The sequence below is a fragment of the Geotrypetes seraphini genome, chromosome 11 (genome assembly GCF_902459505.1).
Source record: "Geotrypetes seraphini chromosome 11, aGeoSer1.1, whole genome shotgun sequence".
Taxonomy (NCBI): Eukaryota; Metazoa; Chordata; class Amphibia; order Gymnophiona; family Dermophiidae; genus Geotrypetes; species Geotrypetes seraphini.
Window position 1 is genome coordinate 49,652,688 of NC_047094.1, and position 72,089 is coordinate 49,724,776.

The following is a 72,089-nucleotide window of genomic DNA, read 5'->3' on the forward strand; positions in this document are numbered from 1 at the left end:
AAGATCTCTGTTTTCATGTCTCAAAACAGGATTTTTGTCCATCGGAACGGAAAAATGATACATTTTCTGCAGATATGCAATGCTTCTCAACTCCTAGGTGCGAAAAATTCGTATCCGTGTTCTGCTATAAAGTTAAACGTGTGTCGAATGGTGTAATTGAAGAAAAAAAAAAAAAAAGTGGCATATACTGTCAAAATAGACTACAATATTTTTGTCGGAATTCATAGACCTCCCTTCTCCTCCCTCAAGTTATTGTTTCTTTCAGCCAAGAAAGTTTTACAGAAAAAAAAAATGCAATGCCTATAACCGAAAATTTGCAAAGGGCCTCTCTCAGATACTGTAACTGAGCTCCTAACATCTGTACAAGCAGCAGCTTTTTAAACTTTTTTTTTTAAACATTTTTGCTCTTTAATTATATTGTTCTCTTCTCAAGTTCTGGACGTACGGGTGGTGTCTCCCCCCGCTTCCGATTGGCCCGAAGTTTGCATGCCGCGGCCTGATTGGACGGTGGACGCTGTTTCCCTCCCACGCTCCCCATCGCCTCTTTGAAAAACTGACCAGCGGCCCCGAGAGAGACCATTAGTCGGTTGTGCTCGGGGAGCGTCCGTGTCTGCGTCTGCTCTGTTGGCAGCGAAAAAGGGATGAGGGGACGGGACAGAGCTGCGGTAGAGCCTTGGGGGTCCGCCTTCTCTTGAGCCGAGCCCACCATGCGGAGGTTCACGGTGCCTTTGGCCTTTAGGTTGGGGCTGCGGGCAGAAGCTCTTTAAGATGCCGGCGGCGTGGCTGCGATGGGCCGCCTGCTTCGGGATCCTGAGCGCGGTGCTCTGCAGTTACTCGGAAGATCAGTGCAGCTGGAGGGGCAGGTAAACGCGAGCAACCTCCTGTAGCTCCGAAGGGGCACAAAGACAGACACTGCGCGGTTCCGTTACTCGCAGTTGATCTAACGGACCCTTTTCTTTAGGTTGCTTTTTATTTCTGTGTTGCTGAGACAGAAAGATTTGCAAACCTGGTTTTGGTTATTGGGGGAGGGGGAGGTTCATTTGAGCTAAGGTTTCTGGCTTTTGTTTATCATGGCATTATTGGTGGAAATAAGCTTCCCAATCAGGAATTGCGATACGTAGGGGTCATGGCTGTGGGTGCTGAGCGCCCCCTTTATTGAGCAAAGCCTCTTCATTGTGGTCCTGGGAGGGGGCAATTTTATATTGTCTTTGGCGCACCTCAAATCCTTTTGAAAATGTTGGCGCCTAAGTGTGATGAAATTTTGCGGTTCCTAAGTTCTTAGAAAACAAAGAAACGGGCAAAAGTTGTTAAAAAAAAAAAAAAAGATGTTAAGACTATTTTGTTTGTAAAACCTCAGCAAAATCTTAGGGTTACTCTCTGAAATAGAAACAGACTTTTTATATTTTGTAGCAGCAGAAAGCTCTGGTAATATTTTAAAATATGGTGTTTTGTTGTTGTTTTTTTTTGTCCTCATTTCAATCCAAGTCCTTGAACAAGAAACATCTGTTACCAGAGCTTTCTCTGCTCTGCTCTCAGCATCTCAGCCGGCAGAAGGCTTAATAGGGGCCCAAGCTTCTCATTTTCTATCAATGGGGCTTTCATTTCTCTCAGTACAAGCTGCCTTGCAGTTAGGAGGTATAAATATGACCCTACAAGACGGCTCTGTGGGCACCACTGAGTGATCAAACTCATTCATTGTTTCCAGGGAGGGGTGTTTTATTTTGTGTTTGGCATACCTAATTATTTTGAAATGTTGGCACCTAATATTTTATTTATTAATTTGATTCCTTTTCTATCCCGTTCTCCTTAATGAGCTCAGAGCAAGTTACAGATTAACTGACATAATATAGTCAAATGGATTACAGTTTGCCATACTTCTAATACATGTCTACAAAATCCTGAGTGGTGTAGGACAGGTACAAGTGGACCAATTATTTATTTATTTTTACTGCATCAAGATTTACAAAGACTAGGGGACACTCATTCAAGTTACAGAGTAATATTTTTTGAAACCAATAGGAAGAAATATGTTTTCCCTTGGAGAATAGTTAAGATCTGGAATGCGTTGCCTCGGGATGTGTGGTAAGAGCGGTTAATGTAGCTGGTTTTAAAAAAGGGTTTGGATAAGTTCCTGGAGGAAAAGTCCATAGTCTGCTGTTGAGACAGACATGGGGGAAGCCACTGCTTACCCTGGATCGGTAGCATGGAATGCTGCTACCATTTGGGTTTTTGCCAGATAGTTGTGACTTGGATTGGCCTCTGTGAAGACTGGATACTGGTCTAGATGGACCATTAGTCTGACTCAGTAAGGCTATTCTTATGTCTTAACTTGAGATATACAGAGGAACTAGTTCTAGTATACATGTATAATCATACGGCAATAGGCAGGGGAATTAGGTGAAGCGGTAAGTTTTTATTGCCTTCCTAAAGTTCAGAAATATGATCTTGCAAAGGATAATAAACACACTTAATTTGTTTTGTTGGCCTCCTTTCTGTCAGCATTCTAGAATCTTGAATTTGATGTTTGTTCTTTAGCAATGTGACATCAGTAGATGCTCTTGGATCCAGAGCATTCATTTTGGAAGACAAGTGCCCACTTTCTATTTATTTAGATTTTTCTCACACACTTTTCTACCAGTGATTGGGGAAAGGGTCAAAATTTTGCCATGAGGTAAATTCTCAAAAGACCACTGAAATTTAGCCACCAGGATGATGTGCTCTAAGTACAAATTCTATAACAGCAGTTGCAACTGCCATTAGTTAAGTCTGAATTTACGTGCCTATCTTTAGGTGTGAGCATTATACTCCGCATGTAATTAAACTCTGGAATTTATTGCCAGAGAACGTGGCGAAAGCAGTTAGCTTAGCAGGGTTTAAAAAAGGTTTGGATATCTTCCTAAAAGAAGTCTATAAGCCATTATTAAGATGGACTTGGGGAAATCCACTGCTTATTTCTAGAATAAGCAGCATAAAATCTGTTTTACTCTTTGGGATACTGTGGGTTGGCCATTGCTGGAAACAGGAAACTAGGCTTGATGGACCTTCAGTCTGTCCCAGTATGGCAAGTCTTATGTACCAGCTCAATGGCTAGCATAAATGATCGCAGCTAACCAAAGGCAGTTTTCCTCATAAATGCTAGTATTCTATAACCTGCATACCTAACTGCCTGACACTTCCATGACCTGCCCATGCCTCTCCCAGCTCCATGCCCCATTTGAGGTTGTGCACTCTGGAATTTGAGCACACAAGTTATAGAATAGCGACTATTGGTAGTCATGCTTGTAACTGCTAATTGCTAGTACAGGCAGTCCCCGGGTTAAGAATGGGTTCAGTTTTTTAAAACTGTTCTTAAAGTTGAATTTGTATGTAACTTGGATCCTGTACAGTACACAATCTATAAAAACATTAAAGAAATAGTCCTCAAAATAAAGTATTATAGTTTAAATAGAAAGAAAAGATAGGTTTACATTTACTTTCATTCTTCATCTGTCCCACTGTTATCTCTCTACCACCACATCCAATATTTCTCTCTCTCATCTCTCTTTCTCTTGCATCAGTACCTCATGTCTCTCTCATCACCATGCCCAATATTTCTCTCTCCCAACATACACCCAACAATTCTCCTCTTTCTTCATGTCTCCATGTGCACCATCTCTTTCCCTCTCTGACTCCAATGCCCAACAATTCTTTTCTATTCCCTCTTCCCACCTCAGCATCTTTCCCTCACAGTCCTCAAAATAAAGTACTATAGTTTAAATAGAAAGAAAAGGTAGGAGGTTTACACTTGCTTTCATTCTTCATTGAAGTACGTTATGTGCATAACTGACTTTATTCTATAACTTGTGCGTGCAAATTTGCTTGCTAATTGGAAATTTGAGCGTGGAAGTTTATAGAATTAGGGGGTTACTTTGCAGAATGGCCCTAGATGTTGAATCAGTATGATGGGTATGTTTATCAGTGAATGCAGGGGTTTTTTTTTTCTCCTTGGTATGTTAATGTTAGATCTTTCCTGTCCAATAAATGGAGTTCTTCTTATTTAAGTTGAAGTACCTTTTTTTATTGTAAATTGCCCTGATCGGAGAAGGCTGGGCAGTATACTAAGGTATTTAAATAAACAAACATTTTCAACAGCTGTGGGAGGAGGGAAAAGCCAGGAGCTAGAGTAGATCTTTACTACACTTTCATAGCTTTTAATTCATGGACCTTATTATATATTTAATACCAGAATTATTTCATGAAAAAAAAGATACCATCCAGTTTCTGTAAAGTAAAACAGTAGATTTATTAGCCAATCAGGATGACATAACCAGTTGTATGTATCGGATGACTTTAACCCATTAACTATTATTAGCCAGGCAGATTTCAGAAAGATGCTTTTTATCCTACAGGTTACTCTCCCCATGATTTCTTAAAAGTGCAAAAGACAAACTTAGCTCTTTGTTTGGTTTATATCCTCTTGCCTTTTAGAGATCTACTACATATATTGCACTCCTTTTAAAATTCTAGCACTGCTTCTACCACCTCTTCCAGGAGAGCATTCTAGGCCTCCACTACCTTTCCGTTAAAAATATTTCATGATATTGTTTTGAATCCACCGCTCTGTAGCTTCAGATCATCTCCTCTAGTTCTAGAGCTTCTCATTTGGAAAAGTCCTGTTTATTTGGTAATTTCTTTCAGGTATGTATCATATCCCCTCTTTCCCTCCTGTACTCTAGATATACTGTATATAGCTGGGATCTCCCATCTCTTATATGTATTCTGATGGGGATCTCTTACTGTTTTGGTCACTTTTCTCTGTACCAACTCCATTATCCTCTGGAAGATACAGCCTCCAAAACTGAACACAGTATTCTCAAGAGAGTCCTCATTAATTCCCTGAATAGGGACATTGTGACCTCTTTCTCCTTAATATGTCCCTTACTATGTAGTCTTAACATCCTTCTGGCTTTAGCCACCATCGTATCACATTGCTTTGCCACTCTGAAATCCTGATACACTATCACTTAACTTTCTTTATAAATATAAGCTACAATCTACTTTACTGCATCTGACTCTTTCACATAGACCTTCCTTCTCCAGGTCTCACATATGGTATATACTCAGTGAGATTTCCACTAGCTTTCCACATGGTTCTCATGTACCTTTTTACTACATCCTCACTCACTCCCTCTACTCCCAGTGTCCCCAAAATGCAGTAGGTGAGCCTGCTGCTGTTGGCCTGCATCGACTTCCTGTTCCCGCATAGGCGGGACCTGCAGAGAGGCAGCTTCCAGGGTAGGCTGATGACAGCAGGCTCACCTCATTGCTGCTGCCAACTGCCTGAAGATTCAATTGTAGTGGCCGGGAAGGAGGTAGATTGAGGAGTCGAGAGAGCCAGTCCTGCCAAACTGGGTGGGCTTGTGGGCCAGCTAAACCTAGACAGACTCTATAAAAAAACCCCAAAACCCATCCAGATACCCAGACAGTCCTCTGAAAAGGACATGTCCAGGTTTTCCTGGTCATATGGGAACCCTACTCACACCCTTCTCCTTTGCTCCTGTCTACATTGTCTCTATGCTACTCTCTCATTTCTCCCCATATGACCCTCTTTCACCTATCCTTCCTCCTCCCCCTCCAGCTTCTATGTTTTCTTCCTTGATCCTCTACTGTCTTCATTTAGCAGGAAGAGAAGGGTGCTTATCCGTGTCTGCCTCTTCCTCTGATGGCTTCAGTTTGATGTTTTTCAGTAGGTAGTGTTGCTGGATGCTGAGGAGCCTGATGCAAAAGGGCTCACGATAAAGCTGCATGCAGATGTCTGAGTATGTGGCTTCTTCTGTGAGGGTAATACTGTGACATGCAGTAAGCTAACTGCATGCAAATTTCATAGATGGCAAATGCAGGTGGAGTATGTTGGACACATAGTTTCATGGTAAGCACGGCATTTCCAAATTAAAAACAAAAGTATCAGCACTTGATTTCTGTGCACAAGTTGTGTGCACTTGAAATTTTTGAGAACAGACACCGATGGGTACTTTCACTTTCAGTTTTGTTCAGTCACGCATACCCTTGTTACAATCTGCCTTTAAATTAAACCTAGAAACAAATCCTCTCAAAAAGTAGTAGTTGGTTGAATACAAAAGCCTCAGTCCCACCACTCCACCGCTGTTATAATTTAAAACCGCGGGAAGAAATTACGTGGTGACTTTCATCATTGGCTCATGTGCATTAACCAGTACTCCACTATTAGTGACTAGATTTTATACATTTAAATTAGCATTTTCTATTTTACTTCAATTATCTTGTTGTATATACTATGCACTTATCTCTGCATCGGCCAACTTCTGGGAGCCTGACCCGACATGTTTCGCGCCGTTGTGCTTTATCAAGGGTCTCCCTGCACATAAAAAAGGAAAAAAGCAGTAAACTACAGTTAATGTTACTGCTCCCTACCTAAGTATAATTTCCTGATTATTCTGCCACATAATATCTTGTTCTTACCGAGGTGGCTGCTGTCATCCGATTCCAAATGTAAGCTTTTAAAGGAGAAAAGATGGTGGCGGCTTGAAACCTCGGTGTTTAAATACCTCCACCCTTTACCATGGAAATGTTGCCTCCCCCACTCTCCTATTGGCCCAACCCTCAACCAATCATTGAAGCCCACTCCAGTTCACTGTTTAACCCCCTGGGTGCCACTGTGTCCAGCGTGAAAATATGTCTCTGTTCCCTCTCATTGAGTCTTCTATGATCTTTCCCACCGTCCCTCCCCACCACTCTTTCAGTAATCCTCCATCTCATCTCCTATCTTATGGCCTCGCTCTAGCCAATGCTCAACCAGAGGGGCCTGGATAATCCTGTTGACAATTCTCGATTTATGTTCAGTAAGTCGAACTTTTTATCATCCTGCTTGTTCTGCCTACATATACCAACCCGCATGGGCACATTATTATATAGACCACATCGGCCGAGTTGCAGTCGGTGTCCATATTTGGTTTCACAATAATATCCCTCTCCGGGACTTGCCAAAATTCACCCTCTATGGTGAAGGTGCACCATTGGCACCTTCCACACTTCTTATGTTGTCCTCCAATCATCTTATTGTAACGTGCATATTTTTGAAAATTACACCTCTGGCCTAACGTGGTACCTCTGGAGTATGCTATCCTGGGGAAGTCCTGTAAGGACTCTTGAACTTGAACTATATACCAATGGCGCTGTATAATCTTAACTATCATAGCTGCCACCCTTGAAAACGGGTGAACACATGTGAGGAGGTCTGTCTCCTCATCCTCGTGATCTTTTTCTTGTAATAGTAGTTCTCGTTGGGCGAATCTCGCCCGCTTATATGCTAACTTTAATGCCCTCTCCGGGTATCCTCTATCTTTAAGCCTCCTCCAGAGGAGTTTTGCCTGTGTTTTTAAATTCCTCTATAGTTGAGCAAGCTCGCTAGACCTGTAGAAATTGTGCTATTGGCAAATTGAACCTTAATTTGTAAGGGTGAAAACTCTCAAAATGAAGCACCGTATTACGTGCGACCGATTTTCTAAAGAGGGAAGTTTGAATGTAACCATCATGTACATTTAAGGCAATATCTAAAAATTCCACCTGGGTCTGGTGACATGTCATTGTGCGAGACTTCATCTTAGAACAGCTCAGTGGTGCCTGGCATTTCAAGCTTTAGATCCTATTTTACAGAAAATGACAGTCACATCATCACTTCGTCAATCTCTTCAGTGGTGGATGAATTCGTCAAATCTTTCCAAAGGGCTTCTGTTTCAAATGCCTCCACATCAGAAGGTCCCGACCACAGACTCGTCCTTGTATGCTTGGGGAGCTCACTTGGACAGTCTCCAGATGCAAGGCCATTGGTCTGCACAAGAACAGAAGCTCCACATAAACCTCTTGGAACTTGGAGCGGTTCATAATGTGTTAAAGACTTTTCAGCACTCAATATCTAATCACGTCCTCCTGTTCCGCATGGTCAATCAAGTTGCAATGTATTACATAAACAAGCAAGGAGAAATGGGTTCTCTGCCAAAAAGCCGATATGATTTGGACCTGGGCAATTGCTCGAAACATTCATCAAAGCTGTCCATGTTCAAGGAACACAAAATACACTTGCCGACAAACATCAGCAGATATCTTTGACCGCACGAGTGGATGCATTGAAATATTTGACATTGCATGTACAACAAATTTTTAATAAACTTGAAACTTGCTCCACTCTAAAGTCTTGCATCTAATATTTTTTCACTGGGGGACTCCTCAGATAGACCTGTTTCCATCCCCCAGCAATCATAAACTGCCTCGATTTCTTTTACAGGCAGTACTCTCCTCATCTGAAGGCAACTGCTTTCCTCTTGGATTGGAGGGACAAGTTCCTTTATGTGTTCCCTCCAATTCTGCTCAAGCTCAAACAAGAATCGGCCACTATGATCCTCATAGCTCCTCGGTGGCCCAGTCAACTTTGGTTCTCCCTTCTACTTCAGCTCAAGGTCAAAGATCCAATAACCCTCCAGATCTTCTCACTCAGTTGTTATACCTGACAGCTTGGTACCTCTCAGCCTGACCTCAATCAACAGATGCTGATTTTGATCCTGTAGGAGTCATTTTAGAAGCATCCAGAAAATCGTCTACACAGCAGTGCTACCAACAGAAATGGGCACAGTTTTCAGCGTAGTGTGATCATCATCAAGATTCTTCATCCTCCTCCATACCTTTGGTGTTGGAATATCTTCTACACTTATCCAATTCAGGACTTAAAATCACTTCAGTCAGAGTTCACCTTAGTGCTATCAGTGCTTTCCATGTTCAAGTCAACAATGAATCCCTTGCTGTTCATCCTTTTGTTTCCAGATTTATGAAGGGTCTTTTCAACATCAAACAACCTCCAGTGGTTTGGGATTTTAATGTTGTTCTCTTTGGACTGATGAAACCTCCATTTGAACTAATGTCTTTTGTTCATCTTATATATCTCACTTGGAAAGTGGTATTTTTAATTTCCATCACTTCTGCTCGTCGAGTGAGTGAGCTTCAAGCGTTGGTTTTGGACCCACTTTTTACAGTTTTCCACTATGATAAAGGTGGTTCTCCACGCCTATCCTAAATTCTTGCCAAAAGTGGTCACGGAATTTCATCTAAATCAGTAAATTGTGCTTCCAGTTTTTTCTTTCCAAAGCCTCATACTCAGCCTGGAGAAATAGCTATTCATGCCTTGGCTTATTACTTACAAAGGACTAAGCCACACAGAATGTCTCCTCAATTGTTCATCTCCTTTGATCTCAAAAGATTGTGTCGCCCAGTGACCAAGATAACTATTTCCACATGGCTTGTGCTATGCTCAGGCTGGGCTGCAGCTCAGGGGTCGTGTTACAGCACAAAGTCCGAGATATGGCAGCTTCAGTTGCATTCTTGCATTCCACTCCCATTGATGAAATCTGCAAAGCAACTACTTCACATGTTCACGTCTCATTACTATTTGGAATCGTATTCCAAATGAGATGGGCATTTTGGCCAAGCAGTCTTACAAAATGTATTTTCTTGGAGGCCAACTCTCCCTCCATCCCATTGCAGTAAGATAGGGAGTCCCATATGTGAGAATTTGCTGCCTTTAGTCCTAGGATAAAACAGTTACTTATGGTAACAGGTGTTATCCGGGGACAGCAGGCAGATATTCTCAAATCCCTCCCACCTCCCCGGTTGGCTTCTTAGCTTGCTTATGGAACTGAAGTACCGAGAGTCTCAGCGGGTGGGAAAGCATGCGCGGTGCAGTTGCGAAGTTTCTTAAATCTTAGTGACAGTTCACTTGTCATACTATCTGTACCGGGCTCCGTGGATGATATCACCCATATGTGAAAATATCTGCCTGCTGTCCCCTGATAATACCTATTACGGTGAGTAACCACTTATATTCATGGTGGAAAATGTGAGCCCACCAACTCCCCCTCAACCCCCTCCCTACTCTATTGCCATATAGGTGTCACCTGCAGCCATAAGGGCTATTCGGTTTTAGACAGATGGGTATAGTGGGTTTTGGGGGTATTTGGGGGGGGGGGGGACTCACCATAACCTATATGGGAGTTCAAGAGAGATATTTATCTGGCATCCTTTATGTAACGTTCACAGCAGTGCCCTCTAAGGTGCCATGTCTGGGATGCCAGTCCATTACAGTACTGGCCCCTTCTACGTCCAAATGATCTTGTTCTGGGCATTTGGGATTTGGATGAAATTTTGGTCAAAAATGAAGTATAAAGATAGGTGTCCTGGCGGTTTGGGCATCCCAATGACCTGGACGTTCAGATAAGAGGATTTAAAAAAAAATAATAATAATAATAATTTCTAGACATATGGTGGTTTTCCTTTCGAAAATAAGCATTTTCTTACTGCTGACTTTGAACATCTAGCCCCATACATCCAAATCGAACTTAACATATGTTTTGAAAATGCCCCTCCACGTCTACCATGCTACAATCTCTTATACCATGTTTGCCGCTCTAGGTTTTCTGTACCATGTCATCCATGCTATGCACACTTACTTGTCTTAATATTTTTGCCATATCATGTTTCACTTTGTCAGCCTTGCTGGTAATACTGTGCCATTGTACGCTCACCATGCTATGAATCATTATACCATGTTTTATCATTTTATGTATCACCATACTTTGTTAACTATGTTTGCCATCTCTATCAGACAACAGTGGTCTTGCTATTTTATATCACTCAGTGTCTGAGAGAGTGGTACAGAGATTATAACTACAGCCTCAGCACCTTGTGATTGTGGATTCAGGCCTACATTGTCCCTAGTGACCCTGAGCAGGCCACTTGGTACCCCATTGCACAGCTACATTAGATAAATTGTGAGCCCATTGAGGCAGATAGAGCAAAATGCTCGATTACCTGAATAATTCATGTAAACTGTTCTGAGCTCCCCTGGGAAGATGGTAGAAAACTGAATGAATGAATAAAGCAAGTAAGTAATTAAGTAACAAAAAACATGGAATGAGACTTTCCAGAACCCAATATACCTGCACCCTAGATCAGTGGTTCCCAACCCTGTCCTGGAGGAACACCAGGCCAATTGGGTTTTCAGGCTAGCCCTAATGAATATGCATGAAGCAAATTTGAATGCCTATCACTTCCATCATATGCAAATCTCTCTCATGCATATTCATTAGGGCTAGCCTGAAAACCCGATTGGCCTGGTGTTCCTCCAGGACAGGGTTGGGAATCACTGCCCTAGATTCACACAGTGGATGTTAACAGAGGCTGTAAATACTGCACCCAGAGCATCTTGGGCTAGGACAGACAGTCCAGAGAAAGGCAATCAAAGTGGTGCATGGTGTATACCAAAAGACATGTGATGAAACCTGAAGATCAAAATAAGTATACCTTGGAGAACATGAGGGACTGGGGTATATGATAGAAGGTATTAAAAATCCACATTCCAAAAAGAGGCAGACTCAAGAATACCAGGATTTTTCTTCTTCCCCATAAAATTCCATAGGGATACCTGGAAGAGGTGGTAAAGGCAACCAACCCCCGCCCCCCTCCCCGCCCCAACAACAGAATTCCAAAAAGGAATGGATAACAGAGGATCCCTAGTGGGAAGAGAATGGAAATAAAGCACTAAAAGTTTAACTTTTTTGCACTGTGCAGCAGCACCTTCAAAAATCTTGCTGGGCAAATTAGATAGGCCAAGTTAGTGTTTAACTATGCCACTAAACCTAGCTTGACTTCCAGAAAGGAACGCTGAACCCAGAAATCCAAACAGAAAGATTTTATAAATCAATGCCTGCTACAACACCAGAGGGAATTTCAGCATTCCAGAGTTAACGCTGGAATAAATATACTGATTTTGTGGTCAATTTGCCTCTAAGCAAGTTTATGCCATTCTTTGGAAGTTTTTGGAGCAAGGACTGCCCGACAGTGCATTGTGGTGGGCTCTGAAATACTCAAGGGATACCTCCTTTGTGTAAGAGATGGAGATTCCTTTAGAATTCTTCCTGGCAGGCATGTGCAACGTCCTTGCAGCCAGGCTCAGTTCAATGCATCACTGGGGAGCTAAATCATCAAAGACAAGTGTACAGAATGGCCAGTTAAGGGTCTTCAAACTAGCAAATTGGCTGTTTTGGTCTTATTCTTAAGTTTCTTTTGGTTTTCTTTTTTTGTTATTGTTGTTATCCATGTTTAAGTACAGAAGGGCATGTAGAAAGGCATACAGCAACGTATCCTATTCGTTGGATTTGTTGCTACCAATCAGCAGCTCATGTATCAGTATGAAGCCAATAGGGGGAGGAAGACCAGAATAGCAACAGCCCACTTAGGCATAACGGTGGCAATGGCTAAGTAGAAGCAGCCTTTATAAATCACTAATATATCCTCAAGAAAAGCACAGTTATGGGACTTGCTACTTCTCTCTAGCCTACCCACCCCTACTTAAGACACCTGTGTGCAGCTCTACTAGGCTTTCCTATACCAGGTGCTGATGTTCTGAAGACAAGTATGTACATTTGTATTCAGATCTTTGTGGGTGTGAGGGGGTGGGTCCGTGAGCACTGGGGAAGTGTGAGGGTGGCTTACCTTGATGCATACAGTGGTTATCTGGTCAGTAAGGGCACCTTTTGTGGCACTTAGACCCTTTTAAAACAGGCCTAGTTCCAAACATAAAAGTTCCGTCCAGGATGTCTTCAAAAATGTTTTATCACTGCAAGATGTCCATGTCTAACCCGCCCTTGAGACTGCCCAAAGCCCGCCCATAACACACCTCCACTACGCCCATCTCGTGCTCTGAGCATACAGAGACTGGAACACCTTGCTAGACATAAAGAAAGGCAGTTTTGATCAGCACTTGGGTGTCCTGATGATTTAGGACATCCAAGTGCTGATTTAGGATGTTTTTTTGGATGTCTTTTTTTTTTTTTTTTTTGGTTATGGGCTCCATAGTATGGCAACCACAGTATGGTAAATATGGTGTATACTCTAGTGTATTAGGACAAAGATAGTGAACGGTATGACAAGGTATGGAAGAACATTGAGAGAGAAAACATTGTATGGTGTGGCATGGGAAGAAGCATTAGAGACTCAAGGGTTGGGCACTTCGCCAGCAGATTAGGGAAATTTGGATAGGCATACTGTAATAGAGGGTCAGGGGAAGAGATGAGTTTTTTTTTTATTGCCTTCCTGAAGCTTATGCAGATAGGTAGTTTGTTCCAAAGGCACGGTTGGTAGTGCGAGTAAGATCTTTAGTTTTTTTAGCCATTCCTATTTTCTTTTGCTTTTTTTTTTTTAATCTCTTCTATCGCCCTTTTGCGTGTTCCCATCCCCTTCCTTCAATTTCTTCTCTCTAGGGATGTGTATCATGTTAACCTATGAATTAGCATGTGTTAAGTTGATTGCTTAGCATACAGGTTATAGAATACCTACAGTTATGAACATAAGTCAATTGGCAAATTAACTGCTAATTGGCACTAAATCTGAGATAACTGGAGTGATAAATGGCACCAGTTGGCACTAATTTGCAGTTATGTGGATAACTGCATTTAATCAGCATTCAGTAACTTAGCATGTAAATTCTATTGCGTGTAAATGGAAGGGGATGTGGATGTAAGAGCAATGGCATAGCATGGAAAGCATGTGCCCAGGGTAGAGGGAAAATGGCACCTGGCATCCCACCACCAACAATGGAGAGATCTCTTAAATACACTCCCCCCCCCGGTACCTTTTAAAGTGTTCTATTCTTCACCAGCAAGGAACAGGGTCTCCTACTTGCTGCTTTTGTGCTGGCTCAAGCCTGCCCTCTGATGTAGCTTCTTGGTTCTGCAAACAGGAAGTTGCCTCAGAGGGAGAGCTCAGGACTGGCATGAACAGTGTTCGCTGCTGGTTAAGAACAGTAGACTTTAAGAGGTACCAGGGGGAAAGAGAAATGCCAGGCTGTTGCTGGTTGGCACCCCTGCCAAGATGGTGCCCAGGGCACTCTACCCCCCTGCACCAAGAACTTGTGCTAAGGTTCTAGAATATTGCACACCTACATGTTGGCACATAACTGCCAATTTATGCTAGTAGTCATTAATAGCAATCGCATGCATAAGTGCCAGTATAAAATTTGCACTTAGTGTGTAGCAGCCCAACACCTAACGGTGTGAATTAAATATTTTTTTTATTAAAACGAATGTGTGAAAAGCCTGAAAATCATGGGACATACTCAAATGAATCAAAGGTTTAGTCCTAGAGGCTCCTCTCAGATGTAGTGGGCGTTGTTTGTGATAGATGTCAGATGTCCAGTTTTAGGAATTTCTACTGATGATTTTTATACTTGATAGGGAAAGGATTTTGGTTGTAGCCCAAGGTGTTACATTCAGTTACAGTTGGCATTTTCCTGTCCTTGGAGGGTTTATAATCTTAAGTTTGAACCTGAGACAGATGGGGTATGTATCTGATTGGTGTGTGAGGATATTAAGATAGGGGTATAGGTGTATATAACAGTAAGAATGTACTGTATATGATAGATCTTGCAGTATATACAGAGAACCATATTTTTGATATGACATCCAAAATCTGAATGTAGACATTTTTTTGGAACATGCACAAAAATCCAGTACCAAACAGGCCCATTTTCAAAACTGCAAAAAACCTGTCTTATTTTTGAAAAAATGGATGTGTTTGTGTTCAGTGCATCTATATATTTGAACCATTTTTTGAAAAAAAAAAAATCCAAAAGAAAAACACACAGAGCAAGCCATTGGGATATAGGAAGGGCAAGCATTTTTAGTAGACTGGCCACACAGACATCCCCAGCAGAGCAGTGGTTCATCCTAGGGGGGCACTGCAGTGAACTTCACATAAAAAGGCCCAGGTACACACCTTGCCATAACTCCCTTATAGTGTGTATGGTGAGCCTTCCAAAATCCACTCAAAACCTACTGGACCCAACTGTAAACCACATCAGTAGCCCTTATGCCTGCAGGTGTCGCCTATATGTAGCTACAGTGGGATTAGGGTGGGTTTTGGAAGGCTCACATACTACCATACAAATGTAGTAATTAGAGTGTGATATGGGCCTGAGTCCCCATCTCTGTGGTTGATTACATCACCCACTAGGCTACTCCAGGAACTTGCTTGCTGCTTTACCAGAACTAGTCATAATATCTGAAGTTATCATACAGACAGGTTTCATTCATATCTTTGGGGGTGAGGTGGAAGGAGGTCAGTGACCACTGGAGGTGTGTGCGGAAGGTCATGTTTATATCCCTTTATTAGTCATCTGGTCAATTTGGCCACTTTTTGGGCACTTATTTGTTATTAAACAGGTCTAGCCCCAGACGTCCATATTGTGCCTTGGATGTATTTTTAAATGTTTGATTATGGCAGAAAAACATCCAAGTCATAAGCCCCATTTAGTCCTACTGACATCAGGCCTCTCTCTGCCTCCTTGAAATTTAGACAGTCAACCAATCAACAGCTTATATATTCATCTATTGTCTGTTCCTTATTAGTACTTATTTGTACATCGCTCAGAAGTTTGATTGAGCGGTATAAATTTTTTAAAATAAACTTGAAACTAGAATATAGGTATTGAATAGAGAATTGGAAGGGTTTGGCAAGAAGAATGTCCTTCCGCCCCTTTATGCCACTTTTTTTTTTTTTTTTTTTGAAAATGAGCCCCATAGTAACATACTCCCATCAAAAATTGCAAAGACTGGAGGACAGTTAATGAAATTACAGGGAAATACTTTTAAAACCAATAGGGGAAAATTTTTTTTTTCACTCAATAGTTACGCTCTAGAACATGTTGCCAGATAATGTGATTAACATAGATGGGTTTTAAAAATGATCTGAACAAGTTCTTGGAGGAAAGTCCGTAGTCTGCTATTTAGACAATGCTTGCCCTGAGATCGGTAGAATAGAATGTTGCTACTATTTATTTATTTATTTAAGAGATTTCTTAACCGCCTGTAATTAGGCGGTTTTACAAAAGACAATCATGAAATAAAAAAAAAACATACAACACATATTATACAAATAACAGGTCCTTCATATCGGCCATATTTTACGGCACTCAACAGTGTATCAATACAGAAACATTCTTAATCCTGGAAAAAAGCATGTGTTGAAATGCTTCTACAACTATTTGAGTTTTTGTCAGGTACTTGTGACCTGAATCAGCTACTATGGAAACAGGATACTGGGCTATATGGACCATTGTTCTACCTCAGTATGGCTAGTCTTATTATAGCCAAACACCCAATTTTGGCTGGACCTGAACTCAAAGTAGATGTCCATATCGCCCATGGATAGATGTCCGTATTCTTCAGCTGGCTGGACTTGTGGGGATCCCTGCCAATGGCATCACAGGTGTACCTCTCTTGGGTGAGACAGTGACATAGCCCACCCATGGCTATGTCACTGAGTATATATAATAAGAAAGTGTATTTGAGAGGGGCGATAGTGAGCACATGATAGAGGAAGATGGGGCTCGAAAAAACGTGGATTCCTGATCTCTCGGCCACCTAAGCTTTGGGGCATGATGCCTATCCCTAGACCAGGGGGGAGAGCTAGTATAAGTTTTAGGTCTGGACTGGACTAGCAGAATAGCTGTACACGAAGGGTAGTAAAGGAAGAAAAGAGAATCTTAAGAGGAAAGGAAAAATGGAATAATGTAGAACAAGTACAACTCAAAAAAATAAATAAATAAAATGAGGAATATGTGGTGCAGTGGTTGGAGCCGCACCCTGAGTGGGTTCAAATCCCACACTGCTCCTTGTGACCCTGGGCAAGCCACTTAATCCCCTATTACCCCAGATACATTAGATAGAGTGGGAGCCAGGACAGATAGGAAAAAATGTTTGAGTACCTGAATGTAAACCACTTAGGGCTCATTTTACTAAGCTGCAATAGCGGTTTTAGCGTACGCTTAACATGCGCTGAATTGCCGCGCGCTAGACCTTAAGCCAGCATTGAGCTGGTATTAGTTCTAGCCACATAGCGCAGATTTAGCGCGCGCTAAAATCCTGCGTGCGCTAAAAAACACTATCGCAGCTTAGTAAAAGGAGCCCTTAGACTATAAGTGGTATATAAATGCTTAAATAAAATAAATATTCAGTGGGGTGGTCCTGCTTATAAATACCGGTATCTGGATAAAAATATAAATGTCTAAACATATTTGTAGCAATGTTATCCATTTAGGATTCCCAATCACACTACTGGGTGTTAAGTATTCAAACAAAGTGTCCAAAACAAATTTGATACCAAAGAAAACAAAAACCAGACACTAAAAATGTTTAAAACCTTGAACTGACAGAAGTGCTCAGAACCATCAAAGATGGTAAGAAAATCTCTATACGTCTTTGACATTATAATTCCTTTTCTGACAAAAAAAAAGATGGTGCAATGATAGACTTTGGAAAGCGCATTTAGGGGCTTGTCTCCGCTTGTGATTTTCTTACCACCTTTGATGGTTCTGAGGTTTTAAATGTTTTTAGTGTCTGTTTTTTTTGTTTTGTTTATTATCCATTTAGGACCATACATTCAATAATCCTAAACTTGAATGGTTAAGTCATCCTTAAGACAGCTTGTTTATATGGTTCTCTTTACATGGAGAACTTAAGTCCCACCCCTCATAACGTTTCAGTCCCTCTCTTCTCCATATAACAAATCCAAGCACAATTTAATTGATATACTGTCTATACTTCCTGGGTAAGTTAAGCAGTTTACAAAGTTAAAGAGGAAAAGGGGGCTCATAATACAGATTAGTACAGTACTGTATATAGTTTATAGCAGGGCTGTGGAGTCGGTAGATAAATGTTCCGACTCCGACTCCTCAGTTTTTTGTACTTCAGACTCCGACTCCAGGTACCCGAAATTTCCTCCGACTCCGGCTCCTCGACTCCGCCTCCGCCTCCACAGCATTGGTTAATTTTCAGATCGTTAAAATGGAATGTCAATTTGAGAGAAATGAGCATTTTCGACACCACCTTCTTTTTGCTTTTAATCAAGGTTCTAAGGCCGCAGAAGCTGCTCGCAACCTTTGTGCTGTGTATATAGTGGGTGCTATAGTTGAAAGAATCGCTCGTGATTGGTATGCCAAGTTCAAAAATGGAGTCGGTAGATAAATGTTCTGACTCAGACTCCTCAGTTTTTTGTACTTCTGACTCCGACTCCAGGTACCCGAAATTTCCTCCGACTCTGACTCCACAGCCCTGGTTTATAGTTTTTCAAATATCCCGCTTTATACAAAGTGGGGCACAGCAAATACATAATATAGCAACATCACTCGCACAAACAATGAAAACATTAATTAGCGTCCAGCACCCAATCCTAAAACAAAAGATTCAGTCCCCATACTTCATTTTGCTAAATAGAAATCTTTTCAATAATTTGTTGAAAATTTTGAAAATTTTCCTGCTGACAATCATCGTTTTCCACAAACAGGATCCTATACATGAAATCACACTTGTTTTGGTGACTTGCAGCCTTAACTGCCTCAATGTAGGAACATATAGATCACGATCAACAGAGCACAGCTTTGGAAGCAGAACATACGGCAGAATTCTGTCCACCAAATACTTCGGCGCCATCTGATCTACACAAAGATAAACCATCAACAATAACTTTTACAACATGAAGGACTGGAGAGTATACAATTTACAACTACAAGTGACTTTAAATCATTTCGAAAAGAAATCAAAACTGCTATTCAAAAAATCTTTCCAGTCTTCTTATCCCTCCCCTCCACCACCTCCTCCCCCCTCCATGCAAATTTCCAGCTGACCTCCTTCCCCTCTTTTAATTTTCCCTCAATGACTATCATGTAACCAGCCACTAAACTGCAACTTCCCTACATGTAATCCTCAAATCTCCACCCTTCCTTCAATTTCTCCTCAAAGCCTCTACTATGTATCCAACTCCTAAATTGTAACTTCCTGGAAATGTCCAGCTATCTTCTAATGTAATCCGCTTAGAACTGCAAGGTACAGGGAGAATAGAAGTCACTAATGTAATGTAATATTATTACATAAGGAAAATGGGGAAGGGAATGGACAAGAAGAAGGTTTAAAACAGCACCTAGCACTGTAGGAAACCAACCAGCATAATCGGTCACCCCTTCAAAGTTATCAACTGTAGTCTGAAAAACAAAAATAAAAAGTTTTAAGAAGAGCCTTGAATTTATGTTTGGGAATGTTCAAATCTAAGATAGAGAGGAAGATTATTCCAAAGTGTGGGAGTCCTGATGGTGTTCAGATGGACAGCGAAAATTTAGAATAACCAGAGTGAAGAGACCACTGAGGTGAATGTGGTATAAGAAGACTTGATAGAAAGGAAAGGAGACTAGAAGATTGGAATTGGTTAGTCAGCCAGACACTGAGATATCCAACCAAACGTTTCCTGTAGTTCCTAAAACCCTGCCCACTGCTGGTGGTGGTAGTTTATTCAGTGACATGAATGTACATTGGGTGACATGATGGGGGTAGGAAAGGATTGTTGATGGAGGCTTGTATAAAATAAAGGGGTGTATGTCACATACTGATTGCTTGTGAGATGGGCAGTAAATTGAATATCCAAAATCTGACAAAACGTGATTTTTTTTTTTTTTTTTTTAATAAACAGTGAAATATTGAGTAGGGGCATACCTTTGTATGTTTTGCTTATACAGGTTATTTGATGTGCTTTTTAAAAAAATCTAATAGCATCAGTACCACCTTTCCTTTCCCTTTGTGTTTCATTTCTGTGTCTTCCCTAAGTGGAATAACATGAATGAAGGTGTGGTGAGATAGGTGCATATCTGCTTGGAGTACACAACATGTGTATTCTTTCTCATGGCACGCAGACACTGATGGACATTATTTATGCAAGCTAAAATCTAGTTATTTTGTAACTTAAAATTGCAGCTGATTCTGCAAATGACAATAATAGGTGTGCATTCAATTATTTTTAATTTTTAAGGCATTGTGTTTTATGTAGATTATGCACACACTGGCACACTGCACATGCTCTAGGACAGTGGTCTCAAACTCAGGGCCACATTTTGGATTTGTAGGTACTTTGAAGGCCTCAGAAAAAATAGTTAATGTCTTAAAGAAATAACAATTTTGCATGAGGTAAAACTCTTTATAGTTTTTAAATCTTTCCTTTTGGCTAAGTCTTAATAATAATATTGTCATTTATAGCTAAAGAGAAGTATGATCAAGAAACTGTTTTATTTTGTGATTATGATAAACATACCGAGGGCCTCAAAATAGTACCTGGCGGGTCGCAAGTTTGAGACCACTTACCTTTGGTCTGTCCCACTAAGGCAGCTCTTATGTTCTTATGTGAGCCAAGTATAAAAATAATCAAGCCATTGTGACATCGTTGATGAGGTTGGCTGTTATGCATTGGTGGAATGAATCATTATGACATCACAATCTCAGCTCTGGAATGTTGCTCCTCTTTGGGTTTCTGCCAGGTACTTGGGACCTAGGTTGGCCACTGTTGGAAACAGGATACTGGGCTTGATGGACCTTTGGCAGTGATCTCCAACTCAAAACCCTTTGCAGGACCACATTTTGGATTTGGAGGTACTTGGAGGGCCGCAGAAAAAAATAGTTAATGGTCTTATTAAAGAAATGACAATTTTGCATGAGGTAAAACTCTTTATAGTTTATAAATCAAATCTTTCCTTTTGGCTAAGTCTTAATAATAATATTGTCATTTATAGCTAAAGAGAAGTATGATCAAGAAACTGCTTTATTTTACTTTTGTGATTATGATAAACATACCAAGGGCCTCAAAATAGTACCTGGCGGGTCGCAAGTTTGAGACCACTTACCTTTGGTCTGTCCCACTAAGGCAGCTCTTATGTTCTTATGTCAGCCAAATATAAAAATAATCAAGCCATTGTGACATCATTGATGAGGTTGGCTGTTATGCATTGGTGGAATGAGTCATTATGACATCACAATCTCAGCTCTGGAATGTTGCTCCTCTTTGGGTTTCTGCCAGGTACTTGGGACCTAGGTTGGCCACTGTTGGAAACAGGATACTGGGCTTGATGGACCTTTGGCAGTGATCTCCAACTCAAAACCCTTTGCAGGGCCACATTTTGGATTTGGAGGTACTTGGAGGGCCGCAGAAAAAAATAGTTAATGGTCTTATTAAAGAAATGACAATTTTGCATGAGGTAAAACTCTTTATAGTTTATAAATCAAATCTTTCCTTTTGGCTAAGTCTTAATAATAATATTGTCATTTATAGCTAAAGAGAAGTATGATTAAGAAACTGCTTTATTTTACTTTTGTGATTATGATAAACATACAGAGAGCCTCAAAATAGTACCTGGCAGGCCGCAAGTTTGAGACCATTGCTCTAGGATGAAGCATGACCAGCAACAAACTTCTTGTAGTCAAGTTTATTAAAATTTTGATAAAACGCAAATCAAGGCTTCCTAGTGTTTTACAATTTGTATTAAAAAAGGGGGAGACAATAAACAAATACCCACGGAACTATACTTGACTAACATAAAACAAGAAAATTGGGAGAACTACAAATTATGAGTAAAGAATACATAAAAGGTAAACCACAATAGGGAAAATAGTCCTGTCCAGTTTCTAAAGTACTAATGGTCAGTGGCGCCTGGGGTGGTGGCACCCCTCCCCTCTTCTCCACCCCCTGCTCCTTCCGCAGTGTGCATGCCCCTTTCATTCCTTGGTGCGGGACCCGGAAGTGATGTCGGAGAGCGACACTGATGGGGGCAGCAAGTTCAAGATGCTGCTTGCGCTGGGAAAATTAAAGAGGTACAAGGGAAGGGGCGCACATGTGCATTGGGGGTTGGGAAGAAGTGGGGGGTAGAGAGGATGGGTACTGATGGCGCCCAGAGTAGACCAGTCCCCCCCCTCCCGCACCCCCTTTGCAATGCCACTGCTTATGGTCCTGTAGTAGCTTAAGGTGAGTTACATACATGTACAAAATACTAGGTATTTCCCTTTTTAAATCTAATTTTGTATCTGAGGCAATAGAAGGTGAAGTGACTTCCACAAGATCACAATGAGTAGCAGTGGGATCTGAACCAGGGTCCCTGCTGCTCTAGCTACTAGGCCAATCCTCCACTTGTATGTGGTAAGATGGGAGTTGCCAAATTGGAACAGCTTCTGATCACAAAGAAGAGACTGAACCAATGCACAGTGTTGTCATGTGAGGGAGACCAGCCCCGCACTAAACTAGAGAAGTTATTAGTTAGGAATGATACGCATTGTATGAGTGTCTAAAATAATTTTTAGAGATGGGGTGGAATGTATAAATTGGATTGCCAGAGCATTCCAAGCCCTTTCTCAGCTCTTTCGCCTAATCTGCTTGCCATGATCTTATGATGTAATGTGATGGTTTAGCACAGTGTCTCGCAAACTTTGCAAGCTGTGGCACACTAAATGTAGTGACTGTGGCTCGAGGCATCCTGAAGTGCGTGGGCGTCGATGTGATGACCGGCCCTGAGCCGCCAGTTGGGGTTGCCGGAAGGGAAGATGAGCGGAGAAAAAGAAAGGCGCTGGCACTGGCTGATTGCCTACGTGATGTGCCTCTCGTTGCAAGAGGCACGTCTTGTAGACAGTCAGCCGGCACAAGTGCCTCGCCTCCTCCTCAACGTTTTGCACACCTGAAATCTCAGGAGGCACACAGTTTGCGATACACTGGTTTTGCATAATAGCCAGCACTCATGTACAATAAAGCCTCTTGTTCCATTACAGTGGCTTGTCTCAGGAACCGAGCAGTGTGGAGCAGATCTCATTGCGGTGTGCTGAAGGCTCGCTGGAGTGGCTGTACCCGTCGGGGGCTTTACGCCTCAGCTTGTCTCCTCGCCTTCCCTTGGGCACAGCAGCTACAGGGAATGGCTCGGGCCGCACCACTGCCTGCATCAAACCGGCCACCTATTTCCAGGGGGCCCAGATCTACCTGGAGAGAGATGGCCTTCTGGAGCTGCTGTTGTCTGAGACCGACTCCTCTCTGCGCCCCCGGGTGCACTGCTTCAGCTGGCAGGGCTGGGAGAAAGTGGCCCTCTTCCTGCAGTCCACCCTTCACCAGGACATCAGCCGGCGCATCGCTGCTTTCCGCTATGAACTCCGAGCAGACTGGTCCTCCCGACTTTCACTGCCCTTAAACAAACTAAGCGTGGAAGGTAAGAAAGTTGTTAAGAGAACCAATCAACTAGAGATAAAGCTTGTAATATATTATTATTATTAACACAGATTAGCAATTCAGGAAAATCCTTACCTTGGCAGGGTACAAATTAACAAAGCAAATGCAAAAGGGTTTTATAGGGCAGGAGAGGCTTCTTAGTTAAACCCACTGAGCTGAGGGGAGGGCAATCAGTCTTGGGAACTGTTAGTAGGAGGTTTATGGTGCGGTGGAGGACTAAGTCTTCATCTGGTACTTTTGTGCTTTGTTCATTGTATTGTTATACCGCTTTTGATATTCTGTATGTTGGGCATTTTCTTTTCTTTAATAAAAACATTTGAAACGTAAACCCACTGAGCTGGCTGCCTGCCAATATGTAGTAGGATAACGAAGCAAAGCAATAGTCACTGGAGTACCACAAAAATAATTTATTCAAACCAACATCAGGTGGCATGTACAAAGGGATCTGACACAGCTGTGTTTCGGCATGCAAATGCCTGCATCAAGCGTCGCAAAAACAACTGAAGGGCAATGGTCTGTACACATGTACAAATGAAATGCACCTGAGGCTCGACATCAGTTGTTGCTCCATTTGTATTTAATCAAGAGAAATTGTCTATTGAGCCTCAGATGCATTCCAGGATATACCAGCGCCTAAGTTAATTGTTTTAATTGGCTATGAATGGCACGGTAATTGACTGCACCATTAAAAACCAATTTAAAAAGTAGGTGTCGTGAGGCACCTAAAAACCACAGCACCAACGCAAATGCTTAACGGCGCCAAACATCAAAAGAGGCGTGGTTATGGGCGAGGTTGATGTTCAGTGCCACTAACCCCCTCTTCTACAAAACCGTGCTAGTGCAGAAAGGGCACAGAGAGCCGCGCTGAATGGCCCGTGCCGCTCCCAATGCTCATTGAGTTCCTGTGAGCATCGGGAGCTGCGCGGGCTTTCAGCGCGGCTCCTCGCGCTAGAAACTGCGAACGCAGTTTCGTAGATGAAGGGGTAAGTGTGATTCTATGTTGAAAGTAGGCACCGGAAATCTAGGCCTGTAAAACTCTGGCCTACATTTTCAACACCTACCTTCAATGCAGGTCGCGATTCTGAAAATGACACCATAATCCACAGGTGTCAAAGTTGGGTTTTCAGGATTTCCCCAATGAATATACATGAGATCTATTAGCATACAATGAAAGTAGTGCATGCAAATAGATCTCATTCATATTCATTGGGGGAAATCCTGAAAACCTGACTGGATTGTGGCCCTCGAAGACCGACTTTGACATCTCTGCTAATCTGTCTGACATGTGACCCCCCCCTGTGTTTTCAAGTTCCTGCCGATTATGGCCACAGAAAGTGCCCATTCCAGCAGTTTCACCAGAGAAAATCTTAAAATGTATATTTTGGATTTTTGAAATTTTGAGACATTTTAGTGAGCATAATAAACCTTTCCAAAGAACAGATCCCGCAACAGAACGTGTTCTTGATCTAATGCAGGCCAGCCTTTCCTCCTTGCAAGCATATAGGTAACAGCATCAATCTTTTGTCCTCAGAAAGCAGAACCTGCCTGGGCTCAGAAGGGATTCTGAAATGTAGATATTCTGGGGCTAGTCCCTGAATAATGTGAAGCATCAGAGCTTGTGGCTCTGACCAAGGGTAATAAAATATGTAGGGTAGGATTAACCCTTTGTTGGACCCTAGGCAAAGAAAGATTGTCTTTCACCTTAATAGAAATACATTTTAACACCCCCACAAATGGAATTCCAGAGGAGGAAGTAGCAGATTAGGAGTGCTGCTCACTAACTCCTCAATGCTCAAGGGATAGGAAGAATAGATAGACCTCTGCAGGCAGCAGTAACCCTATCCTCCCCCACCAAAAAAAACACAAAAAAAACAACACACTTTTCTTTCTGTCAGTAGATGACTTCCAGGGCAAAAGCCACTTAAATAGCATATCTAAGAGGGCCTCTCCTAAACATTGGGGGTCCGAGGCATGAGTCTGATAAGCCTGCACTTTAATCCTGCCCTAGCAACATCTTCCAGGGAGACTGAACATTTCAGCCCTATTTTTCCACTGTATCTGAAGGTTTGCATTCATAAGATCCCTTTTGCCATTCTTTTTCATTTCCCTTCCCCGGATTTCTAGTGATCTCGCTATTATGATCCAACAAACCCCACCTGTTAGAAAATGTCCAGACTGGAGGTAGGGTTTCAGATAACATTCCTAAACTATAATTTATGATCTTTGGTGTGGAAATGGGTACTCATCACTCTCGGGGATTTATTACACTTTCCTATGGTTTGTAGCAGGTGTCTCAGTCTGTGTCAGTACAGTGACTTATGAGGAGTTGAGAGCTCTGGGATTGTAAAACTGAGCTGTATTGATTTCCAGCTTGTAAAAGATGTTAAAGGCTGCAGCATAGTGGTTATATTCAACTGCATCATGTTCTCTACCTGCCCCCCCCCCTCCAAATTAAAATTCTGTAATATTATTGGGTATGATATAAAACATTCAGGCCCGGATTCTGAAAGTGGTACCATTAGGAAAGCGCCAATAGAAAAAAAAGTAGGTGCCATAAGGAGCCTACAAACAATACCAGAATTGCATCTAAACCGATGTGTGGAGCGGCATAATAAAAAAAAAAAAGTCTTGGGACATATTTTTCGAGAATGGACTTTTGACACTGCCAACTATTTATTTATTTATTTATTTATTTTAAGAATCGTCCACTTGTACGTCCAGCCGTTTGATCGTCCAGACCGCTAAGTTGTCTATCTTTATACCCCATTCTCATTCAAAAAAATCATCCAAGCCAAAGTGCCTAGGAAAAGGCCTTTTAGACATGGGAGGGACCAGCAAACTGATGGATTGTACATCCAGATATGGCAACAGAGTAGTGGGAGCACCCTTATAGGTCATGGTGAGCCCCCAAAACTTACTGTGCCCACCTATCTACCACCCCAATAGCCCTTATGGCTGCAGGTGCCACCTATATGGCAGAATAGTAGGGTTTGGGGGGGGGGGGTTGGTGGGTGCACATTTTCCACCATGAATGTATGGGCCTGGGTCCTCCTATCTATGGTTCACTAGCTCATCCCAAAGACTACTGAAGACACCTCTGTGCTGCTCTACTAGGCTTTCCGGTTAGCTTACGTCACCCCCAGTTGATGTCCCGGTTTAACTGTTCACCCTAATGTCAATCATTTTGGAGGAACGCGCATCACTCCACCTCCCTACTGGGGATGATGTCAGCTAACTGGAAATGATGTAATTGTGAGAGGATAGCAAGGTATTCACCAGCAGCGCCGTGAGTTTGTTTGTAAGATTGATTATCTTCACATTTTGAATGGTACTTTCCATGTTTTTCTGTTCAGGGAGAAGTTTTCCACTGTTTAACAGCCAGGGAGAGTGGGATGTCTGGTGTGTGTATTGGGGTGAGGATAGAATTAAGCATGTGAATATCTTGACAAATCTCAGGTGCCCTCATGGTTCCGAGTGAAAATTCCAATAGGCCTTGATAATATCACTTTAAAATTCCACTGGCTATCTAGGGGAACTGCTTAATTTTCTCACATTTGATCTTCCACATTTACATTTTCAGAACCCCAAGGTAAGTTACAGGGGAGCTAAAGGAGATATGTGATTATCAGTTATCACGGGGAAGAGAAATTTCCCCATGAATGCGCTAGAATCGGCTTCTCCCCTCACCCCAAGGCAAGGTTAAGTGATTACCAGGACAAATTTTAAAGCAATTTCACGTGGGTCAAAAATGCATTAATCAGGCCCTCCCTTCCTGTAGCTTGTTTTCTTCTGCAGTGTATATATTTTAGTCCTTTTCAGAGGAGATGTTCCTGGGATATGTGTAGGTTGGAGGAGGAAGGGCACACACATAGATGTACAGCACTCCCCCGAAATTAATGGGGTTCCATTCCAGGAATACCCCTGAATTTGATCAAAGGCAGGAGAGGGTGGTCGGAAAATACCGCAAATTACTGAGTCCGTGATTTGCGAACTGCAAATTCGCGGGGATTTACTGTAGTTTCAAATCTTCTTGCAAACTTTTTCCAGTAAAATTCTACCCTCTGAAAAGGCAGGTACAAATGATCATAAGTGCGTTGCCCTCGTGCCCACACTATTTCAGACCGTTGCCCTCGTTGCCCACACTATTTCAGAGCAGAAGAACACATGTTTTTTTGCTTTGAGAACTAGTGTAAATAGAGCTCCCAAGTTTACCCAGTTCCAAGGGAGAAATTTATGGCAATCTTAATTTTGAACTTACAACCCAGTTCAGCATACCGTCTCTAGTCCTGATTCTGCCCATTGAAATTAGTACAGCAGATCCCATCGTGAATCAGGGCAGAGGTGTCAGAAATCCAAGACTTGACATTTTGTTTATACATTTCAGGACCTTTTTTTTTCTCTCTGCTTCTCTTCCTCTCCCCCCATTCTGTTTGTAGGAGAGCAAACAAAAGTCTAGTGTGCTGTTGGCCCTGGGACACTGCCTGCCACTTTTCACCGGATCATGTGCAAGCGAGAGAGTCCTTGTTGCTAAGGAGACCAAGTGTGTTGGTGACAGACTGGTTCTACTTCTCTGCGAAATCCTGTGACTGGATTAGCTGAACTGATTTTTCAGGAGGGTCCTCTAGTGGGAAACATATGGTGGCTGAACAGTGGGGTTCCCTCACTGGGAGGGAGGGAGGTCACTGTGCTTAGGGTTGGGTAATTTCTGTCCTTCAACTCCTTCACCATAGATTTTTTTTTTTAATCAAATTTTCGCGTTCTGTGTCCAGTTTGAGATATGAGAATCACAGTTGCTGTTCTATTCAAGGGAAAGCAAAGAAAACTTACATTCTGTCTCACTGGAACTTATAATTGCCTAAACTTCAACCTTTATTCCAAACCATCCACAGATCCTAATGTAACAGATCCTCATTTCTAGCCTTTAATGGTCACTTAACATAGTGGCAATAGCCATAGGAGCCAGTGTTTGAAAATGATTGGGGATGCTGAACTCAAAACTCACAACAAACTTCCCTTCACCTAGCAAAGTTTAAAAAAAAATGGAAACCCAAAATACATTTGATAGTGAATGACTAGCCTGCATCTAAACATCAAGGACAGGCAATGTGAACAAATCAAAAACTAGGGTTCTGCCACCTGGCAGCTTGTCAACATTATACTCTGTCTCTCCAGTCAAACCATTCATAGCAAGTTTCTCCAACCAGTTCCTCTTTTCCCTCAGCCCATCTGAACCACACTATAGTCCCCTAATTTATTTTTCTCCCTCACTCCTTGTCCTCTATTCCCTCTGCACTTTTACATTTTTTTTCTTCTCTTGCATAGGCATAATTTGATGTTTTATTTTTGGGAGCAGGGGATTTAATAGCTCTTTGCCTGCTCCTCTCCCTAAATCTTTTTAGCCTGTTCTGCTTCTTATTTTCCCTTGACTCGGGCTTCTATTTCTTTCCGTTCCCCAGCAAGCTCCAGTGCACTTTTTCCAAGCTAGTTGCCATTCCATGCGGTACACCAACGTTTGAGCAGAGGACAAAACCGCTCCAACAAAGCCGTGCTGACAATTGCGCTTGAAGCCACTCTGACCGTTCCCATTAGCGCTGTGAAGGTTGTTGTTTTTTTTTTTTTGGGGGGGGAGGAACCCCCAGTACACTTAGAAATACTCATGCTCACGTTTTGAGGGTGGGTGGGTTGTGGGTTCTCCACCCCACCGCCCCTAAGAGCAGAAGAGCCGGTGTTCGGGAGGAGAGTGGGGCTTTTTGGTGTCATATCCCCCCTCAATGTGAGCGCAAGTATTTCTCAGTGTAGTGGGGGGTTCCCACCCTCACAGCGCTAATGGGAACAGTCAGAACAGCTTTAGGTGGTGCGCATTCATCCCTGTTTAGCTTTGTCAGTGCGCCAATGTCTGACGGGTCACCATTCCATGCAGGTTTGGCTTACCCATCCCTTTACTGATTCTCACTTCTCACTCTCCTCTACAGGTGAGACTTCCTTTTGTTTGTAGATTTAACTCATCTTCCATTTGTGACTCTCTGTTGGCCACAATCTTGGGTCATTTCCCTGCTGTACACTCCCTGGCTCCAGGCACATTCTTGTTTTCTGGGGCCGATTCCCCATCCACCTTTTGCTTTGCAGCACCTCCCCTGGTGCTCAAACATTCCAGGCTAATGACCACCTTCTGCCTGCAGAGTCCACATCAGATTCTTTACCACATGCTCACCCTAAGCTCTGGAAGCCCAGCAGGTATCGAGTTTGAAATCTCAAAGATTACATGCTGAGTGGGAGAACATGTACGAGCAGCCCACGGCATAGAAGCATGCACTCTTACTATGCCACTCTGTTCTAGGCTGCCTGCAGGATATTGCTCCACTGGCCAAGGAACAAGAATCCAGCTCATGGAGCCAAGTTGAGATCTGGGAAGTGATTACAGAGTTTTACCAAGAGCAAAGAGGGGAACAAGGAATCGGCAATTAAGCCAGGGAGCCAAGACAGGAAACACACAGAGTTTGTGAGAAAGCGCATCCCTTCTCTCTCATCCCCAACACTGCCAGTGGTCTCCTGTTGCTACTGCTGTGCTACTTCTTTACATTCTCATAGCCCAGGGCCTCCACCATTTCTAACTCCTGTGGAATGTAATGGGGGAATAATAATTATATAATTTTTGTGAGGAATGGGTACAGTGCTACTCACCATTCTCCCTCGGTACAATCTCTGACCATAGCTCCTCATCAGAGCTTCCGAGAGAAAGTAAGTTTTAAAAAGGAGATTTTCAGTTCATGGTATCCCATCCTTCCACAACCTCCTCCCCTTTCCCTATCCTTCTAATGAAATACCTTATTTATCACTAGTGTCTCCAAGGTTGGAAGAAAAGAACAGGTACTAGCAGCTACCCAGAACTTACCCAGCCCAATTAGTAGTATTGTATCTCCCACCCAGTGTCTTTTTGGGCTCGCTTAGTTATGAGGAGCGGCTAACAGATTCAAACCATGAGCACAAATATCTAAAAATTATCTTCTTGCTTGTTCTCTTCCTAGTTAAAAAACTGTGGAGACACGGGGTGCAAGGGGAGGTCCACCGATGGATCAAAAACTGGCTGGCAGACAGGAAACAGAGGGTTGGAGTGAAGGGCCATTACTCAGACTGGCATGGGGTCACGAGCGGAGTTCCGCAGGGGTCGGTGCTGGGACCGCTCCTGTTCAATATATTTATTAATGACCTGGAGGCGGGAACAAATTGCGAAGTTATTAAATTTGCGGATGACACCAAACTCTACCGCAGGGTTGAAACCATGGAAGACTGCGAAGATCTGCAAAGGGACCTAACGACGCTAGAAGAATGGGCCAAAAAATGGCAAATGAACTTTAATGTAGGGAAATGCAAGGTCATGCATGTAGGGAAAAAGAACCCGATGTTCAGCTACAAAATGGGAGGATCACTGCTAGGGGTAAGTAACCTTGAAAGAGACCTGGGAGTGATGGTGGACACGTCTTTAAAGGCGTCGGCACAGTGCGCCACAGCCTCAAGAAAAGCAAACAAAATGTTGGGTATCATTAAGAAGGGTATCACGACCAGGACAAAGGAGGTCATCCTGCCACTGTATCGTGCAATGGTGCGACCGCATCTGGAGTACTGTGTCCAATATTGGTCGCCGTACCTCAAAAAGGACATGGCGGTACTTGAGGGAGTCCAGAGAAGAGCAACTAAACTGATAAGAGGTATGGAAAACCTCTCATATACTGACAGACTGAAAAAGCTGGGGCTGTTCTCCCTGGAAAAGCGGAGACTTAGAGGAGACATGATAGAAACCTTCAAGATCCTGAAGGGTATAGAAAAAGTAGACAGGGACAGATTTTTCAGATTACGGGGAACCACAGGTACAAGGGGGCACTCGGAAAAATTAAAAGGAGACAGGTTTAAAACAAATGCCAGAAAGTTCTTTTTCACCCAGAGGGTGGTGGACACATGGAACGCGCTCCCGGAGGCTGTGATAGGCCGGAGCACGTTACAAGGCTTCAAAGAAGGTTTGGATAGGTTCCTAGAGGATAAAGGAATTGAAGGGTACAGATAAGAGTAGCGGTAGGTTATAGGGATAGTCTGGGACCATTGCTCAGGCAATGGGCCTGATGGGCCGCCGCGGGAGCGGACCGCTGGGCGAGATGGACCTCTGGTCTGCCTCAGCGGAGGCAACTTCTTATGTTCTTATGTTCTTAGTCTCACTATTCTTGCCATTTCCATTCATTTCTTTACCCCTTAATGCTTTTCCTCTACAATCTGATACTCTCTCTTCTCAGAACCCCTTTTCTCATCTCCCCTTTCAGCCCCCTATTCTTTTGAATTCCACACAATTCCTCTCCCTGTCTCAGAGCTGCCAGGGGGCTGACCTGAGTAGGAGATTTAGGGCCTACTCAGCTGTGCCCTACTCAGCACATAGCTCCACCTTGACCCACCCAGAGCTCCGCCTAGCCCTGTCCACAGCCTCATCCCGGCACATGCCAGTTTGTGGTCATGGGCACCAGAAGTAACATTCCCTTTCAGTGGCAGCAGAAAATGCCTTCATAAAACATCATCTCCTGGTGCAGTAGCAGGAGATGACGTTTAATGAAAGGTGATTCCTGCTGTCGCTGGAAAGGCAGGCCATTCAGCGGGAGATCTGACTCCTGGTGGGAGCACAGGAAATGATCCATAAAAGCGGGAGACTTGGCAGATCTGCATCCTCATCTGTTTCTCCAGCCCATCCCTCACCCACTTATCTTTGTATCGCAGCCCCATGCCTCTCTCCCCAGCTTGCATTCACTTTAGCTCTGTTTTCCCTTTCACAATCCATATCTCTTCCATCAGTCTCTTTTCCTCTCTCAACCTATCAGTGCCTGTGCTACTCTTTCCTCTCCCTGCTACCAGCTCATTGCACAGACATTCCTTAGCCAATCAAGAGGCTGCAGGAGGAGGCAGGACTAGTAGCTTAGGAGACACCAACCTTCCTACTTTCCCCTGTGGCCTACTGGGGCCTCCTAATCTATCGGTTCAGCCTCCTTTTCAGCTTATTGGCTACCTATGGCATGTTTGACCAATAGGTTGCAGGGAAGGTGGGAGCAGTAGCTGCAGAGATAAAGCCTTACTTCCTATTTTTCCCTATAGTTCTACATCAGAAAGATTTCAGCCCTGATGTTTGGGCTTTATTGAATATACCAAGGCTTTTGACTGTGTTTAGCATGACAAGCTTTGGGAAGCACTGAGTGAGATAGGAGTGCCAGCATACCTGATCAGGTTAATCAGATCACTCTACTACGATCAAGAAGCTACAGTATGAACCATGTATAAAGAAACAGAATAGTTCAAAATCAAAAAGGATGCATCCTCTCCTTTTCTTTTCAACCTCTATGCAGAAGTAATCATGAAGAAGCCGGACTTAGATGATTCAAGCATTGGGGTGAAAATCTGCGGAAGAACCATCAGTATTTTTATTGTCTATTTTCTGTAAACCGCTTAGAATCCTAACGGAATTTAGCGGTATATAAGAAATAAATTACATTACATTACATTACATCAGCAATCTGAGATACGCAGATGATAATACTCTGCTGGCAGAGAGTGAGAAGGACCTCTAAGTTGATCCTGAAGCTGAAAGAAAAAAAACAAGGAGATGGGACTTTACCTGAACATCAAGAAGACCAAAATCATGACTACTGACAACAAGAAATAGAAATGGTTGACAGCTTCATTTTCCTTGGGTCCCTCATTGATCACAGTGGTGGTTCAACAGTAGAGATCAAACGTCGATTAGCACTAGGGTGTGCAGCCATGGTGAACAAGGACATCTCAATCGCCAAACAAAACTTATCACTGCCATTGTGTTCCCAATCATGGCATATGGCTGCAAGACATGGACACTCAGGAAAGCAGATAGAAGAAAAATTGACACCTCGAGCTGTGGTGCTGGAGAAGACGTCTATGAATCCCATGGACAGCTAGGATCACCAACAAAGATGTTCTTGATCATATAAACCCAGAGTTGTCCCTGGAAGGTATGTTTACCAGACAGAAAGTGATCTATTTTGGACATGTGATGAGGGCGAATTTACTGGAAAAGGAGGTGCTACTTGGAATGGTCATTGGTAAAAGGAAGCAGGGGAGACCAAGGCCCGTTGGTTGGATACCATCAAGAATGATATGGGAATGATCATCAAGCAATTGAAAGAAGCAGTGGAAGCATGGTGAGGACTGGCCTACAGAGTATCCAAAGGTCAGACATGACTGAATGGATAGTAGTAGTAGTTTGGGCAGTGCTGGAAAGAATATTAAGCATGCTCTAGCACCCCATGGCACTAACAGATGATGGCAGATAAAGACCATTAAGAGTTTTTGTGTTTCTCCAAGGCCTTTTTTTAATACTGTCACCACTTTTTTGTCTTCACCTCTTTCTAGGGGAGCATTCCAGGCATTCATAAAACTTTCAGTAGGAAATTATTATTAATTTCTTATATCACTTGCAAGACTGAAAGCTGTCAAAGCAGTGCACAAAAGGTTTCAGACTTGCCCCTCAGACTGCCTGTCTGCAGTTTCTACCAGTTCTATAGTTTATTTCATTTGGAAAAAGGTTTATCTGGTATTTAAATGTCTCCACTATCCCTCCTTTCCTGTAGGCTATATATACCCAGGTATTAGAGTCTCTTTTCCCATTGTTTGGTGTGCACCCCATACCATTTTGCTTGCTTTTCTTTGGATCACCCCTAACCTCTTTATATGGTTTCATCAAAGTCTTGCATAGAAATATTATCAGCTTCTTTCAACTGGCGTACTTAGGGAAGGAGGCACTTGGAGAGGTGGGACCTGGCATTACCGCACCATGCGCCCCCTGCACTCTTCCCCACCATGCACTTCTTTGTATCTTCACTGGCAGCATCTCCTACCTGCTGCTTGTTCCAGCCTCTGGCCAGGTATAAGTGACCATGAGAACGGGTTACTGGGCTTGATGGACCATTAGGCTGACCCAGTAAGGCTTTTCTTATGTTCTCGGCTCTCCCTCTGATATCATTTCCTGGTCCTGCAATCAGGAAGTGATGTCAAAAGGAAAGCTGAGGCAGGTCTGAACAGCAGGTAGGAGATGCTGCTGGCTGACGATGAAGGTTTGGTGGGTGGGCGAAGAGGAAGAGAGGTGCCAGCGCTCCTGCCAAGATGGCACCTCCACTATGCCACTGTATGCAGCTTAGCATCACTGTTCCCTCTAAGATGAGCTGGAGCCCTCCAACAGCATTGCTACCAGTGGGGAGGGGGGCACACAGCTGCTTTCAGTTGTTAGGGACAGGCAGGATCCCTAGAATCCTGCAGAGCTTACCTGTCTATCAAAAATGTGATAGTGAAACAGTTCTCCCACCACCACCACCACCACCACCACCACACATATTGATAGAGGGAAGAATACCCAGCATCCATCTGCCTTCATCCTCCACCTTAACTCATGTTGCTACATTGAGATTATCAGACACTATAGCTTCAAGGTCTATGCATATTAGCCTCTTTCTACCCCCCAAATCATATACAAATCCTATAGAATTCTAAATTGTTATTAGGACTTAACAGCCAAGCATTTGATTCAGCCACTCATTTTCTTAGGTCACTTATTAAAATTTGCTCAATTCAGGGGAGCTTCCACTTTTCCTTTTTAACCCCTGAAGGCTTTTTAGTGTAGATATTTCTTTTTGCTTCACAAACATTCTTAGTTACGGTTCTATGGTGATCTTAAAATGTAGCCTTAGAGACTATTTAACCTAAATAGATATTCCCAGAAAAGTTGACACCAGGTGAGGCTCCTTTAAACAATTAATGCTTCTCAGGTATCTTTGTTCTTGGGACTCTGAAGGCTGGAGGGATGCCATGCTCTGTCAATGGAACATGCAATGTACAAGCCACAGAGATATACATTGTTGATCCCTTTTCTCCTGGGAGCAGGATTGGGAAACTATCAAAGGCAAGCTTGTTTTTCATGTTTACCTATGCAGCCTCACCTTCCCTCTCCCCCTACCCCCCAACCAGGTAATCAAAACATTTGTAGTGCATCAGCCATTGGTTCAGGGGCAGATCTTCTGTCTTGGGTGTGCTTGGTTAAGGATAGTCTGCCCTTACCTCTCCTGATAGCTAAAGATAACTTGAGAGGGATCATATTTGGAGTAGCTGCTGGGTTCTGAGAATACCTTGTCTTGTAAAGTCCTTGAAAGTGGCATTGCTGACAGTTTCCTAGGGCATCTCTGCCGAACCAGTGCAACAGTGTCCAAATACTGAGGTCCTATTACCATGGAAGCTATGATCCTTGATTAAGGCCTGAGGATCCAGGTGCTATTCTGAATATCCACTGGATCAGGACTTCCTATGCCTGTCTTGGTGACTCCCACTGCCAGGCACCTTTAAGTAACGATAATTTTGAAAGTAATTAATTTGGTGAATTTCAAATATAGAAAGTATGGTTGTCTTTTGAGGCTTTATTGTATTTACATAAGGAACCCAGGGGAAAGACATGGGGTGGGGGAAGATTTGTGTTGTGGGTATATACCACAAACCATGAGCATAGTCAGCAGTTCAGTAGCCCAAATGGTTTAATGTCATAATCTAAGAAAAAGAATAAATGTTTTTTTCAGACATCTTGAGGAAAGAAAATTTAATCTTCATGGGTTAAAATTCAACAAATATTCCCAGCTGTAGTTGATATCACCTCCGATGTCAGATCCTATGGAAGCTCATGGGTGCTTTATTCCCACTTGGCATGCCTCTCTCCCTATTAAACTCTGTACCATCCACCTTCTCCATTCCCCTCCATTTTGGCCTAACCACCTCGGTCCCTTCTTTTACTCATGGTGGGTTCTGAGAGGATTTACAGCTGAATTTTAGCTGAGGTCACATAAGTGCAGCAGAGAAGGTGGTCCTAATAATTTTGTTCCCATACAGAAAGTCACTGATGAGAAGGGGGTTTCTCATATGTCAAGGTTTTCGTGGCAGATTGGAAATGGAGAGAGAATGGCATGTTGGGTACACATTTTTAAAAAACTAAAATAGTCTGGAATGGACAGTGGAACTTTGAATAGTGTCATATTGGTCAGGTATGAGAACACTTTGATCTGCACCAGGGTTTTTTGATTAGTCCTTGGGACACACCCAGACAGGTTTTCAGGATACCCACAAGGAATATGCATAAGCTACATTTGTCTACAATGGTAGTGCAAGCAAATTTAACTTTTTCATGGATAGGCATGTCTTGAGGACTGCGCTGAGAACCCCTGTGCCACACACACAGCCCTAAGATCATCAGCTATTTCGGATATTGCATTTATTTTTATTTGGAAAAATTTGAAATGCTGCTATTCAAGAAGCTATCGTGGTGGTGAACCAATTGAAAGTAATTAATCTGAACATGCAAGACAGATAACAGACAGTCACATTCGGCCATAAGGGTCAGGAAGGGAGTGAAAATAACATAACAAAAAAATCCAGTTCACAATGGTAGCTGCAAGGAAGCAAAGAAAGTTACTCTAAATTTCTGTATGTTCTGTTTTACAGTCCCGAGGTCAAGGAAGATTATTGACATTTTGTTTTGGGTTTGTCCTGTAGGAGCATGCCGGCCCTGCAATGATACAGAGATCCTGATGGCTGTCTGCATGAGTGATTTTGGTGAGTAAAACGGATGCCTGAATGTAGAGAATGGCACGGAAAAAATCTTGCCCCGTCACTGAACCACCGTTCCCTTCACTGCCTCGTCCCCGCCGTCCCCTTCATCGCCCCGTCCCCGCCGTTCCCTTCACCGCCACATCCCTGTTGTCCCCTTCACTGCCCCATCCCTGTCCCCGCAACATCCACCCTTCCCTCTTGCCACCTCACTGCCCTTCGGCACCCCTCGCACGGTCCGTGCATCTCCCTCCCTCCCCCTTACCTTCTCGAGGCGTTTTAAGGTTTCAGACTTGTTAAAAGCCACCGGAGTGTTCATGCAGTCACGTGCATGTGTGGGCGGAAGCTTCTCCTCTGACGCAACTTCAGAGGAGGAGAAGGAGAAGCTTCTGCTCGCATACACACGTGACTGCACGTACACTCCGGCGACATTCAACAAGTCTGAAACCTTAAAACACGCCGCAAAGGTAAGGGGGAGGGAGGGAGATAGATAGATTTGGGTGGCTAGATAGGAAGGAGGGAGGGGGGCCGCACGCGATTGGTGACCACGTACGTTCCCTCCATTAACTGCGGGAACAAGGCCATTCACTGCTCCACGGGGTGGTGGAGGGCCTTGTCCCCGTATCTGCGGTGAGCACCTTTCCCCCCTCCACTGTTTTGGCGGGTTACCCACGGGTAACATCCACTGTGTCATTCTCTACCTGAATCATCCTACCAGCAGGGGTGTCTGTAACCAAGGGAAAGAGAGGGGGTTGAAGGCAAATAGATAGGGATTTCATATACTCTTCAGCCACAGAGGATGAAAGTCAAAGGAAGAAGACAAAAAAAAAAGAGAAAACTGTGCTGGAGAAGGGAAATTTTGCAGGTAGTCATGTCTTACAGCCAGGAGGTATACGACTTCTGAGGCAGGCGGTCTCACGCTGAAACATAGCTCTCTGAGTCATTTTATATACGATGCTTCGAATACATTTGTTGTCTTACCTCTTGGGATCTATACAGCCCTTTATTGGAAGAACATCTGCATATCCCTACTTTGTGTGTATCTTTCTAGTTTTTCAAAGAGGGTCTCTTCACTTCGGAGTTTGTTTAGTTGCAAAGTTAAACCACTTTGATGCAGCTACAAAAGGTGGTAAATTGCCACATAAATAAAATAATGGAACAGACGGCAGTTTGATACTGAGTTTCTTAGGCACTAAAGGCCTGATTCTGGAAACGGTGCCTGCTGCAGAAGGTGCCTGCAAAATGGACACCTACCACGTATCAATCACCGATAGTCACCATATCCAGAGTTGGGTCTATTTTTTGTATTGACGCCTTAAATGTAGAACAGCGTTTTACAGGCCTACATTTAAGGCGTCTGATTTGTGCCTAGGCACGTCTACAGATGCCTAAGGACATTTCCGGTGTAAGCCGCACTTATGCCAGCCTTAGGTGTCCGTAGGCACTTCTGTAGGCGCAAGTCAAATGCCTACATTGTAGACATCGTTCGTCGCATCAATTAAAAAAAAAAAGAAAAGTACGTCCTGATTGTTTCATTAGATGGTGGTAGGACGCCTACTGCTGCCTACAATTGGGACACCATTTTGAGAATCAGGCCCTTAAAATCTGCAGAGCTGGCCCCTATGTCTATGTTAAGGAGCTGGGCCTAGATTCACTAACCTTACCGATCCGTGGGCGATCCGATCCATGGCTGGGCGACTGAGTCACGAGTCTGCATGCAAATGGACGCGATCGGAGGCACGCCCACACAGATCCCAGAGCGATCCTGGATAGCGATCCTGACGTATGCACAGATCATCTTCTTTGCCTGTAGATGGTCTGTGCATTTGCTTGCTCTTCATGGCATAAACTTTGCTGATCTTGAACGCCAGTGAATCCTGATCACTGTAGCTCATAGCACCTCCCTTTAAAGCCTGAAAATTTCAGAGGAGTAGAGCTCACAGATGGAAAGTTGGAGGCGGTGATCTTGCTGACTGGTATGAGTGGCCACGGGCAGAGGGACGAGCACGGCCTGTGGTTTAAACCCGTGGGTTTAAAGCAGGGCTGCATTGTGGCATGTTCTGGAACAGAGCACGCTGTAGTGCAGCCCTGCTTTAAACCTGTGGGTTAAAACCGTGGGCTCGCACTGCAGGGAAGGGTGGCAGAGAGCAGGATGGTCCTTCCCTTCAGTGTGAGCCGGGAGAGTCGGGGCTGCAGAGAGCAGGAGAGTTCTTCCCTGCAGTGTGAGCTGGGAGAGCCGGGATGGCAGAGAGCTGGAGAGTCGGCAGGGACATGAGTGACTGGTCCTCAGCAGTCACTTGTTTTTGGATCGGCCAGCCCAATCGGTGTTCCTTCTTCAGTTTAGTGAATTGCTGCCTTCCTACTTTGCATGCCGTTTCCCCTCATTTACATGATCGGATCGAGAGGAAGGTTAGTGAATCGGGTCGGGGTCACAAACCGGTCGGAACACGATCGTTCGGCTTAGTGAATCTAGCCTTTGGTTGTTACCATTTGTAAACACTACAGATACTGTAATTGAATTCCCCTCCCTCTTTTCATGCATTGACACAGTTAAGCTTGTGGGCTGATAGCCTATGATAACTTCTGAGTCTGAGGAATGTGCTCCTAAGCAGTAGTTACTCAACCCAGCCTCCTGAAATGCCTCTAAATGCCCCACTGCACAGCTCTTGCCAGTGTAGGAAGCTCAGTTTTCTTGTTTCCTTTTAGTGTCTCTCCCCACTGGAATCTCAGCAGAGAGGGAGGTCTACACCGGGAGGAATCCAAGGACAGGAGATTGATGTTGTAACCCTCTTAAATAGCTAGAAGCAAATACTGATGTCAGGAATTATGAACTCTGAAGAAATTGGTCACCTTCTTAAAACTCAGTTTAAACTGCATTCCTTTTAAAAAGAGCCAGTTAATGTTTGACACTCTGCAGCTGCAACCAAGCTTCATTCTGTAGGCTAGAATGGGCTTTCTGTGTTTATTTTAACGGACACAATGTGCAGCAGTGGCTGCAGCTAACTTTGGCAAGGAAGAGTGGTTGCATGCAATGGGATAGAGCAAGCTCTGTGTAAAAACTGGATCTGTGACATACTTTCTTTCCATGGGCACTAACTGGGCACAGCCTCCATCCAGCTCCACCTGCTGTCTCTTTCCAGTAGTCTTCCACTTCACATGTCTGCTTGAACAGGCTCTTCCAGTTCTGATGTCGTCCCATTACTCCAATTATGGAATTGTAGCCGCACTTTTCTTAAGGAAATCGGAACCATAGCTCCATACATGCAATGCGGTAATACCAAAACTGGATCTGCCTGGCTCTGCTGACCTGGCTGAAATGACATCTCCATGGAGTTTGGGTAAGAGAAAAAGAAAATGTAAGGATCTGGGCACAATCTGGGACTCGGAGGATAGAATCCTTCTTGTACCAGGACAAGCAGGCGGCATATTCTCACAGATGGGTGATGTCATCCACGGAGCCTGGTACTGGCAGTGCTAAAGTGTACTGCCACTTTAAGCTTTTAGTGAAGCTTTGAGACTGTGCGAGTGCCTTCCTGCTTGTCAGATCTTTGTTTTCTGCGGAGTGAAGAAGACGTATCTGGATTTCGTCCAGTCAAGTTTTCCATCCCGCTTTGATTTTTCTTTAATAATAACTAATAACTTTATTTTATATACTGCAAATACCACAAGCAGTTCAGAGCGGTTTACAGGTGAAGAGACTGTACATATACAGTGATGTTACAGAAAAATATTGTCAAGTACATTGGTAACAAATATCGATTACATGGAGTGTCGAGAGAGGGTTGGTAAGAACCGAAAAGGAATTACATTAGAATGCCGAGAGAGGTTTGGTTAAAAACGGAAAAAGAAAGAGATGCAGCATGTATTTCAGTAATATAGCAGGGTAGGAAGGAGTCGGAGAAATTTATCAAAGAGATAGGTTTTGATTGATTTCCTGAAGGATTGGCAGGAGGGAGCATTTGAAATGAGGGTGGTCAGGCAATTATTCCATTTGCCAGCTTGGAATGATAGTTCTGTCAAGGAATCTTTTGTAGACATAGCCCTTCAGAGAGGGAAAGACAAACAGGTAGGCACTACATGTGCAAGTGGTGCCTGGAAACGCAAAGTGGCGCGACAGGTAAATCGGGGCTGAACCCGCTAAGGTTTTGAAGCAAAGGCAGGCGAACTTGAAGATGACCCTTGCTTCCATTGGCAACCAGTGAAGTTTTCTGTAGAACAGGCTTACATGATCTGACTTTTTGAGGCCATAGATGAGGCGGACGGCAGTATTCTGAATGATTCTCAGACGTTTAATGGTTTTCTTGAAGGATCCCAAATATATGATATTGCAGTAATCTAAGGTGCTTAAGATTAGAGACTGGACCAGCAATCGAAAGGAGAGGAAGTCGAAGTAGTGTTTGATAGTACGGAGTTTCCAGAGGGTGCAAAAGCATTTTTTAACCTGAGCATTGGTATGGTCTTCAAAAGGCAGGCATCGGTCCAGGATGACTCCAAGAATTTTAATGGTGGAATTGATTGGGTAAGTTAGCCTGTTTAATTTCAGAGTGGTATTCGTTAGTTTGTGGTTGGGACTTGCGAGGAAAAGCTTAGTTTTTTCTGGGTTTAGTTTTAGTTTGAATTGTGTAGTCCATTGTTTTACCATAGTGAGAACAGATGAGGTGAGATGTTCAGTCTCTTGTGTCAGTGAGGTTATAGGGATGATAATAGTAATGTCATCTGCATATATGTATGATTTTCAATTTTAGGTCAGATAACATGTGTCCCAGTGATGCCATGTAGATGTTGAACAGAGAAGGAGAGAGAGGGGAGCCCTGTGGAACTCTACAGGGGTTACACCAAGTATGGGAAAAAGTTCCATCGCTGTGGACTTGGTAGGTGCGGTTTTTTAGGAAGCCTTTGAACCAGGTTAGTACCTGTCCCGAAATGCCAATAGAGTCGAAGCATCTAATCAGAATGTCGTGGTTGACAAGGTCAAAGGCACTGCTTAAGTCAAACTGAAGTACCAGTGCGCTTTTTCCCAGGAAAAACAGATGGAAGAGGTGATCAGTTAACAGGCTAGGATGGTTTCCTTACTGTAATTTTGTGCGAAATCCTGACTGGGAGTCGTGTAGAATGTTAAACTTCTCCAAGTATGTCATGAGATCAAGATTGACTAGACCTTCCATTAGTTTGAGGAAGAGAGGTATGTTGGCAATGGGTCTGTAATTGGCAGTTGAAGAGACTGGATCTTTGGAGTTTTTTTGATAATTGGAGACACAAGGATGTGGCCAAGTTCCAGCAGGAAGTAGCCAGTGGACAAGCAGAGAGAGACCCAGTTGAAAAGTTCTGCTTTGAATGGGAGGGGCGCTGTTTTCATGATAAGTCGGTGGACAATTATCTAGTAGGCAGTTGGATTTAGCATATTTAGAGTAGAGCTTGAGGAATTGGTTCCATTCTGGGTTTTCAAACTGATTCCAGATCATGTCAGCAGTTGAGCCTTCGTTTTCTAGAATAGGTAGATTGATTGGCGGGTCAGTGCTTGTAGTTGCGAGAGATGTTTTCAAGTTATGAATGTATGTCTTCAACTTATGCTAGGTATCTTCAGCATCAAGTAAGATGATGCATGCCATCCGTCAACTGCATTTGTTGTAACCTGGCCATTTGTATCACTGACCTCAAGTGGGAATTTCAGTTCCTTGGGTCAGAGAATTGGAACCAGATTTTCCTACCTCTGCAATCCACACACCTATCCCACTGTGCTTTATATGGGATTTCTTCTCTGGGGTGCACACTCGCATTTCGCCTTTTAAGTCCAGTTTCACCGAAGTTCTACTTCATTAATGGGATCATTACAAGAGGAATACACTCTTTTGCTTATATGGGTGTAAAGCCTTTTCAGTTTGGATTACCTCATCTTCCGCTGCGTAACTTGCTGCAGCTTCTTTGCTTGTCTTCACTTTTTCCTCACTTGGACTCGTTCCTCACGATACACTTCCCCTGAACTTGAGCTGGTTGTTTGACTGTCTGCCTAGGCTTTTTCTTTTCATGTTATGTCTTATTTTTTTCCCATTTTCAAATAAAGGTGTACATCTCTTTTTTTTTTATTTTGCCCACAACCCCAGTAGGAATCCAGTAGTTTGTGCTGTATTCTTTCCTAAATAAAAATATTAGTGTGACTGCCATTCATAATGCTACATATGAGTGTACACAGATGTTTTCAACCATTTCAACTTAGTCACCTCAGGAGTTAAATAAAAGTAAGAAAATTAAAAGGGGGAAAAAAAGAAAATGAAAGGGAAAGTTTAATTATGCTCTTTCTGGAATTTTTTTGAAAACCCCCCAAAACATTTTGTTGGTACTGCTCTTAATAAGGAAATGAAGTTAATCTGTGGTAGTAGCTTCTGAGTCCTCTATAGTGAGATTTGATTGCATGAGGTAATTTTACAAAACAGTTGCTCCATATTTTATCAATCAAAACATGCCAGTAATTTAAATGGGGAAAATACCAGGACAAAAGTGGAATAATTGTTTGCACAAGATAGATTTTGATTAATCTCTCTTCCCTTCAGAGGAGAGGGAATGGATTTGTGTGGCCCTTATTAACCCTGGCACCAGCTGACTTTCCTGGTCCTTAACTTCTCTCCTTGAAGATTAGTTTGTGTGAAGGCCCAGGCTGAAGACAGATATACAGTGGTGCCTCACACAACGAACTTAATTCGTTCCAGGAGCAAGTTTGTTATGCGAAAAGTTCGTTATGTGAAACGCGTTTTCCCATAACAATACATGTAAAAAAAAATAATTCGTTCTGTAGCATAAAATATGCTAAGATGACATAAAAAAAGATAAATTTATCTTGTTAGAGCTGTTAGCATGATATAGAGGGGATATATGTGAAGGGGAGGGGAGACAGGGGTTTTGTTGATCCTTGCTGTGTATTATAATCACCCCCCACATACTCCCCAGTACATTTTTTAATTCCTCCCATCTTTCCCAGCCAGTGGCGTACAGGCCAGAAGCGCAGAGATCAGGAGCAATTCCTCTGCACGCCTGTGTGGGCCCATGCCGATCTCCGAATGGCTGCAGTTAGTTCTTGTGAGTCCCGCGAGAGCTGGCTGCAGTTAGTTCTTGTGAGTCCCGCGAGAGCTGACTGCAGCCATTCAGAGATCAGCGCAGGCCCAGGCGGCGGGGGGAGGTTTAAAAATATGCGGTGGCGGCGGGGGGAGGTTTAACAATATGCGGTGGCGGCGGGGGGATGTTTGCGATGCAGCTCGGGCGACTTCGTTGTGTGAAACGAAGTCCGTTGTACGAATCGAGACAAGAAGTTCGTTGTGCGCAGCGTTCGCTGTGCGAGGCGGCCGTTATGCGAGGCACCACTGTACTGTGAAGGGCAGGACATTGGGATGAACTTCTGTCTCTTGCCTCCAGTGTTGGGATATAGGATGTCAATGGAAGGAATGTTTCGTTAGTATTTTGGATAGAGGTATCTGAAGGATAGTACAAATACATGACTGCTTTCTAGAAGAGAACAATACAACAGATGTGACAGAAAGCCTTTAACAATGCAAAGGGGCATGTAGTGTTTGTGCTGAGGTCTTGAGAATTCAATATCTGTTGCATCCAGCTGTGATATATGATGGGCGTCCAACATCCTGTTGCCCATGGTGTGTTTAATATACAAAAGAATCCTTGGCTGGCGAATGTGTAAAAAAAAAAAAAAAATCCCCTTTATATTAACAGAAGGTTTATTAACAGAAGGTTTATTAAAAGATCTTCCTCATAAAACGTTAAAATCTTGAGAAAAGTCCCCAGTCTGCATTATATACAGATTGTATGTAAACATCAAGCCTGTTTCTGTCTTGATCTGAGTGAATGCAATTATGAAGCGCATTCTTATTACATTTATTTAAGTATAGTGTAAACAAGCAAAAAATAATTAGTGAGCTGTTTTATATGCTGTAGTCTACTAGCCAGTGACTTTTCACTGGAACAGCTGTTTCAGTCATTATAACATTGAAACTTGTTGGAAAGAAACTGATCTTCCTATAAATAGTCACTAGGGAGTCCTTTTACTAATCTGTGTTAGGTACTAATTATTAGGATTTATTTACCACTCTTTTGAAGGAATATACTCGAGGTAGTGTACAGCAAGAGTAAGTCAAACATACGGCCTCTTTTACAAAGCCGCGCTAGCAGCTATGCTGTGCTAACGGCCCCGAAGCCCATAGAGATTTAAAGTGCTTCGGGGCTGTTGCTGCGCGGTTTTGTAAAAGAGGCCGTTGGTCAATTACAGCAGTAAAAAAATAAAATAAATTTAAATTACAATGTAAAGTATGGCATAGTATATTACGTTAGTGTCAACACAATGCGTTATCAAACAATTTAATAGACAGCATAGGGTGTAAACCAAGAAGGAGTAGAGTAGATAGACGATATAGAGCAGTGCCTCGCAAACTTTGTGAGCCGCGGCAGACTAAACCAGCAGCCACTGCTGAAGGGCACCCGGATGTGCGTGAACATCAATGGGATGATGTCACACGTTAGCGTGATGTCGTCATGCCAACATTTACGCATGCGTGGAGGCCCTCCAGATGGGGCCCTGAGCCGCCAGTGGAGGGTGCTGCAAAAGAAGACGTGCAGCGAAGAGGAAAGACGCCAGAGAGGAGGAGAGGCACTGGTGGCGGCTGACCGCCTACAGGATGTGCCTCTCGCCGTGAGAGGCACGTTCTGTAAGCAGTCAGCCGCCACCAGCGCCTCTCCTCCTTCCTGGCGCTTCGCGGCACACTTGATATCTCAGGCAGCACACAGTTTGCGATACACTGATATAGAGTAATAGAGGTTAGAAAATAAGGGTCTAATTTGAAGGCAGTTGCACGTGAAGTCAGACTGGTGCTTGAAAATGATCTCATCTAGGGTAGGAGTGGGTAAACATGTCCTGCTATAGTATTTGAAGCCAAGTGTCACTCCTTGTGTGTGTGACTAGCAAGTTAGTTAGTTCTTTCATTAAAGGCCTGGGTGAAGAGCCAAGCTTTCACCTATGCACTTAGAGTACCAGCACGGCAAACGTGACACAGCCTATAGGAGCTGAATGGGCTGTGTTGCATTTGCTGCTTGGAGATCACTATCGCAGCTTTGTAAAACGGACCCTTAATGCAGCAAAAATAGGCCTAACACTTTTTTTTTTGGGGGGGGGAGTGTTGGGGGCAGAAAGTGGGCATTCCTACATGAACCACCTTATTTACCTCATGCTAACTAGTTAGTGCAAGGATAATGCAGGAACTTTTACTGCCTACAAAACAGGTGGCAGTAGTTGTTTCTGTGGTAATTTTAATAAAAATAGCAGTGCTCTAATAGTACACGGCCATTAAAATAAATACAAAATCAGGGTTTTTACAGCCATGGTTAAAATGGCCTTAACATGTGGGAAAGACCCACATAATGGCACACTAAGGCCAGGTTTTACCCCAGCTTCTTAAATGGACTCCTAGGTCAGGAAAACCATTATACTTGGGTTCTGCTGTATTTACATTACTGCATTATCCAGTGTTTCCATTAATTCTTTAGTTCAGTCTCCATGCTAAGTACATTTCTCTTTGCTATATTAAAGCAGTAAAAGTAGAAAACCTAAAAATAGCTGCACAGTCCTTTTTAAAAGCAGGGTGATGACATTAATATACCTAGAATACAGGCATTGCTACTTGCAGCCTGATTCATGCCTCCAAAGAGAGATGATGGGGAGATAGATATATTTCCCGTTCTTATACATACATTTTTGTTCTTATACATACATTTTTGCATCTATTTGGAATACACTTTCTTATGAAATCAGATCTATCTATTTAGGAAATCCCTGAAAACTCTTCTCTTTCAGCAAGCCTTAGATGATAACTAATCTAAATTAGTATTATGAGTGCCAATAACCTTGGACTCCCTTTCTGTCCTGTTCCTTGCTTTACAACAATAATGCAAACCGAGTCGAGCCCCAGTATCTGAGGATGATTCGGTATATAAATGTAAGTATTGGATTGGATGTAGAGAGTTGCGCGGGGACAGAAATCCCACCCGTCCCCGTGAGGAATCCCTCCGTCCCCACCCGTCCCTATAAACTTAAGAAATAGTTATTTCAGTTAATTATGCTACTGAATTAAAGGCTCTGGTAGAAACTAATTTAAAAATAAGCAAAAAGACTTTAATTTGGAAATATTAATTGGGAAGAATACATACTTTATAAACGGGGTTTCTACCAGAGCCTCTAATGTTTATAAATTTTTTATCAACACAACTAATATACTACTTTACCCTGAAGCAAAAAAAAAAAAAAAAAGAATTATTTTTCTTACCTTTGTTGCCTGGTTTCTGCTTTCCTCATGTTCTCATTCAATTCCTTCCATCCACTGTCTCTCTTCTCTCTGCATCTTCCATTTGCTCTGTTACTGTGCCTCTCCCTTTCTCCCCCCTTCCAAATTGGTCTGGCACCCATCTTCTTCCCTACGCTCCCCCCCTAGTCTGGCATCTGTCTTCTTCCCTGCCAGTGTCTTCTCCCCACTCTCTCTTCCCCATTTCCTTTCAGCATCTTTCTCCCCCTCTGTCTTCCACATGTGCTTTCAGTGTCCTTCTCCCCCCCTCCCATCCTCCCTATGTCCTTTCAGCGTCCTTCTCCACCCCTTTGTCTTCCCCAGTGCTTTCAGCGTCCATCTCCCCCCCTCAGTTTTACCCATTTCCCTTAAGCGTCTTTTCTTCTCCACTCCACCTTTCCTTCCTTTCTCCCTCCCTGCCCCTTACCTTTGTGGCGCTTCCCCACCCAACCGACAACAGAACAGGCCCGCGGATCTAAATTACCTTCTTACAGCAGCTGGAGTATTGAAGCTGCTGTAAGGTAATTTAGATTCGCGGCTACAGGGCAGGGAAGTTTGTCGGCTGGGCCTGTTGTCGGTCGATCGGGGGACCTGACCGGCTGTGCACACTTACTTCCCCCCCCCCCCCCACGGCTGCACCCGGGGCGGACCTCCCCCCAATTCCCCCTCCCCCCCGCTTTGGAAGCCACTGCCTTCTCCCTACCTGCCCTGCCGCACACAGCTGACCGGAAGTCTTCACGATGTCAGTGCTGACATCGGAGGAATGGAGGGTTTTGCTTAAGCCCTCCCTTCGACGTCAGTGCTGACATCGGGGAAGACTTCTGATTGGCTATGTGTGTTGCAGCAGGGCAGGAAGAAAATGGAAGACGAGGCCTCCAAGCAGGGCAGGTAGGAACAGCATTGAACCCCGCGGGATCCCCGAGAGCACGAGGGGCATCCCCACGGGATCCCTGTGACCTGAAGGGGGAACCTGCGGGTCCCGCAGGATTCCCTTCGTCCCCGTTCCCGTGCAGCTCTCTAATTGGATGACAGAAATGCACAGATTATTTGCTGGTGAACACATTAATTTAGTCCCATCTTTCTCATCCAGTTTTTAAAATCGCACTAACTTTCCCCTTTCTCTGTCTTTTTCCTAGTTGTGCATGGCAGCATTCAGACAGTATTAAATGACGCTGAGATGCAGGAATCCATCATTGGCGTCAGCGCTACCAAGATCCATCGGCAGAAATTCACCTTGTTCCAACCTATGGATGGGTCTGTCAAATTGACAGGAAGCATCCGCACATTATTGCGCTGTGGTGTCAAGCCCGGGCCAGGCAGCTTCATCTTCATGGGCTGGGTGCATTTTGGTGAGGCGTGGCTCGGTTGTGCCCCTCGCTACAAAGACTTCCTGCATATCTACGAGAGAGCACAGCAAGCTCACAAGAACCCATGTGAGGTTGCTTTGGACTGAGGAGGACTGTTTTCTTCTCATCTTGATCTTAGTGGTAGTTGTTGCCAGTGTCAATAATACCGTTGCTTGTCGTGGATGTGCATCATTCCAGGTAGCATTATTCACACAGGTCAGATGTGAGTGAGTAGTGTTTTCTGCCACAGATTGGTCAGCTTCTTGGTTCTTTTGTTATAGCTCAAACATAACTTGATGCTGGAGAAACGTATCGCCTTTTCTGTTGCATGAGGAATTATCTCCATGCTGAAGTCAGTGACCCTACTGACTAAGAGGCTGGGTGGTACAGATTTAGTAAATAGATGTGAATTTATCTGGAATTCCTAGATACAGAACAGTGAAGCATGCATGCTCAGAGAGTAGGCTAGAGGCTTGGGCCAATCAATGTATATAGAACCAGAGCAATTGGTTGCCAAATGATGGCCCACATCTGAATGTCTGGAGTTTTGTTGCCAAAGGCCTTCTGGATTCCTAAATGGCATACCATGGGCTGAAGCTTGGATTTTACAAGAGCTGAGCAGAAGGCAGCCATGTGCACTGAGAAACAAGAGGTGATGGAACTGGATTAAGTGTACAAGCTTGGCGATACACTCCATCATTCTTGGACAAAACAGCACTGTTTTGGGAAAGACTGGACAAACTAGATTTAAGGTCAGCAAAGTGACTAACTCTTGGGGTCTGATCTTGGAACTTAGTTCTGCTCTGTCCTCCCCTGCCTGATATCACTGCACTCATTATACTTCCATTCTTCTAATGAATATTTGTTTCTGAACTGAGCCAGTATTGTCCTTCCCTTTAACCTTAGAACTGATTCGTGAAAATTGCTGTTTTTGTAGAGGAAGGGGGAATCGGAGGCTGTGCAAAAGGGTTTTTTGGGGAAGAAAATGGGTGGGAGATGGGCATGAATATGAGGTCAGATAAAGCCCTTTGTTTACATTCCATAGTCTGTATCAAATGCTGGGAAGAGTCCCTTTGTGCAAAGCCCCTTCTGAGCTTCTGGAGAAGGAAAGGGCTTGAAGGACCATTGTAGATCACAGTAGGACAACAAAGAAGTGAGATTAAACCTTTGAAAATGCAGTCCTGGGTGGGGATTATTCAGTATTATGTTGAATGGGTGTGTACACTCATACCTATCGCCTAAAGACATAGTCTGATTTATTATTTCAAGGGAGTGCTCCTTTCTCATTGGTAATCTGTTAATGTCAGAGCTTTGGTATAATACTTGTGTTCTATTTTGTTTTTGCTTAAGATGTTTTGAATAGCTTGGAAGGGAAAAGGGCCTGCCTAGAATCTAGATGCTTGGTCAGAGGCAACTCTGAATGACAGCAGTGGATTCCTCATAATCTTGGCCAGAGACTTTAAGAAATTAGTCCATGGGCTCTCAGAAGTCATTGGAATGAGCCTGCCCAGAACATTCAACACAGCATTTCATGCTTCTTGGCTCCCTCCAACAACATGAGAGTTTCAACAATCACTTTCTAATGGGGAGGGAGGGGGCAGATCAGTCTAGCCAGGTGAAGACAGGCCAACTCTAGTAGTCTGTTCTGGTAGCGCTTAAACTGCTTCCCATTGCATATAAATGAATAACCCCTACAACCCCCTCCCCATGCTTTTGGTAACTGTAGCAGTCTGCCCTCCCAGAGGTTGATGGGATTGAGGGGGGGTTCTGGGGCTTGGCAGGTTAACTGAGTAAGTCTGCTTTATACTGGCAGGAGGATGGGCCAAAACCAGTTAGAATCTACAGTGCTCTTTTCCTTGTATTTAAAGTTATTTTTACATTTTTTAAATATATATATTTTTTATCCTATTATCCTGATAGCTGAATTGCTGCCACTTTTTGGTCGCTAAGCGGCTATTTTACAGAGTGGCAACACATATTGGGAGAAAATACAATGAACTTGTACCTAAGTTTACTCTTAGTCTGTGTCATCCTGTATTTCTTTAGTACTGTATAATCTCGTTATAACGAAATTGCTTATAATGGAACCTTGTCTACAGCGGATGAGGTCCGCTGGTTCTGGCCGTGCGTCTATATAAATATGCAGAAAATCATCGCATATAGCGGACTCGCATATAACGGACTTTCGGATATAACAGACAACCAATTTGGTCCCCAGTCGCTTTTAGCTGTAGTTTTATTCGGCTATAACATTCATGCAGGCTCTGCCTACAAGGCGAGTGGCATGCCGATGATATAGTATCAAAATGCAGCCCAGAAGAAAATGACAGACTATTTTTCTTTCCAGTACAGTACGACATAATGCTTTAGAACATCTTTTAGTGTTCTGGTTTTGCAATCATTTCGTGCCATACCAATGTTTTGCTGAGTTTTGTTATTGATGTTGCTGATATGCTTGTGCAGTGACTTGTTCATTGATTGTTCGTTGTTTTAAGTTGACCAATATAAAGTTTTAAAAAAATACAACTCTGGATATAACAGACTCTGGATATAACAGACTGTTTTTCCAGGTCCCTTGAAGTCCATTATAACGAGATTATACTGTATTCCTTTTCTGGCTGCTGCTGGTTCTCAGGACTTAAGAAAATCTTCTGAATTAGTAGTGTCTTGTTTTTCCTGCTTTGTGGTTGCAGAAGCACTAGAGAGGATTTCCAGTGTTCATGCACCATTTTGAGGTGAGAAAGGGATTTCACTGAGCAGGATTGTAGGAATTGGATTTAGGTTTATGTAGGGACTTCCATATTTACTCATATCCCAGGGTATATTAAAAAGAAAGAGCTTAGGGACATTGTTAAAACAAAAGATAGAGTTAAGTAATTTTTCTCATGGTCAGATTGTGACGCAGTAATGATGAACATGTCCTTTAGATCTGCAGCATTCTTGAGCTGTATAGAATGCTAGCTACCTAGAGAGAGTTTATCTTCAGCACTAAAAGCCAAACTTGGCCTGGCTTGCCAGCTGTTTCATCTGTATGCTTCAAGTCTGAGTGTCACAGAACCAGGACCTAAGCTGCTATCATCAGTTTTGCTCACCTTGGTTTATTACCTGTAACAGTGTTTCTCCATGCTTAGTGATCTTAACTTTTTTTAAAAAAATCTACAGCAGGGTATATGATGACACTAAGGAATGCATTGCTCAAGCAGAGAGGGCCACTGTGACCGATTCATCGTCCGATTTTAAAACAGCGATCGATTTTCCAACGACTTTGCATGCAAATTAGTTTTGCGGAGGTCTATCTTAATCCTACCCCACCAGTCATTGGAAAACCAATTTTGACACATGTGCAGAGCTGATGGGGGAAGCCCCCTAAGCTGCTTCCTGTTCCTCTGATGTTTGGGGCAGGAAGACTTTTTTTTTTCCATATATACTTGCACAATACCTGTCCCCATAAAAAAAGTCATGCTGGACTCCCTGGAAAAAAAAGGGAGGCAGGAGAGATGTCACTCCCTCCTGCCTTGGGCCCCCCCCCTAGACATATCGTACACTGCCCCCGTGAAGATCGCAGCCCCCAGAACATATCCATGTTGCAAAGATCCTCTGCAGAAGGGATGCCTACTTCTGCCTTCGGCTCCCACATACCCTCCGCCTCTATATCTTATATGGAAGAAGAGAGCAGGAGGGATGTCCAGTCCCTCCTGCCCACAGGCCTGCCTCTCCAAAATGGCAGGGCCTTCCCAGTGCATCCTGGGATGCACTTGGAGGGCCTAAGGCCCTGATTGGCTCAGGCACCCACAGGGAAAGGTCCTTAGGTGCTTTAGCCAATTAGAGCCTTAGGCTCCTCCCAGTGTATTCCAGGATGCACCGGGAAGGGGCCTATGGCCTTGATTGGAATAGGTGAACATAAGAATTACCGTTGCTGGGTCAGACCAGTGTCCTAACTAAGACTAGCCCTACCTGCGTACATTCCAGTTTAACAGGAACTTGTCTAACTTTGTCTTGAATCCCTGGAGGGTGTTTTCTCCTATAACAGCCTCAGGAAGAGCATTCCAGCTTTCCATCACTCTCTGGGTGAAGAAGAACTTCCTTACGTTTGTATGGAATCTATCCCCGTTTAAATTTAGAGAGTGCCCTCTCATTCTCTCTACCTTGGAGAGAGTGAACAACCTGTCTTTATCTACTAAGTCTATGACCTTCATTATCTTGAATGGGAGGGGCTTAGGTGCCTGAGCCAGGCATGTGGAGGTGGGCATCCCTCCTAACTCCGTTTTTGTTCGGGGGTGTTGTGTGTGTGTGTGTGTGCGTGTGGGGTTCAGATTGTGCGTGTGTAACACATGCACAACATCTGTACCCAACAAAAGAAAAAAATGACAGACCTGTCAGGTCCTTAGCAAAATTTAATGCATGCCTTAACGATGGCAGAGTTGGAGAATATCCAAACGAATGGAAAAGCACTTGGTGAGCCATTGTGTACATTGGTTGGCAAATTAGGTCGTCCCTAAACCAACTAGTTTAGCAACATCGTTAAGATGCTCAGTGAGTTTAGTACATCCGGGCCTCAGTCCAAATCTGAAGATACTCCCTTATAGCACTAAGATGGGCAACACTCCTAGGATTAATCCTTAAAGTTTCAGGATTTATCTTTCATAACTTTGACACAGAGAACAAAATGATTTCTCCCTGCCAAAGTAGGTTTAGGGTTCATAGAGATCATACATTTCACTTCCTGACAAATGAACTTGTGTCAGTGTAATATAAGGATTAGAACCTGGGACTGTAACTATTCTTATCTTTCACTGACAGTAGGACTTTGCTCACTTAAATCCAATCTTCAACCCAAGCTCTTTGATCATTACAAAACTAGATCAAATTATGCTAAGTAAACACAGGAAATAGTAAGCTGCTGCTAATTGGTGAGATTGTTAGTGAAATATTTGAGATATCAGCTTGTTGAAGCTGATGTGAGGCTTCTGAGGTGGTTTGGCCTGAACTAAAGCAGGATTAACCTCTTGGTAGGCCCTAGATTTCAAGTATGCTGACTGCAGAGAGGGAAGCAACAGGTAAGAAGTACTGTTTGCTGACTGCTTCTGCCAACCAGAGGGCAATGTGCAGGGAAATAGAAGACTGGAAATTCAGCACAGAGAGCACTGGATCTGGTACTCCCCCCCACACACACACACACAAACACACTCTCCAGGTTCTGTCCTTGAGAGCTGTAAATAGGCCAGATTATATGAAAACTTGGCCTGTTTGCCCCCTTGAGGACTGAACTTGGATAAACCTGAATTAGCATATGTGAGAGGACTCCTCTTAAACATGGGTCCTAGGTACATTTCTGGTTTGCCTATGCCTTAATTTTTATACTCGCATCATACTGCGTTAGTGTTAACATTTGACCTTGGGAAGGAGTGAAGGGATCCAGGGAGGGGGATTATGAGGTTATTTTATAGGACAAGCTGATCCAGTTCAGGTTCTACTGTCCTCGTAGGTGTGAACTCATAGTTTTGCTCAAAATCAAAGCTATAGTTCCATGCCTACAGTGGGACAAAACAGGACTGGATCATTGCTGGTCTTAATGGAGCCACTCAGTTATCCTTCCAGATCATCTAAAGTATTTTTTTTTTCTTTTGGGAATAAAGCTAAAGCTTGTTTGTGCACTATAATGCGATACCAAATTTACTTTGCTCTTTTTTTTTTTTCAGCCAAACTTTAATGTGTATATATATAAGGTGGTGATTTCTGAATTTTTATAGCTAGGACACTGCCAGGCCTCCGGTCAGAGTGAATATTTTAGGATGGTTTTAAATTCTGTTTGTCTGTGTATATATATAGATATATATATTTATATATATATTTTGTACATATCTATGTTTACAATGTAAGTTCGAAGATTTATAAATATGCGTAGTTAAGTGTAGGATGACATTTTTTTGTGACCAAATAAGCTGTCTTTTGCATTGTGAAATGGTTTTATATAAAAACATATGTCTAACTCCTCACTGGCTGTGGTTCTTATCTAGAATGATGCAAGATGGGACTAGAAGAAAAGGCTTATATAAAATGAAAAACGAGGTCTCTTCCATCAATTGAACTCTCTGCCCAGAAAGTATGATTAACTTTGGAGGTTCATCCGATCCTGATTCACCTTGTGGCATGCATGAAGTTGTTGCTTTGATTTCCCCTAAGAAAAGGATAATCTGTGTATACATTCAGTACAGCAAAACCAGGACTGAATAAGCCTCCTGGGTTGACCTGGATGAATGGTGCCCGACAGCTGACTGGTATACATTCTTATAATAGTAGTAGTAGGTATCTAATCTTCCCTGCTCCCTTGGCTCAAACACAAGAGGTGGCAGCTCATCCAGGAGTGCCATAGACCTGCCAGGTTTTCAGATTACCCCTAACTAGTATACATAAGATAGATATTTGTTCAAAACTGACTTGTACGTATTCATTAGTATTGTCCAGAAAACCATATGATTTGTGGCCCACAAGGATTGGAGTTGCCTACCCTGCTCAAATGGGTTGCTCTTTGGTTCACTGAGCCTGAACGCAACTAGCTTAGGTGGTCACCTGAACACTAATGGTTATCAGATGTTTTGGTTTTAATGCAAGTGTATAGGCAAGGATGGTCTGTGGCCCTGCCAATTTGAAGTCAGGCCCACCTGGTCAGCAGGAGCAGCACAGGCTAATGAGAGGAGAACAGAAGGTGCTGTCAATATCTTCAGTGCCTTGTGCCCACCCATGTTGACCTTTAGCATCACCCAGAAATCAGGCCTGGCAATTAAACTGGTTTAATATAAGACCCAACATTGATAAAAGCAGTGCAAACGTCAAAGTCCCGTACTTCAGGAGTACCAAATTTTGTTAGAAGGAGAGGTGCTTGCAAGGTGGGAGGTTTTGTAACGTAGATAGTGGGCTGAAATTTAAAAAAAAAGGGTTACTGAGGGCAGAAAGTCTTCATGTTAGGAAAGGAAATTTTAAAGTAAGAAGGAAAAGAGAGTTGGGTTCTCAAAGAGGTGGCTGAAAGGTAAGAGTAAATAGATTGGCATTCAAAAAGTACAAGGGATCTTGTGAAGAGGGGACACAGGATTTAGCTCATGCATTTTTTTTAGTTGTAGCACAAGATGAATTACATTCAGGTGCATCAGGCATTTTCCTGTCTCCAAAGGCTTACAATCAAAAATCCCAATGTTCAAAAAAACCGAGCCCCTAAATTTAGGGTCCTATTTTCAGCCAATCCTAGGAGTCTAAGGAGTCTATATTTAAAGTGAGTTAACTGGTTAAGGGAGACTCTTATCCAGTTATCTTATGGTGTAACCAGGCCCTGAGGAAATATTCAGTGGTACCCAGATATTCAACGGCACTATCTCCTCTAACATCTAAAATCAAAACTGGCTATTGTGTGAGTGGAGTCGGCACTTAACTGATAAATGCCAATATTTTGCATTTAACTAAGGGTAAGCTAACTGGGCAAAAAAAGACTGCATGAATAGCACATCTGGTTTAACTTATCCTGTTAAGGGCTGAATCTCAGCACCTACCTATATATTTAATGCTGGTACCTGGACATGGCCTGGCACTGAATATCTAGGCATGATTATGGCAGCAACAGGCAGTATTTAAAAAAAATGTGGACCGCACACCATTCATTATATTACATTAAAATACATTTCTAGACCGCAATACCTTCCAGATCGATCCGGTTTACATCATCAAGAGACTGTACATCACAGTGAAATACAAAAGAAATATCATCTTCCTTACTTTCCTAAGAATTTTACAAAAAAAAGATGTCTTTAATAGTTTTCGGAAATGCATATATAAAATCGAAGAAGCAAACAAAATACGCAGTTCCAAATCCCAACTAGCAGCCTGATATTGCAATTGGCAGCTGAATATTACCCCTAAATTTTCAGCTAAAAATGAATCGTAATTTAGCAACTTAAAAGTTATGCTTTATAAATTTAGGATTGGTAATCATTTGCCTAGATGTATGAGCCTAGTGTTGAAGTGCTAAGCTCCTAACTTTTTCTCCTGCTCTAAATATGTCCCTGTTGCTGCATAAACTTTTTATGTAACATGGGGGGGGGGGTGCTCATTTTCAAAATACTCAGACACACAAAGTACCATACGTTACTATGGTACTTTGCATGTCTTAAGTTCTTTGAAAATGAGCCCCATAGTAACATAATAAATTAAGGCAGATAAAGATCTGAATGGTCCATTCAGCCTAACCAAAAGCCACACTCATGTTGCTTTAATCAATTCATGATTAAAGCAACAATGAATCTAATATAAAATACTTGATCATGGTCTTTCGTTGTTATTTTTGGGACATCAACTATAGACATCGGTGCCTGGCCTTGTCCTTAGGTTACAACTGCTGGAGTTCCCATCAAAGCCCACTCCAGCCTATCCGAATCCATCTTGTCATCTGTGGGATACAAATATTGTTAAATGCAGAAGTTTTGTGTAATTATGAGCCCTCTAAATGATCAAAGAGGCTAATTTAGAAGCCTAAATCTCTAAGTTTGAAGCATCAAGCCTTTGAAAATTGGGCTCTAAGTTTGTGCCTGAGGCAATGGAAGGTTAACACCCTAATTCTATTAAACCAGGGGGAGTGTTTAGCACAGTGGTTAGAGCCACAGCCACAGCCTCAGCACCCTGAGGTTGGGGGGAGAGGGAGGGGGGGGGTTCAAATCCCATGCTGCTCCTTGTGACCCTGGGCAAGTCATTTAATCCCCTATTGTCCCAGGTACATTAGATATAGTGTGAGCCTACCAGGACAGATAAGGAAAAATGTTTGAGTACCTGAATGTAAACCACTTAGGCCAGGGATCTCAAAGTCCCTCCTTGAAGGCCGCAATCCAGTCGGGTTTTCAGGATTTCCCTAATGAATATGCATTGAAAGCAGTGCATGCACATAGATCTCATGCATATTCATTGGGGAAATCCTGAAAACCCGACTGGATTGCGGCCCTCAAGGAGGGACTTTGAGACCCCTGACTTAGGCTATTAAGTGGTATATAAATACTAAAAATAAAATAAAATAAATAAACTGCTCACACGATTTTATTCTTAGCATGCAAAGTTGTGCTAGTTATAGAATACTGCCAGTTATGCACTTAATGTAATAATGAACTGGTAATTGTCATTAACAACCAATTATTGGCTGTAGTTGGTATTAATTGGCACTAACTGCCCTTAATCAAGATTATGCAAACTGCATGTGCAAAATCCATAGCGTTGAACTCCAAGGGGGTTTGTGCTTGGAAGGGTCATGAGTGGGTCAGGGGGCATGGCTAATAGTTAACGCATGCACATTTTATAAAATAATAATTTACTTGAAAATCCGGTAGCGCTATCATATAATACGATACTATTTGCTACAGCAATGAGGACAGAGCGTCAAATTTCCTCTAATAATAATAAATTTTGTTCATAGTGACAGGAGTTGCTATTCAGCATATCACGAATAATTGGAAAAATTATGATCGATTAAGTTATAGTTTTTGGTGGAATTCATTGTGCCACATTTTTAAAATGGAATGAGTAATGGCTATTCAGCAAGGGCACTTTAAAAAATTTAATGATGTTTGGGAGCCATTAACAAAATATTGTGCTGATTGAATATAATTTTTATTTTCCCCCTTTTTTTTTTGTTTTATAAGGTCCAGGGTGGGGGGAGGGTGGGGTTATTTTAATGTTATATGATGGATATAAAGAAAGGAGGGAGGGTGATTGATGTGATTTAATCTCTGATGGAGTAGTAAGTGATAAGGTATATATATGATTGTAGTTTTGTTACACTTATTGAAAGTTTTAAAATTAATAAAGATTTTGAAAAAAAATTATAAAATACTATCGCTACACATCTAACTGAGGGCAGGCACAAGTATTTACACCAGCCTTTGAACAAGCATAGGTGCTTGTGCCTAAAATTAGGCCTGTATCTAATGTTGTCTTTTATAATAGCAAGTATGTGCATAATTCCCATTATAAAATTCACACTTAGGTGCTGATTTTATAAAGGGAGCCTAAAAAATAGGCGCCAGTCACGTGTCAATCACGCTTAGGCACCATTTACAGAATTGTAAAAACCTAGGTGCCTAAAATGTAGGCCAGGGTTTTAAAGGCCAGTTTTTCAGGCGCTCGTTTTTGGAGAATTGCACTTAGCGGTGCCAAAGAACATAAGAATAGCCTTACTGGGTCAGACCAATGGTCCATCAAGCCCAGTAGCCCGTTCTCACGGTGGCCTAACCCGCGCTCCACCCATAATAATGCCCAATTAGGCATTAGGGTAAGCACATTGCCTATCGGTCAATTTAATTTTTTTATAAGCAATTATTGAGGCTTCTAACATTATTTTGCCAATTGAGGCGCCGTTTATAGAATCGGCCCCTTCGTGCACATCATCTCGGCTTCTAATTTTAGGTGAGCTGTAGAGTAGTGTTCCCTAGAAGTTTGCGCAAGAAGTTTGTATTCAAGGCAGTGGAAGGTTCAGTGACAAACCACTTAGAAGACTGATAGGCGGTATACAAACCATAAAGAACTGCAGTACGAAATTTAACCCAGACTTTGCTGATTCTCAGGGTGCTGCTCTAACCAGTAGACTACTCCTTAACGTAGAATATCCAGTATAGCTGAAAGTAGCAGAGGAGTAGTTGGGACTGACAAAGGGAACATGGAAGAAGTGACTGTGAAGGTGATAAAGATTTTTTTTTTAGGTATGTCAATGAAAGAAGGAAGTGCAAGTGTGAAAATGAGAGGTGTAGAGAACTGTCTGGAGGATGATAAGGAAAACGTGACTACAACAAAACAAAATCGAGGACGTCTGATTTGATGGTAGGGTTTATAAAACAAGGAGATGTATGCCTCACTATTAGGAGAAAGGACTACTACACATGGACAAAACCAGGGATGCCATTAGGCATGGGCACAGAAATTTCTGTCCCAAGTCTTCAGCAAAGAACAGCTGCTGCCTCCAGCTCCTCCCCTCTCCTCCTGTCTCATGGCAACTAGCAGCATTAAAAACAGGAGGAAATGGGGTGAAGCTGGACACAGAACAGAGAAGAGTCACTCCCCTCCCTGCTTCTGCCCCCTCCCTTCACTAGCCCATCCTCGTACAAGACTTTTCCCTACCTTCTGTCTGGAGGAACTCTTTTCTGCTGTGCTATGTCTGCTCCAGCTTCTCTCCTGCATGGATGATCCTTGCAGGAGGCAGAGTGATCATGGCTGCTTGTTTAGTTTATGAAAATCTCAGTGAGGTTGGGGAGGAGTTTTAAGACTCTAAACACAAATCTTTTGAGTACCTGGCAATGCCTCTGGATAAGGCTATGGGTCATATTGGATGTATGCTAAGACGTTAAGAGGGCTCAGAGAGGTTCCGGCAGGTCAACCAATGGATCTGTTACATAATTTTTTGGACAATGGAGTGGTTCAGTGCGACTATGAAAGGTTGGATGTTCTGTTTCAAGAAGTGGCAATAGAGGAGGATGGAAAATACATACTGGTTAGTTTTAAACTTAATGGTGTTAAATTTAATAGAAACTACATTAGGAATAAAGAGTGAAGTATCTATAGTTTGACAAGCTGTAAGTTCTGTGATAATTTAGTTTTGCCAGTGGGAGAGCATGGCAAACAAATCTATTTCTTTGCTCAGGTGACTAAAGAATTAAATCTGGGACATGTGTTTACTTGATATTGTCTAGCACAGGAGACTCAAGTAAGTGTATGTTGGGGATGGGCTTAGGGTCATCAACTGAATTTAGAAATTGATTGTTAGGCAACAAAGGGTAATGGTAAATAGAATTCATTACTGAGAAAGAAAAATGATACCGGTAGTGGAGTGACTAGAGGATTTTTACTGGTGTCTGCTCTGTTCAGTTAATTTTATGAATAATATTGCATAGGGATTAGAAGGGAAAGTTTTTCATTTTGCAACTGCCATTGAGGCTGTTGACAAAATGAGGAATGATTGGGGGAGGCTCAAGGATTTAGTGGATGCTTGGCAATCATTACCTCTTCAGCATGTAAAATTGCAGAATTGGGGTTTGGAAGGGTGGAAATCCAAGCAAATACATAGGAGCCATGTTACTAAAATACGTTAGAATCTGTATTTTACCACACTAAGCCTAGATTTTAATGCAGCACTTTTGGGGGGATTTTTTGAAATATATTTTATTTACAGGTCTTGCACTAATGTCATTATCATGCAGTACTGGCTAGATGTAAAGCAGGAGCATTTACCACCTCTTATTAATTAGCCAGCTCACACATGTTAAATATAACACGCTTGCTGGTTGATGCTTCCGCACCCACTTTGAACATAATGTCCGCTCCCAAAACTATTTTTTTAAAAAGTTTGTAATGCGTAGGTTAGTGAGCACAAACAGGCAAAATACTGCAAAACACTTTAATGTGTTTTTGTGGTAGCTTGTTTAGGTGCGGTAAGCATGCATTAAGGCCTTAATGTCCTTTAGTAAAAAGGAAGGGAGGGGAACCGATTGGCACTAAGGGAGCATTTGGAAATTCATAACCAGGGCTGGCACTAAGGGGTGACAACAGGGCAATTGCCCTGAGCCCCCATACTACAGGGGCCCCCCCACAAGCTTGCCTCAGTCTGAAGAAGGCATAAGTTGAAGACCAGATTTGGGGCCCCTGAATGTCTAACACGATCCCAGATTACAACTAGCAGAAAAAGGACATGAGAACAGAGAAAAGCAACTGTAACACATCCAAGCTCAGCCAGAGCTGTGGAGAAAATGACAACACAGCAGATGAAAATCACAAGAATTTATTGACTGGATTAGCAACAAAGTACAAAAACAAGCACCCTAAGCCTGAGTTGGCCAAATTTCAACATTATGCCTAGGGCCGCTTACACACAATCCGTGAATGAATCCCACAGGAAAATACATCAGAAAACCCAATTAAACTAGGCAAAAGCAACACAATTCAGGCTATAATATTTTACACATTGGGAATTACACAAGTCAAAACATATGGAGGGGCATCTAAATCTGAGTTTAGATGTTTTGCAGAAAACATCCAAAATTCCAGTAGGGAGAATGACCATTTTCAAAACAGAAAAACATCTATCTTTTGTTTCAAAAGTGGCCATTTCCTAGATGTCTTTGTCCTCAGTGCATCTGTTGTTTTGAACCTTAAAAAAAAAAGTCCAAATGAAAAAGGCACAAAACCACCATTGAGACATAGGAGGGGACCAGCATACTTAGCAGATTGACCACTTAGCCATCCCAGCAGAGCAGTGGGGCACCCTATGTAGCACTACAATGAACTTCACATAAAAGGGCTCAGGTATACATCACATTATAACCCCCTAATATATGGTGAGACCTCAAATGTACTGTACTCAACTATATACCACTATAATAGCCCTTATGCCTGCAGGTATTACCTCTATGTGGGTTCAGTAGGTTTTGGGTGGGATTTGGAGGGCTCACACTTTCCACCACAAGTGTATTAGAGTGGGATATGGGCCTGGGTTCCCTTCTTTGCAGTACAGTGCACCGACCACTAGGCTACTACCGATTCCTGCTTGCTGCTCTAAGAGGACTGTCACACAGGCTGGCAGGAACTGTTTCAGTCATATATTTGGGTGGTTGGGAGGGGGCCCTGCCTTCATGCTTCCAGTGGTCATCTGGTCATTACTGAAATAGGTCTAGTATAAAATGTCCAAGTTTTGTACTGAGCATTTTCCGCAAAGTTCCATTATTGCTGAAAAATGTCTAAAACATAAGTCCACTATAATCTCACCCCAAACATGCCCCCAACACCTCCCCTTGAGATTTAGATGCACCTCAGACAAACAGCATATAAACTGTCTAAAAAATGTGTTTTGGATGGAGATGATCCAAGATGGTGATGTGACAAGATGCACCCATGGGAACTCCTACCTCCTTGCAGTTTTAAGTGTCAGGAACCTTGAGTATCCTTGGAAGATATATGGGGAGAAAGAGGAAGGGAGTTCTTCATTAGGTTCTACCTCCACCCAGGGTGGCCCTCCGATGCAATAGACTGGTTTGGAGCAGTTTTGCTCTTCTGCAGGAACCACTTCATTTTTGGCTCTTTTGTCAACAGGATCTTTCAGTGGCAGCATGAGTAGGGTTTATCTTAGTCCTCTGCAGGGGCTTAATCCACGACAACCCAGAAGCTTTGACATTATGGTTATAGACAGGACTGGAGTTCAGTCTTCTTCAGTGGCCCAGATGGAGGTCTGCCACTTGCTTCTTCCTCACTCAGTTGACCAACAGTTCTGTGGAAGTTGGCAATTGATTGCAGCCTACAGTGTGTACTTCCACAGGCTTTGGAGGTAATGAGACGGCTTCTGAATGAGCTGTGCAGCAGCTGCAAAAGCTTGAAGTAGTTACAATGGACTCTGTGGGATGCTATGCACTTTCTTAATACCACTTTAGTTTCAGTGGTTCGAGTGCTCAGAGAACTATCTAATTCTAAAGACTTGGTGGAGATTCAATCCTGTGAATTAAGTCAACAGGCTTCAGAAATCAGTTCTCTGGAAACAAGATAGAAGAACTTCAGGAGCAGAATAATTACTTGGTAAAGGATGAAAGATTTATGCATAGAAAAATGGAATATTTGGAGAATCAGTCGTAAAAACTCTGCAATTTTTTTGAATTTTCCTAAATCACCACTGATAACATCTGTTGATATGTTACACAAGTTTATGATTGAAATTCTAAAAATTCCATCTGTGTCCTTACCTCCCCCCCAGTTGTAAGGGCTCAATATTTGAGCCTTCTAATAAACTCTGTTTCAGGTTTCATTCATGGTAAGGAACAATCTGTTTTTAATTTGACTGATTTTTTTGGGGAATCATCATTGGAACTTGTGACTCAGAGGACCACCTTAATAGCAACATTTGCTTTGGAATTGGATCGTACACTAGTTTTGAGAGCTTATTTCCATGTTATGGATGAGAAGTTTTTTTGGTCTAGGAGTACTCAGAAACAACGCCAAGAATTCTTGGCCTTGTGGCCTAGAGTACTAGCACTGGGACTAAGATTTTTATTAAGAATTCCATTGTTCATGTGTTATTAATTTTGAGAACAAATCTTTTATGTTTTTGTGAAATTAACTTGTAGTTTCTTGTATTTAGAGAGGAGATTAAGATTCAAATAGCGGTTCTGCAATCTGCTGAAGTTGACTAGAGCATTTTTAATGGAGGATGGCTTCTTGATAGAGGTTTACCTTACAGGACATTGAGCGAATAGGGTATGGATATTTTAGGTTAGGTAGGGAACACTTTCAGGTCAAGGACCTGGGGGGCCGCCGCGGGAGCGGACTGCCGGGCATGATGGACCCCTGGTCTGACCCAGCAGAGGCAATGCTTATGTTCTTATGTTCATTGTTTAATATTATTGTGTAATCTTGGATCTTTAATTGTGGTCAAAAAATTAAGTTTGAATATATATTTTTCTTATTTCTATTTTGGATATGATTATTTCATATTTCCTTATTGCAATGATGCAATTGTGATTTATCATATTGAAATTCTTAAAAAAATTAAATATAAAAAAATTAAAATATAAAATGTGTTTTGAAAATAGCAATTTGAACATTTTAGCAAATAAACCCCTCCTTTACTAACGCGTTGCATGGGTTTTAGCGCCGGCAGCGGCAGTAACTGCTCCTATGAGCGTCAGAGCAGTTACCACCGCTGCCGGCATTACAACCTGCACTACGCATTAGTAAAGGAGTGGGCAAATGTCCAAATGCCACTTTATTCCATTTTTGGACAATTTTCTCTTTTGAAAAATGAGCCCCAAGGTGCATTTGCTGAACCTAGAGGCACCAAACTACTATCAAAACAGGGGTTACAAGCAACTATAAAAGACATAAATCATACAACTGAAAACAAATTATCACTAGTAATCAAAAAAAATAATAATAAGAGATATGGTGGCAATTATGTAAAGTGGCACCTAATTTTAAGCACCACAAAAGGGCATGCTTAGCACCTATTCAATAACGGCTTCGGGGTGCACCTAAGCCATTATGGAATAGTAGCATAAATCCAATTTGATGCACCTGGGAACTACATCTATATTTAGGCGCAGCCATTTGCATGTTCTATAATTACACATATAACTGAAAGTAATGCCCTTGATCCGCACTCAAGTGCATCGCACAGCATGCTCCTTCATGTATTACCGTGGAGTGTATATACAAGAAAATATAGTCATTTCTGGTGCCTAAGTTACAAATGCCGAGGCTGTATTCTCTAAAAGTACGAGCACAACTTTTTGGAATGTCCTTGGCATGCCCATGGTCACACCCTCCTTGAGTTAGGTGCCATATCTTATAGAACAGTGCACAGCTAGACGCATGTACAAATTTTAATGAGTGCTAATTAACTTCAATAATTGTTAAGGGCTTGTTACTCAAAACTCAAATTTGGGTGTGCAAATCTGGGTGATGTATATAGAATCCAGGGGTTAATCTGCACTGAAAAGTCTTTATCTGTATAAAATGTTAACAGGGCAGCAAAATTTCACAATTTTTTAAATAAAAAATACAATATTGGTATCTTACCAATATTTACCAACAATACATAAAATTGGTTTAAGAGATATATGATGATATTAGCTTAATAAAACCATTGTATAGTACAGTATAAGGTAAATAGAAATGGGTTGTTTTAGACACATTTTCTAATAAACATAGACAATTTATTAATATACCGCTTTTTTCATAATATCAAAACAGTTAAATAAGAATAGCCTTACTGGGTCAGACCATATCTAGCCCAGTAGCCTGTACTCTCAGTGGCCAATCCAGGTCACTAATACCTGGCAAAACCCCCCAAAGTAGCAACATTTCATGCTGCTGTTCCAAGGCAAGCAGTGGTTTCTCCCATGTCTGTCTCAATAGCAGACTAAGAATTTTTCCTCCAGGAAACTATCCAAATCTATCTTAAAAACCAGCCATGTTAACCACTCTTGCCACAACCTCTGGCAATGTGTTGCAGAGCTTAACTATTCTCCGAGTGAAAAAATATTTCCTCCTATTGGTTTTAATAGTATTTCCCTAGTCTTTGTAATTTTTGATGGAGTAAAAAATCAATCTACTTGTACTTGTTCTACACCGCTCAGAAATCAGTGAAAGTGATCTCTGGAGGATATGCAACTGGAGGAGTGTTGGGGAGAGCCATTTCTAAGGAACTCCACAGATTATAAGCACAACAAAAGATGCTAGGTTTGTTCCTGGTGAAGCCTTGGAAGCAAGGGGAAGCCAAAGGGACCCTCGTAAACCTAACTGTTGTGTTTTCTTTGTTGGACTGTAATTTTGATTTAATTATAAGAAGGAAGAAGTAATATTTTTGACTTTGCAATTACTTTTAACATTTTCAAATCAGAAAACTGGATTGGAACAACACATTCAAGTGTGCAGAGCTTTATTAAATATCCTACTATTCCTCAGGGGCTTAGAAGCATTTTCTTCCTCCCTGTCCCACTAAACCCAAGTTGTGTTTTGCTCGGCCTCACCAGCTCCTGAAGATGGAGCACTTTGTCAAGTGATGATCTGGAAGAAGGGGTAACACCTGATTTTCTAGAGTCCTAATGCCACCATGATTGTAAAATATCTCCCCTGCATTGTTTACAAATGCAGAATAGCTTTGCATGTTAGGAAATACCTGGGATCCTTGAAAACTCACAGCCCTGTCCTGTGGCTATGCTAGGAACAAATTATAAAAATCTCTGCAATGTAGGTCAAGTGTACATATATATTATATGGGGCAATTCTATACCCTCATGCCTAGAGCTTCACACTACTTAATGCATGTCAAAAGTACTTTTAATTGGCAGTCTTGTGTATAAGTGCACTAGGCACTATAAGTAGTCCCATGGTACTATAGCATGTAACTCCAAGATGGGCACAAACATGGGAGGATCATGGGAAGACCATGGGTGTTGTGCCAAGGGATGCATGTAATTTCTAGAGTACTGATAGTTATACGCACAGCTTGGTGCACTTAGGTGCAACCTTTTACACCTGCCATTGACATAGCATAAAAGGGTTCCACCTAAGTTTTGACATACAAGTATGGCAGTGTCCCGCAAACTTTTTTTTTCACTTCAGCACACCAACGGAGCAAATGTGTTTCTGTGGCACACCCACTCCACCCCCCACAGCCCCGCTCCACACAATCCTCATCGCATTTTCCCTGAGCTTGGGGGCTGTGTCTGCAGGGCCTCCGGGCATGCGTGGATGTCAACACAGTGACATCGCATGCATGTGCGCATGCATACGACATCATCACGTCAACATCCGCGCATGCTCAGAGTTCCCTCCAGATACGGTCCCGAGCTCAGGGAAAATGAGAGGGTAGAGAAGAGTAGAGGTACCGACGCCGGAAGTGACTCAATCCCTGGCGGCACCCTGGGAATCTCACCATGGTACACAGTTTGCGATTCACTGCAGTATGGGTTTGTACTAAGTGCGGTTATAGAACTGACACTGAGTGTATAGACAATGGCATTGTAGGGGGTGGCGGGGGAGGTGGTCCTCCTAGAGCACCATATTGGTGGGGGTGCCGGCACCCCTCCACATCTCCAACCCCCTCCCTCTTCCCACTCCTCCCCTTGCCATGTGTTCACCCCGCCTTCCCTTCCCCACCACCGTGAGCAACAACTTCAATGTGCTCCTCGCAGCTGCGTCATCTCTCCCGCTGATGTCACTTCCGGGTGTGAAGAAGGACACAGTACTACTTGAAAGGGTCCAGAGAAGAGCGACTAAAATGGTTAAGGAACTGGAGGAGTTGCCATACAGTGAGAGATTAGAGAAACTGGGCCTCTTCTCCCTTGAAAAGAGGAGACTGAGAGGGGACATGATCGAAACATTCAAGATATTGAAGGGCATAAAGACAGGTTGTTCACCTCTCCAGGGTAGGGAGAACAAGAGGGCACTCTCTAAAGTTAAAAGGGGATAGATTCTGTACAAATGTAAGGAAGTTCTTCTTCACCCAGAGTGGTGGAAAACTGGAATGCTCTTCCGGAGGCTGTTATAGGGGAAAACACCCTCCAGGGATTCAAGACAAAATTAGACAAGTTTCTGCTGAATCAGAACTTACGCAGATAAGGCCAGACTCAGTTAGGGCGCTGGTCTTTGACCTAAGGGCTGCCTTGTGAGCGGACTGCTGGGCACGATGGACCACTGGGCTGACCCAGCAGCAGCAATTCATATGTTCTTATGAAATTATGTCAGAGAGAGAGCTGATGGGGTTGCGAGGAGCACATTGAAGTTCTTGTTGCTTGTGGCAGTGAACAACTAGAGGTACAAGGGAAGGGAGGCGGGGGGAAGGTTAGAGATGAGGGAGGGAGAGGGGCACATAGAACTGAGTGATGCCCCATTCTAGCACCTAATTGAAGATGCCAAGCTATAGCGTTGCCTCTTAAGTGTTTAGTATTTCTGTAAAGAACAGAGAATTGTGATTTCCCTGTTAATCCACTTGAATATGTGGAAGTATGAATCAACTTAAGTGTAGGAAACACTTATCTTTTTTTTATCTTTGACAGGCTTTGGAGATGGGCTTACTCAATAGGTTTTAAGTTGTCTCCATATGTTAGTACTCTTTTCTATTCTTTTTGAGAGATCCTTTTTTAATTGTTGTTATTTTAATATCTGCCTTATTCTGTAGTCTTTTTCTTTGCTCCTCCTCCTGTTGCTAGCTGTCTATTACAATAAGCCTGTTTGGAAAAAAAAAAATCCTGTTCATGATTATTATTTATTTTAGGGGGGGGATTTCCATTTCAATTGTATTATTATCGCCAATATCAAGAATTCCTCTTGATTGTGTTTTGTCCATTTCTGGTACAGTATATTTGTCATCAGTAATATCAAGAATTCCTCTTGATTGTGTTTTGGAATATTTACAGATTTAAAAAAAGCTCTGTGACATCTAAAGCTCTGGTACATCTTGAAATTATTCTTATGTTGTTTCAATAATAGATCTTACATACTGCACAAAAATAAGAGTGTAATAAAAAATATCTTTTCCACTTCTCTCTTGAATTATTCTTCTTTATGCACCTTCAGGTTGCCTTACCTGAGAATTAGCATTATAGCCAAGGACTTGGAACTGAAGCTCATTGACCATATTATTGAGAAGTAGTTGGAACAGTGTCTTTGTGGTATAATCAAGTGTGAGGTCCCATCCAGAGACAAAGGATGATTCATTCTGGACATTTGACCTGGGTACTACAATATTGGGAGGGGGCGGGGGGAGATAATGAGGGATTATGTCCTGCTACTGAAGTCCTAAGGGACAAGATAGCATCCAAAGCAAGATTAAACCTGTTTCCAAAAGAGTATATTGCAAGACAATCATTTTACTTTTTATACTTTCTTTTGCTGTCTGGAGACTTTAGTCATTCATCGAGTTGGCATAAACAGCAGTGAAGGATGAATTAAATCCAAGCTGACACACCTTATTTTTATCAGAGGAGCACAGACCATTTCTGGTCTTTTCTGACATTGTTCCCAGATAAAAGCTCTTCCTTCTCTTCAGATACATACTCCCAGGTCTCCGTTTCTTTTTTCTATCCCTTTCTTTGTGTTTTCAATCTCCGTCTCTAACTATCTTTGGTGCAAACAAGCTGTTCTTTATATATGTTTGTTAAAATGCCCTTATCTCCTAGGTGCCCCTCTGTTCGAAAGTACCTCTGAAAAACTCTCCACATTCCTAAAAATTTCATTTTTTTGAGGAAAGCAGGTTGATAGCCCTCAAAACTGAGGAAGGCTCTTCATCTTTTGAATATGTAATAATGTAAGGCTCTGTGGTGCATTTAAAGAAGGGGATCCATAAGACCTGAAGAATGGCTCCAAGAAACAATGAATGTCTCAGTTAATCAGTCCTCAAACAGCTTGACATCTGAGATAGGGTTAGTGAGCTCCAAGAAGATCCCTAAGAACCACAGCTTCTTCAGGATAGATGAAGGGTTATGGAGGGAGCTGAGCCTCACTGTTGAATGAGAACATGATGAGAGATCCAAATTATTTAGAAAGCTTGAGCACCAGCCAAAAGATTATGAGTCAAGGTAAACATTCATTTTTGCTTTATATTTATGAATTCATATTTTTTGTTAGTTTTAACAGATACACAGGAGTCACAGAAGTCACACCGGAAAAACTATTCATTGACCTGACACATGCGATGTGTCGGCATGTTCCTAAATTAGGAGTCTGAACACAATTAAAAACAAAGAAAAATATATTTAGAACACATACATAAATATATAACTAACCCCCTCCTTTACAAAGCCATGCTAACGTTTTTAGCATTGGCCATGGCAGTAAGAACTCCGATGCTCATAGAATTCCTATGAGCGTCAGAGTTCTAGACGCTGCGGCCGGAGCTAAAAACTCTAGCGCAGCTTTGTATTGGAGGGGGTAAAATAGCATAAACATAAAAAAATCTAATTGAAATCTGAAAATTACAAAACAAAGATTTGGTATATGCAAAAGCAAAGAATGTCAACCACATGTGAATTAATAACAGACCAATAATGAAATGATAATATGAATACACTTCTCCCTCCATATTTGCAGTTTCAGCACTTGCGGTTTTTGCTTATTTGCGATTTTTCACATGCTGACTCCTCCCCCATCAATTACATCATGAGTAAAGTACTGTACCGATAAAAAGTTTGGCGCTTGCCAGCTTTCACCCTGAAAATTGCTGCTTCCCAGTTTCCCAGCATGCACAGAGAAAAACGCTGCTTCCTAGTGTGCACAGAGAACATCGCTGCTTCCCAGCTTTCACAATCACTGCTGCTATTCACGGTTTTTCCGTATTCGCGGTCATATTCCACCCCTAACCACTGCGAATATGAAGGAAGGAGTGTAAATAAATAAAGTATGCAAACTTGGGGGTCCTTTTACTAAGGCGTGCTAGCCGTTTTAGCGCACAAAACGCTAACGTGTCCATAGGATATAATGGATGCATTAGCATTTAACACGTGCTAATATTTAGCATGTGCTAAAACGGCTAGCGCACCTTAGTTAAAGGACCGCAAGTGGTCCTTTTACTAAGGTGTGCTAATCTTAGACTGAACAGTTTCAGAACAATTCTTAACCTATAATCATAAGAACATAAGAATAGCCTTACTGGGTCAGGCCAATGGTCCATCAAGCCCAGTAGCCCATTTTCACGGTGGCCAATCCAGGTCACTAGTACCTGGCCAAAACCCGAGGAGTAGCAACATTCCAGAATCTCAGAATAATAAGATTCCGGAATCCCAAAGAGTAACAAGATTCTAGAATCTCAAGGAGTAGCAACTTTCCATGCTACTGATCCAGGGTAAACAGTGGCTTCCCCATATCTTTCTCAATAACAGACTATGGACTTTTCCTCCAGGAACTTGTCCAAACCTTTCTTAAAGCCAACTATGCTATATATTATTATGGCAGTGTCCCGCAAACTTTTTTTTTTCGCTTCAGCACACCAACGGAGAAAATGTTTTTCTGTGGCACCCCCGCTCCACCCCCGCAGCCCCCCCCCCATCCTCATCACGTTTTCCCTGAGCTTGGGGGCTGTGTCTGCAGGGCCTCCGGGCATGCGTGGATGTCAACACAGTGACATTGCATGCATGTGCACCTGCATACGACATCATCACGTCAACATCCGCGCATGCTCAGAGGCCCTCCAGACACGGTCCCGAGCTCAGGGAAAATGAGAAGAGGTTCATGCGAGGGTAGAGAAGAGGAGAGGCACCGACGCCGGAAGTGACTCAATCCCTGGAGGCACCCCAGGAATCTCACCATGGCACAGCAAACTGGCTTTTTAAAGTCAGTTTTGAAAGATATTTATTAAGATATATAGCAAATAATCCTAAACTCAAAGGAGTGCCATGTTAATGAACTGTACTTTACTAAAAATAATTTTTTTATTAGAATCCGCATCCAGAGAGGTGTGCCATAATCAATCATATCGGTATACTATCTAAAAATAAAAATAAAACATTATCAAGATAAATACATAAATTACTGTACAGAGAAAACCACTATGGAACCACATGGCACTTTAATTTGTTATGGGGCTCGTTTTCAATAAAGAAAAACATTCAAAATGTGGCATGAAGGGGCAGATGGACATTTTTCTCAACAAATCCTTCCAGTTTGCTATTTTCAAAACCCATGTTCTAGACAATTTTCTGTGATGCAACCCAATGGCTTGTTTTGTGTGGTTTTCTTTATGGTCATGTTTGCTACTGGATTTTTGTGCATGTTCCACAAAACGTCCAAAATCAGATTTGAATGTCATATCAAAAATGCCTCTCCATATATCTTAATAAATCACATTTCAAAATCATCTTTTAAAAATCCAGCAGTATATTGAATAATTGATTAATATTTATGATTATAGGTTGAAGACCTTCTCTGAAGTTCTGCAAAATAAGTATTATTTATTCAAACAGTCTAAGATTGAATTTTTATGTTTGCATTTTTTTTTCTTCATTTCATCTTAGCCATATATGTGTGTGTTCCTGTTATTAGGTATGTAACTTACTGAAAGTACATATAACACTATCGATTAGATATCAATACCATATTTATTTATATGATCTATATGTTCATATCTATTTTGTCTGTG

At 42.5% G+C, this 72,089-nt stretch overlaps 1 protein-coding gene across 1 annotated transcript; it reads left to right on the forward strand.

Moving 5' to 3' along the window:
• Window positions 1–573: 573 nt before the first annotated feature.
• METRN (meteorin, glial cell differentiation regulator) lies at window positions 574–49,331 on the forward strand. The gene is made up of 4 exons (XM_033962796.1): window positions 574–863; window positions 22,689–23,116; window positions 36,724–36,783; window positions 48,245–49,331. Exons 1-4 carry the CDS (start codon window positions 769–771, stop codon window positions 48,559–48,561), a joined length of 900 nt encoding a protein of 299 aa, XP_033818687.1. The 5' UTR covers window positions 574–768; the 3' UTR covers window positions 48,562–49,331.
• The last annotated feature ends 22,758 nt before the right edge of the window (window positions 49,332–72,089 follow it).

Excerpts from the sequence above, each read along its gene's own strand:
- METRN (XM_033962796.1), top strand. The coding sequence starts at position 769 with ATGCCGGCGGCGTGGCTGCGATGGGCCGCCTGCTTCGGGATCCTGAGC. Across the intron at positions 23,117-36,723 it reads AAACAAACTAAGCGTGGAAG|GAGCATGCCGGCCCTGCAAT; the intron begins GTAAGAAAGTTG and ends TTTGTCCTGTAG. Across the intron at positions 36,784-48,244 it reads TGTCTGCATGAGTGATTTTG|TTGTGCATGGCAGCATTCAG; the intron begins GTGAGTAAAACG and ends TCTTTTTCCTAG.